The 72,089-nt window shown below is 33.8% G+C and overlaps 4 protein-coding genes across 4 annotated transcripts; 1 reads left to right on the forward strand and 3 right to left on the reverse strand.

Annotated features, from left to right (window-relative positions):
* Positions 1 to 10,263: 10,263 nt before the first annotated feature.
* LOC130628685 (uncharacterized) lies at positions 10,264 to 19,045 on the reverse strand. The gene is made up of 5 exons (XM_057441669.1): positions 19,027 to 19,045; positions 18,905 to 18,913; positions 17,925 to 18,004; positions 12,227 to 13,601; positions 10,264 to 11,365 (listed from the first exon to the last, which is right to left on the reverse strand). Exons 1-5 carry the CDS (start codon positions 19,043 to 19,045, stop codon positions 10,482 to 10,484), a joined length of 2,367 nt encoding a protein of 788 aa, XP_057297652.1. The 3' UTR covers positions 10,264 to 10,481.
* Positions 19,046 to 21,060: 2,015 nt separating this feature from the next.
* On the forward strand, positions 21,061 to 29,910 carry LOC130629188 (uncharacterized). The gene is made up of 3 exons (XM_057442319.1): positions 21,061 to 21,367; positions 28,347 to 28,502; positions 29,263 to 29,910. The coding sequence occupies exons 1-3, from the start codon at positions 21,271 to 21,273 to the stop codon at positions 29,745 to 29,747; spliced, it is 738 nt and encodes a 245-aa protein (XP_057298302.1). The 5' UTR covers positions 21,061 to 21,270; the 3' UTR covers positions 29,748 to 29,910.
* Positions 29,911 to 31,715: 1,805 nt separating this feature from the next.
* Positions 31,716 to 34,112, reverse strand: LOC130628686 (inhibin beta A chain-like). The gene is made up of 2 exons (XM_057441670.1): positions 32,044 to 34,112; positions 31,716 to 31,753 (listed from the first exon to the last, which is right to left on the reverse strand). Exons 1-2 carry the CDS (start codon positions 32,786 to 32,788, stop codon positions 31,716 to 31,718), a joined length of 783 nt encoding a protein of 260 aa, XP_057297653.1. The 5' UTR covers positions 32,789 to 34,112.
* Positions 34,113 to 56,625: 22,513 nt separating this feature from the next.
* LOC130628873 (uncharacterized) lies at positions 56,626 to 66,391 on the reverse strand. Its single transcript, XM_057441908.1, has 4 exons — positions 65,565 to 66,391; positions 63,041 to 63,403; positions 61,133 to 61,551; positions 56,626 to 58,803 (listed from the first exon to the last, which is right to left on the reverse strand). Exons 1-4 carry the CDS (start codon positions 65,881 to 65,883, stop codon positions 57,871 to 57,873), a joined length of 2,034 nt encoding a protein of 677 aa, XP_057297891.1. The 5' UTR covers positions 65,884 to 66,391; the 3' UTR covers positions 56,626 to 57,870.
* Positions 66,392 to 72,089: the final 5,698 nt, after the last annotated feature.

Here is a 72,089-nt window from a genome sequence, read left to right on the forward strand (position 1 = left end):
TTAAACCTTCCAACTATATGATCCTGACACTAATATTAATTGATGTTGTTCTTACTTACTTGGTTACTTGTGTCTGTTTTGATGCATTCTTCATCCACCCTAATCGTTGATTACGGTGCTTTTAATCATGCCCACCAAGGAGTTCAACTCTGTCCTTAAATGGGCATATCCCGGAATGAGTGGTGTCATCCAGAATTGATCAAAGGAAGATATTCAAATTCTTTTTAAACGTATCCTTAGAACATCCTGTTAAATCGCGAAGATATTTAGGTAGGCTGTTAAATAGCCTTGGTGCAAATATGTTCAGGTATAGGCTATTAAATAGACTTGTTCCTTGAAATAGGAAACTGGCGTTTATGTGGCACCAAAGTTTAGTGGTTATAGCTCTTGTACTCTGTGCGGGAGACCGGGGTTCAATTCCTCTTGACGGCGATTCAATATGGGCAAGTGAATGTTACCATAGCCCCGGGTTAACCCAAGCCATGTGAGGGAAATCTTGTCTTGTATCACCTACCATCAAGATATATAGCAAAGATCTAAGTACTGAGCCTTGTGGTACGCCAGGAAGAACATGTGCTGGCTCAGATTTGATGCCATTTACTGTAACTAATTGTTTATGGTCAGTTTAAAAGGACTCAATCCATTTCAGAAGTTTGCCTTCTCTTTTTAATTTCTGAAGCTTTTTCAAGAGGATTTTGTGTTTAACTTTGTGGAATGATTTGGTAAAATCCAAATAGATAGTGTGAACATTTTTGTCATCTTCTAAGATTGTGTTAAAATGTTTTGGCAGTTGACTTAGACATGACCTTCCTGATCGAAAACAATGTTGTGTTTCATTGCACAAATTGTTTTCTTCTATCTTCTTTACATTATATTTGCGAACTATACCTTCTCAAACACTTTCTCCAGGTGAGAGGTCAGCGATACTGGTCTATAATTTTCTGCTTTACCTTGATCACCTCCCTTGTGTATGGGTGTGTTATGGCTTGATTTCATCACTTCTGGTGTGATACCATTATTCAAACACTCCCTCCAGATTTTAAATAGTGGTGTAGTCAGTCATACACGGCATTTCTTCAATAGCATGGGTGGGAAACCATCTGGACCAGCTGCAGCATTGTTTATAGTTTTAATTTCGTTAATTTTTTTAAAGTTTTTGTTATTGTATTCTGATGAGTTTCAATATACAGTACCGCCTTAATGTAACGTTCCATGTGCACGATAGTTATCACCTTTACATGAGCTTTCGGTAGCGTCAGAACTTTCGTTTTTATTATATATCCATAGTTAAATACATGATCTATTTTTGCATGTCAAAACAATAGAGTTCGTGTCCCACACGTAAATTTTAACGATCGCATGAAATTTTCATGTGGCTTATTGTTTTTTATAATTACCGCAGCTGCTAAGGGATTAACACAAAAAAATGTTCAAAAAGTTAATTACCCTTCATGCCTCTATTGTTTCAGAACACGAACATCTTTTATTCACACATGAATTTATTTTTTAAAGTATCTCTGATTTCGTAAACGCGTAAGCGAATGTTATTGTTCTGCACAGGAAAGAAATGTTATATGTTTTGTCTATACATGCAAAGAGTTATAAAGATTTTAAAATTTAAGAAAGACGAACGGCTATAGAGTTGCTTTTTTAGATCGTGTTTTAAAAATTTAAGAATGAAGAACGGCGATGGAAAACCTTCGTTAGATCACATTTTAAAAATTTAGGAACGAAAAGCGGTGATAGATATGCTTTTTTTAGATCACGTTTTAAAATTTTAAGAACGAAGAACGGTGATAGAAAAGCTTCGTTAGATCACATTTTAAAAATTTAAGAACGAAAAGCAGCGGTAGATATGCTTTTTTAGATCATCTTTTAAAATTTAAGAACAAAGTTTTTATTAAATATTTATCTTAAAAAAACTTTTTTTAGCGCAATGAAAAAAATAAAAATTTCTGAGAATATATAAATAAAACTTTTTAGCGCGATAAGAAAAAACCCTTGCAAAAAAACTTTTTTATTTTTTATGGTTATAAATATCTAAACTTTTGAGCACAGTAAAAAGAGTGTTAATATTATTCCCGAATATTATAGTTGATATTTTGTGATTGTTAACACATTTAAACAATAACATCATCATCATCATCATCATTCTCGGCTTAACGTCCGTTTTCCATGCTAGCATGGGTTGGACGGGGTATATTAATGACCCTCTTCCAATCTGATCTAGATTGTGTTAGATCTAAACTCAACTTCCTCTGTATCAAGTCTGTCCTTATAACATCCTGCCAAGTCTTTCTCGGTCTGCCTCTGGGCTTTGCCCCAGGAACTATCAAGTCTCTACACTTTCTTACCCAATTATCCTCCTCCATTCCTTCCAAGTGCCCCAGCCAATTCAATCTTCTTATCTGGATAACATCTTTAATTCTACGGATACTTAGCCTGCTTCTTAGCTCATCTAAACTCTTTCTGTCTCTCAGACTGGTGTTACACATCGACCTAACCATTCTCATATCATTCCTTTCTAAACGGTCAAGATCTTCCTGCTTCACTGCCCATGTCTCACTACCGTACAACATAACACTTCTTACACAGGCCTCATACAACCTACCTTTTACCTCAATTGACAGGACTCTGCTAGTCAACAAAGGAAGTAACTCTCTGAACCTTTTCCAAGCAGAACCTATCCTGCAAGTAACACTTCTTCCAACACCCCCTTCACTGCCCAACATATCACCTAAGTAACAGAAGTTCTCAACTATCTCTAACGAGCCACTGTCATCATTAAAGCTGGAAATACTTCATTCTCTATAATCTCACCTTTGTAACGCTTGCATACAAACTGGATGTCAGCTCTTAACCTTCCACTAATACTACTGCACTTCTTATGTACCCAATGCTTGCAAGTCTGACAAAAAATTGAGTTACTACCAACCCCTTTCCTGCAAACTCCACAAGGCCACTTTCCAACTACAAGGTCACACTTGGCTGCAATGCTACTAATCATGACTTTAGACTTTGCTGTGTTTACCTTTAGCCCTTTCTCTTCTAGTCCTTTCTTCATGTATTCATGTCTTCATGTCTTGCATGTCTTAAATTCAAACAGAAGTTTTTCGTATGTATTATTGTTAACACACGCACCTATAGATAATAATAGAAACATGCAAAATACGTGTGATAACAATAGACACATAAAGTTTTTAAACATGACATTGTTACGCTACATCGTGAAATTTGGTACATGTAACATTACATTCAGGCAGTACTGTAAGGGTTGCTAAAGACAGACATATATTGTTTCTGTAGTTTCTCAGCCATTTCTTTGCTGTCAGTAATATAATTCAAATAAGCAATAAAAAAAAAATTCAAAATACTTTTTTAATTATGCTACGAAATATTCTAAAGTGAAATCTACTATTGGTCCATTGCAGAATGGTGCAAATAATGAAATAGTATCATCACCTAAAGATATGGCTGAACTTCTTTCAACCAGATTTATTTTTATATTCAGCGTACCAAAAACACCGACTGGCAATATTGAAAACTTGTTATTGAGATTCACTGTGGGTATGTGTGAGTTGGTCTTTGACGAAAATGACCTTGCAGAAGCAATCTCTGAATTATCAAATAATGCAGCGGTCGGCCCTGATGGCTTCCCATAAATTCTCCTGAAAAATTGTGTTTCCACAATTTCTTTACCCCTGAAATTATTCTGGAAACAATTCCCGACACATTGAAACAAGCCAACATTGTTCCAATCTATAAAAATGGAAGTCAAGCTCAAGCGTCAAACTATAGGCCAATTGCTTTGACCTTGCATGTAATCAAGATTTTTGAAAAGGTTTTAAAAAAGAGTATTACTTGTTATCTCCAAGAAAAAACTATTCAATTAATCTCAACATGGTTTCAGACAGGGTAAATATTGCCCTAGTGAATTTTAGGAACATTATGACAAAATCCTCGGATTAATTGAAGATGGATCCAATGTTGACGTTATATATCAAGACTTTGCAAAAGTCTTCGACAAAGTTGACTTTCAGATTATTTTAGCAAAACTAGCCAACCTGGAAGTCAGTCGTAACATTGTCAAATGGATCCATTAATTTCTCACCAATAGACACCATACTGTTATAGTTAATGGCACTAAATCCAAGCCAAGGCTTGTACTGTCTGGTGTGCCTCAGGAATCAGTGTTGGGACCCCTAATGCTCCCAATACTAATTGGAGACATAGACTCAGATATCTTAACATCATTCCTACAAAGCTTTGCAGATGATACACGGATTGGTGGTCGAATCAGATGCTGCTTAGATTCTCAAAATCTACAGATAGATTTAAATATAGTTTATCAATGGGCTGAGCAGAATAACATGTCATTCAATAACTCCAAGTTTGACCTTATTGAATATGGTAAAATGGAACTTCACACAGATTATCAATACCTAAATCAATTAGGTTTGCCAATTTTATCAAAGTTGCATGTTAAAGACCTAGGTGTTATAATGAGCAAAAATTACTCAACTAGACAACTGCCTAAGATAATAAATCCCATTCTTATGCTGACTGATAGACTGGACGAATAGATTCACGCCTAAGTCTTTCGCATAAAACCAACTGGCACAGGCTTCCATTACTTTCTGCACTGGAAGCAAACGCTGTACCAAAAGGCCCCCAGTTGCCTGCTATAGATTTATGTATAGTATTATTTAAAACCTTTGTATCAGTGCCCAAATTGTCCTCCTGATCATAGCGCATTGTGAAAATTTAGATCAAGGTTATTTAGCAATGTATATATTTCAAATGTCTAGAATGATTGCTTTCCTTCCCCTTCCGCTTTTTTCTAATAGTGTTTATTGGGACTGCTCATTCTGTCAACATACTGCTGGTTGGCTGCTTGTTCTCTGGTTGTTTTGTGAATACTAACAGTTGCTTGTTTTAGTCTTTATGTTCATTGGCATAAAAATAAACAATTTAATAATTATAGCTTTTGCATGCCAATGGTATTTTTAATTTCTCTCTTAACAATCACAGTGTGTATGATAAAATAAACTACAGCAATGGGGCGGATGTCTTTATATTTTAAATGGTCACCTATTGCCTAAAAGTAAAAATAAAAAATAATATTTGTATCCAAAGTTTAACATACTGAAGATGATTGAAAAGATTAGGATAACTTTCAAAACAGATCAAAAAAAGTCTTGAAACAGATTTAAATATATCTCCAAGATTGTGTTGAAATCATATCTGGAACCTAATATAAAGCACCCCAATAGAAATAAACTTTGATAAAAACCAACTAAAGGAGTTTTTAATGTAAAATATAATCTATGTAATGGGAAACATTTTGTATAGCAGTGTTTGATGACCATTACACACCATGCAAGTTTTTGGAGTGTGATGTATTGCATGTCTCTTGTGCTCATGGCTTTTCTGTAAGTTTCCAATGCAACTACTTATATTTCTAAACCACCTATGTGGTTTTAGCCTGTAGCCTACTGATGTTTTTGCCTAAGTGAGACCTATACCCTATGGTTATGTCTGTAATACCTGGTCAGGTTAATTTAGACATAAACTATCTATATTATAATGCCTGTATACGTTCGTTCTTCTGTCTGTCACGGAAAATGGTAGCTTAGCTTTGCAAGTAGAAATACTGGTGAACCCGTAGATTTATCCACAGGCTAACGACTAGTTTTAAATAATGCACATTATGCACCCCTATTGGTACACATGTCATGTTAGGCTTGATCTTTGATCTTAACAAATGTCATTGCTGGAAACTGCAATTAATGTGGCTAAAATTTCTCTTATGAATACGCAAATGGAATTCTTGTTTCAGGCTAGATATATATGACTTAAAAATGTTACTAATAAGATGCACTTTGGGTTGTCAGTTGGCCACAAGAAAACAATTTCAAGTAAGTAAGCAAGATTTGTGAAAGAGATGTGTTTTTTTTAGGATGTTGTATAAATACAGTGTTGATTATTAAACGGATACAACCAACTTCTATATTGTGATCGGTACAGGGCCTTATTATTTTAATTGGCTTCATGGTGGCAGAAAACCTTGGTTGCTTTACATTGACAAAATTGTATTTCATGTCAGCAATTTATTTTTTATTCTACAATTGTATGCTGCCACATCAACAGTTACTTTTAGCCGGAAAATGACATTAAAAATGTTCAATTCGCGTTAAAACAAGTAAATACTTTTAACACTTAGCCATAACACTTATCAATAGTAGGATTTGGATATTTTGGCAGTTTAAAGTCGCCAAATAGATTTATTTAGATTTGCTGTCTCACGGAAAGGACTTTCAATGGCAACCCAGTCGATCAGCATTTTGTTTGATTTAACCACATCTTTCCAGATTGTATATATGCGTCACAAAATATTCCTATTCATTCAAAAATCAAAACATCTTTTTTTTGCTGTTGTATTTTTTTCTTTTTGTATTTGTAGTTAGTGAAAAACAGTTTGCAAATGTTTTTTTGTTTTTTTTGACGCCCCTGTGTATATGCAAAACATATTAACAGGACATAAATATATTATTAAATATATTATTAAGTCAATCCCCTTCTCTTACATTACTATTCTGTTGCCTTAATTTTTATTTGCATGTCTATTTAGGTGATACAATTTTTTTCTACTTGTATTAATTTGGCTTCTTTTATATGTAAATCATATTTGTGAATTTTGCTTATCTGATAAGCACCATTTTATTTGCATTTTTTAATCTGCTTTATGCTTCTTGTTAAAACGCTACATTGTACCAGTAAGACATTGAAAAGCTGTCAAACTTTTCACTTCTTTCTTCTAGATAATTCTAACCAAACGAAGTCGAGCTAAAAGATCACCACATGCTTTAAATCTTCTGATCTCCAGGTCATCATCGTATTACACATTTCCTGTTTTTACTGGAACACAGTATGCTCTTGAAATGGTAAGGAAACTTGATAAAGTTAGTGTATATAGTTTTTGTTGTAATGGTTAATAAACAAGAAGTACAATTAATCTTTTTTCTTGGTAAAACAATTTTAGTAAGATGAACCTTCACTCTATGTACAATTTTATGAACGAAATTCCAAATTCTGAAACTGTGTTGGAAGGAATCATTTCAAGATATATGATTTTAAATTAAAAGGCATGATTTTGGAGAACTTTAAACACCCTCTTACACATTGCCATTTAGTTGTTATACACAGTTCCACTGTATTAGAACTGACAGTGTTGTTTACGAAGTAATTTAACATGGTATGACCCAATGATTTAAAATGTACACCCTGACCATCCTGCATTCGTATAAAAATTTATTTTTGGTGAAATGCAAGATATTTGATACCACTAAGCAAAACCAACGTCTGGTCCACATTTAATAAAAGTTACATCCAACTGCAAACCTACTCTATTTTTCTAATGAAAACAAATGAAAATAGTATTTCCTAATGGATCCTAATTGTGCTATAACTGATTTTCCCAAAATAATTATGCCTTTTTAAGCATAGTTTAAAATATCTACAGCTTCGATTATGCTTAGCATTTTAAAAATTCGAGTCTAGCTGTATGCTTGTGTTATGCTTTTCTGAGCAATATTTTAGATATAAAAACAATTTTTTCTTTATATAATGCTTACTAGAAAATTGACAGTGAGAATCTAATACGGATGTGCTATGATAAATATTCACCTATGAATGTGAGACAGGTCCTAAATTTTTCAATGTGTGAAACGTTTTCTCGTATGTTCTACAAATATATAAACAATATGCTTAATTTTTTTCACATTTTCACTCTCATTATGTTTATCATGTAAAAACAATAATTAAACAAATTAAATATAAATGAAAAAAAGTTGTTCTAACACATACTTTTTGAGTTGTAGTGAAATTAATTTTAGGACGAGGAAAATCTAGTAGGAGAATTAACGGAATTTAATTGATGGATACTGATAAAATTAGTCAAGAATATAATTTGGTGAAAAAATGATTTTTGCAGTTATTTAATATGGCAGGTTTTTGTCAATTCTTACAAAGCCGCATTACTTTCTTTCCATTTAGGCAGCAATTGAAGAAAATATCAACCTTGTTTTTTCCCTCTTCTTTAGTTCCACCACTACACCTTCATTCCATGGTGGGCAACGATAGCATGTACAACTTTCGTTCTGCGTACTGCTATAACTCTTCCACTCAGTATCAAGCAAAACAAACTGACAGCAAAAATGGAGCTACTAAAGCCAGCCCTTAAAGAAATAACTGATGCAGTTAGACATAACATTATTGTTCGTGGACAGCGTGATGGTAAAGGGAAAGCTGAAATACAAAGGGAGCTTTTTAAAGAGGTGAATTTTGTGAGGTTTTGTTTTTCCTGTTTTAAAATTGTTGTTATATTTATTTTTCTAGGTGAAAAAAGAATTTTTTTTGCCTACTACCACGGAGATATTGCAAAACGGGACCAAATTTCAAGATGTTCCCATAAATAAATATTTCTGAATAAAACACACACATGCTAGAATTATCTTATTAGGTCCCATTAGTTTTGATACTAATTTTTGCTGATGTCAGTGCTTCCCATTTTTCCCAATTACCACATTTTTAGTACTGCTTACATGGTCTAACCACCTGTCAAAGCATAGAGCTTTAACAGCCTACAAGAGTATTGCTCAGGTGATCTTGTTTAGACATTTAAAATAATATAGAATGAAATGATAATTTCTACAAACATGTCATAGAAAGGTATTTATTTCGCTGAATGTAGTCAGTTTTTTACAATTTTTGACAATATTGAGGATTTTTGTTATCGTACATTACATATATGAATATTATTTTTCTTCAACGAAACGAATCATTTTGCTCATTTGACTTCCAAAAAGCCCAGTTAATTTACTCCTATAAATTACAAAAACATTGCACTTGTTCTGCACGGATTTGTAATCTCTATCTTGTTATGTAATCACAATTTATAATCCTTTATACTGATTCGTAGTCACATGATTGTTTTGAATTTTTGCATTCAATTTCTAGTATAAAAGTAAAAGATCACACTTTTTAACATATCTATCGTTTTGTATTTTTGTCAGCAGTTCTCTGCAACGACTTATTTAATTGCTACAAATAGTCAATGCACTGGCTTACACTGGTCAATGCACTGATTTACAGTGGTCAATGCACTGGTTTACACTGGTCAATGCACTGGCTTACACTGGTTTACGCTGGTCAATGCACTGGTTTACACTCGTGATCTATAAGGTTTTGGTGCATCACAACAACAAAATCAGACCTTTCAATACAAACTTTTACAATTTTCATTACAACATTCACCATTCAGCATTTTGAAGAAGATTTCATGAACACTAAAAATTAGCTTTTCTTGATGAGGCACAGGAGAGTAACATCTTACAGTGAGGTCAAAAAGTAGAAATTTCAAGTTCAAATCTAAGGGATTGCAAATCAAATCAGGCTGATACTTACAGTATGTAGCCTCCCAAAAGAGTATCATCATTATCACAAACGAGTGTATCATTTAAGCATGTTTGATATTTGTTTACAGTCTTTTGTCACAATGAAACGTGACAAATGTGGATAAATTTGTGAATTACCAAATCGTTTCAAATTTTTTGGCAACATTGAAATAACTAGATCTCTTTTAACATTTTAAAATTTAAAAAAGCTGTGTTTTTTGCATGGTGTTTTATTTCACGTATTGGGATCTAAGTGTTGGTTAACATATGTTTTTCGTTTTTTTCCTAACATAGCTTCGCTTGTATACACAAGATTTTTACTCAAGAAACGGTGTTAGCCCGTGGAAGTTATTTTTGTTGCCGTGGACACAGCTACCATTATGGATAACCGTCTCATTTGCCCTGAGGAATATTTCTGGTTGTGTTCCAAACGGTAGGAGTGTTGCTAAATTATTGTGATGAAGGGAAACAAGATGGAATAAAAATATATTTTATATGTACTATTTCACCTCTAAAACCATTTTTGTATCAGTTGCCAACTTGGTATGAGTGGAAATCCACAATCAAATAATGTTTGAAGTACACACTTTTTCGGCCAATTATGAGTTTGTAAGTGAATTTGAAAACCATTTTTAGTATATATGCCTGTAGTTTCTTGAAAGTTTTCCTTTCATTGTAAGTGTTCTAACTAACGTGGAAAACAAACACTCCTCCTCAGTAAAAACTGAATCAACCTCGTTTCCAGGCCTTTTTCCTTTATGATGCACCGATAACGAAGCAAAAATAAATAAAAAACAACACACAAAGATTCTGAACTAATATTCATTTTTATGGTAAAAGTGTCAGCCATAAAGGTTCTCACTATGTTTCCGTTTTTGAGCTTATCCAGAAGACTGGTAACTATATATAAAACATGTCCCAATATAAGACTTCTAAGTTGATCGTCCTTTGTATCTCCCTAATAAATTTTTGCGTGTTTCTAAACAGCGTGGATGAACAATAGATATAGCGCATGCGTAATGGGTTTTAATATTGATTACGTAATACGTCAGGATTCTGTCTCCTTTGCTGTTCATTTCGTAGACTCTCCAATGGCTTCGGCTGCAGTAATTTATGCCGCCAAAACTCCTTATTTGGCAGCACTTGTTGATCCAAAAGTGAACACCTTTTCGCGTCTGCTTCCGACACGTGTACTGTCCTTTGATGCGATTGCAGTTTATCCAACGTCTCAGATATTTCAAATATAGAAGATTTTGGTCCTAACATAAGTTTCTCGGAAAGTAAGTGCGAATTTTCCCGAACCAAAGTGGATTTCTCTTCCAGTGTTCTAAATTTTTCGTCCATTTTGCTTTCTTCAGTTGTGTTGATTATTCCTAAACTTCTGAGTCTGCTCTCCAGGCTCTGTCTGTCAGTATCGGACGTAGCAGTAGACACAGTCGGTGGAGTCGAGTCCTTACCATCCGGTTCAGAAACGTAAGTACGGTAAGATTTGTACGTGGTCTTTAACCCTTGTGTACTTACCGATTTCTCGCTGCCAGAATGCGCGGGAAAATTTCTCAACGGTTCCGCTACTTTCAGTAATAAATTGTTTTTGTTTAATTTTGAGGTGTTTGTGTCGGTTGGTTGGTACGAATAATTTGCGATATCCTTGTCTCGCTTATTCTCGACATCAATGTGCAAGGGCTCGTTTATGCTTTGTTTATGCACAACGTCAGCAGCTACTTTAGTCCTGTCTTTTAATTCGGTTAGCTGGACGTACTTACCAACGATGTTTTTCATAAGTTGTTGTATTTCTATCTCAGCGTCCGTTTGAACTTTATGGATTTTATTTTCGTGATCTTTCCAATGTGTTTGGTACTTGCTTTGTATATTTTGCAAAATGTTCTGTATTTCTTCTCGAAAACTGGTACCTAGCGAAAAAAACATACCGTTTTTTGTAAACCACACAATTTTTTAATAAAATTTTCGTTTGGTACCTATTTTTTTATTCCGGTTAAACATTTTGAGCATGGCATACGTTATAAAAAAATTGGAATAATTAAAGCTATCTAAACTGACTGACGAAATATTGAGAAGGCGATGAACATCAGGACTAACAAAATATTAAGACTGTCAAAGATTTAGGCTGGCTTGAAAAATAATTAAGAGCGACAAAGATATAGACTGGAGCGACGAATAATTTGGTCAATTTAATTTGATTAGGATGCCACAGAAAAATTTTGACCTTTAACTGACTTTAAGAGGCTAAAACTTCACCCGGGAAAATTAACTTTCGCAAATTTGTTTAATCATTCTTGGGAATCTTGAATGTCCTCGAACCTTTGCACTTACGTTTTTAGTGTCATCAACAATATTTTTAGTATTTTTTAAGTCAATAACCAAAATTATTTTCTACACAAAATCTTTTGACATTTTCAGAACTTTTTGTCACCTCAAAATTTTCCTAACTGTAAAAATAAATAGATTTGACTGATAAGACAATTTGAAAATTATTTTTCGGAGTATACAGTATGACACTGTTAAGTGGGACCTTTTTCTTGTCGTCTTGCAATTCTTTACTCGTGTCGACTAAAAAATCCACTTAACTTGGACCATGGATAAGTAAGACTCCTCTATAAGTATAAGGGCAAATTCTGGTGACTGTAGGTTCGCACTAACTCATCTCATGAGTAGCCATCCGGGTAGGAGACGTGAAAGTACTTCGTACCCACATTCTGGAAGGATACAATGATAAGAAAGAAATGATCTAAAATGATCTAAAAATGATCTACCTTGAGCTGTTATCTTCATTTCATCCGCTAGAACTTCTAATCGTTCCTTGATTTGATTCTCCTTTTCCAGTTGCTGTATGTCTCGCTGTTTCAATCTTTCCACTTCATCAGTCAGCGTATCTATTTTTGAATATAACGTTTTTCTTTCGTTTCTCAAGTCCTCGGTTTCTTTTAACAAATCCTTGACTCGTTGAAACAAAACTTTGATAAGTTTACTTCTAACGTTGGACTGGTCCATCAAGACAGGTTTGACCTCTGAATGAGTTGTTTGTTTACAAGGAGTGTCATTCTGTTTCTCGTGAAACATCTTTTGCACCATGGCTTCCTTTATGACTCCGCTTTCGTTGTGAATGTCTGTGTCTCGATAGAACAGATTATACAAGGCATTTATATCGATAAGTTTATCGCAGTTCGCATCATCCTTTCTCTCGATTGCTGATTTGTCACTCGAATCGGTTGCGGTTTTGAAGCGTGTTTTTCTGCTTTTTTTGTTTCTACTCTCGAGTTCAGAATCGGAGTGGTAAAGCCGACTTTTCGAAATGCTTGTTTTTGTTTTTTTCTCTTTCCGTTCTTTCCTTCTTTTGTCTTTCTTTTGTCTGTCTTCGTCGCGGCTTGGGTGGGAAAGATTATCACTTTCGTTTTTATGAATTTTTTTTCTTTCAATTTTGTCAAAGCTTGCAGATTCTTTTTCCAGAGAGCTGTCTTTTTCAAAGTGCCTCGTTTCGGTTTTGGTTTCAGTTTTGGCTTTGTTTTCACCCTGTCTGTTTCTGCCGATATCGTCTGAACGACGCCGGATTGTAGAGTGACCGTTTGACTTTTGACTTTCGCGCCTTGTAGGGGATTCATGTGGTTCGTAGCTTTGTTCAAATTCGACACTTTTTTCGCGATTACTTTCGACTGTCTGGTTACGTCTTTCGAGTTCTTTTTTCGAGCTTTGTTGGTATTTGCGCTCAATCGATTTGTTGTCATGATGACGTTTACCCTCCGGCGACCGATGTGTTTCTTTAGATCTTCTACGAGCTCTGTCTCTGTCATGTGATTTATCATGTGACTTTCTGTGCCTGGTGTATGAATTGTCACGTGACCTGTATCTATCATGTGACGCATCACGTAATTTATTGCGGCGGTCACGTGAATTGTCACGTGATTTATATTTATCGTGTGATTTATCTCGCCCTTTTAGTTTATCTCGTTTTCTATGTTTTATTTCTTTCGATCTGTCACGTGATTTATGTCTGTCATTTGATATATCACGTGATTTTGTTCTTCTTCTATGCCGCCTGTCTTCGTTATCTCTATGGTATTCTCCATCGTTGGTGTCTCGAGTACGTACGTAGTCTCTTTTTGGAGTTAATTGATAGTCTTCGTCTGACATCTAAAAGTAAAGAGGGAAAGAAAATAAAACTATCAGGTAGACAGCACAGGTACCTAGGCTGGGATCTTAGGTCTTACGATATAACCGACTGTTTTGGCGGTATAAAACTGTATACAATATAAAAAATGAAATCAAAGACTAGATAAATGTCAGATTTGAATTTTCTTTAGATTTCAACTCTTAACCCAATATAGATATATAAATGTTGCCTGTCCTAACAAATATGTAATGTACAAGGGACTTGCATGCCCTCTCCATCCCAGCTCTTGAAAAATTGATTTAACTCAAACTATTATTTCATTTTTGAATAACTACGCTGTAAAGGGAGCTTCATTTAACTCGACATTTGTTAATTCGAAGTATTTTCTTCAGTTCCTTAGATTTTCGAGTTACCGTCAGTTAACTGTAATTGACAATCTAATAAAGTAATAAAAATAGTTCACATGACCATAGAATTGACATCTGTTCTGGTTTTGTGTTTAGCAAAAGAACTGCACAATGTATCCTTTCTATGCACGTTACTTTAGACACATCAGCGGCTTCAGATGCTGTGTACTTGCCATCCACTGGTGTTGAAACTGAAGGACTATTATGGTTTTCAAATCTGTCGGTTCCAGACCCTTATTTTGCTATACCGGCTGTTTTGCTGCTGACAAATTTACTTAACATCGAGGTAAAGAATTCAATTTCTGTCATCGCCATTCGATTGTTGACGGTTAACCTCGCAACCTTTATAAAGCTAAAGAGGTTACAAATAGTTTCAAATTTTGTTACCACCTCTCTAGCTTAATTAAGGTTGCATATATTTAACAAGAAATGCTGTGCATATTAACAAATCGCGTGCCAGTGTTCTTTGACTGGCTGCGTGCATGCTAAAAGTAGCAAAGAGAAAAGTATGACTTTTCTGGCAGCCGTCAATTTGTCCGTGACGTAAATCGATAGAAAGGTTTCTAGGCGAGGTCTCGGCGGATGGGAAACTGTTACTATATTTTTGTTCTGTTCATAAAGGTTTTCCCGCCCATAGAGATCTCGTTGAGCATATTCGTGATGGCGGTATGAACGCAAACACATTCTGTTAGTTCATATCAAGTCAGGGTTTCGAGCCAAAATTTGGCCTTGAATTTCCTGGAGATTATTTACTGTTTCCTACAACCATTGAAATTATCAGGTTTAGAAATATAATCAAACTCAGCTTCCTGACATTTGGATAAGGGAACGTTTTTCCTAACATTTCGACCATGTTTTCAAAGTCACTGACACGCTTTATTTGCCCATCATAATAGATTAGAATTATTTAATTAACATGCCGACATGTGTCCTTACTTGGCACTGAAACATTTTTCACATGAACAGACACAAAATTTGTTTTTATCTAGGTGGGTATAACGGAAGGACGCGTAAGCATTTACAATAGGGCAGACTTGTAATCGTTCATTAAGCATGACAGGTTGGTTTACAGTAGCCTACGGGTTTACAGTTGATGCTGCTCGTAGGACAAACAATGAATTCTTCAGTTTATATAAAATAGTTTTCTAAAAGCGTCCTGATAGGCTCAAAAAATAATGAAAAGCCCTTGCAGGCTAAAAGATTTCGGATTCTTGTTCGTGTGTAATTTTGTTCTCCATACCTAGGTCGCTAGTAGCCTGTTGTTCTGTTATTTGAAATAAATAGGTATTATCACGTGGTATTATCTTGAAGTTGAAAAATGTTTCGTGTAGTACAAATATAGAAAAAGTGAAAATTAATACTTTAACAATACTGCACTACACTTAACATTCATAAGAAAGAAACAAAGACGTAATGTTTTATTATACCTGTGACATAAAATCTTTATCAAGTTTAAGATATCTCAGATATGACCGTAAAGTTAGATCTTACAAGTTTAAAAACAAAAAAAGAAATGGAAGAAGAAGAAAGAAACAAAAAGGTTCATTGGTTTAGAATTAACAATAGAGACTAAATCCAAAATGCGATTCCATGGTATTATTATTTAGATTAGATTATTTAACGTTCAACGCCAGGTAACTGTGTTACCTGGCGTTGAACGACTGGAAGAGCGATTAATAAGAAGTGTAAACTGTGCCAAACATTTAGATGAAGAGCTTTAGTATATTTTAGTATGTCATAAATTTAGTGAGGCACAGAACATGGTGTTTCCGGTGGAATATATTTTGAGAAAAATAACTTTTCACAGCTTTAGCTGAAATAAAAACACAGTTTACAACTCATTGCTACCCTGTTATATTAAAAAATATTGGCCAACCTTTTTTATTTTTCAGAGAGAGTTCCCGCTAAAAGTTCAAAGATGAATATTACTCCGGGCTGAGGGATTAGTACAGGCAAACAATGACACATATCCATATATAAGCATAATACCCTTTTTTGAAAAAAAGCATTATCGTAACTTCGGATAAAGAGAAACTCAGGAAACAGCCATCATTAACATTGGACTGAGCGCTTAGTACAGGTAAACTGTGTCGTCAATGTGTTTAGGCGTAATATATCATTTTCAAAAAAACGTTATTGCAACTTCGGTTTTAATAATAACACAGGAAAAAACAGCCTGTCGTTACCCTGTCCAGCTAAAAAAATCACTCGGAAATTCTATTTTGTTGAGTAAGTTTTCATGACACTAATAAAGGTGTCACTACCTACTTACTGAATTTAACATAAATATTAATTAAGAATTTTGACGTAGCTAGCCCAAACTGCATTTGGCTACTTTTAGCCCAGAAGTAGCTAAAGAGCTATCTAGAAGACAGCCACAACCCAAACATAAAAATAAATAATAATATATCAAACTTTAAAATAATAAGAATAAATAAGGCTAGTCAGCTACCTGGCTTCAGGAGGATGCTGCCTTGAAATCTACGTTATCTAGCTAAAACTTGAAATTGTTCTGTTTCAGATTTAAACATGGCTAGAAAACGTGATATTTTCATCTTAATAGGCGAAAACATAGACACAATGAAGAGAATATCTTAAACATTGATAGAACTGAAATTTAGACAGTTAAATAATTATACCAACACAACGATTCGCAGCTTTGTAAAGTAAAGAAGCCGGAGTATAACAAATATAGCGTAGTTGAACAAAATCCGCCTTGTTAAAAACATGAAAATTTGAAGGAGTATCTAGCATAGCTCATCAAATAATATTAAAATAACAGTCTATAACAATATTTGTGATCAAATGCATAACACAGTCTTTGTTCTTTTTGCAAATCTAACGAATATCAAGATACGCCATAGGCATATAACTATGGATACGCGCACAGCTGTAGTGCTGGGTCGCGGGGTCAGGTCGGACTTAAAACTTGGATTTGCGCGCAAAGCATAATGGAAAGCAATGTATGCGTGGAAAACATGCAAAAATGTCGACACGACGATCGCTTACTATACCAAACAACTCGCGTATACGCGATTTGAATTATAAGCAATATTGTCTACTGTATCAATGTGACATTATATCTAATTTGCAGCCTTACACAGTGTATTCAAGCTCACATATAATAGTAAGTTTTGTTGTGAAACAGGCTAGTCAGAAGTTGTGTATGAAAACAGTAAAATTATGAACATGTCGTGTTGTAATGTTATTCTGTTATCTGAAAAAAGCCTCGTTGCCAAGCTAACCCCGAATTTCATAAATTATAATAATTATGACATCATCTAAAATTTTAAAGTGTTTTTTTTGCTCTTCGAATAAAAATGTTCAGACAGAATATCAAATTATCATGACAAAACTGAAGTTTTTAGAGCAATATAATATTCTGGTTGGATTTTATTTAGATTTGATTCAAATAATTATTTTGAAAAAGAGGTTATTCTTAGTAAGCTCGGCCATACGAAGGGTTTGACCGTAACTTTCATCTCGCAATTGACGCACTTAACGGGCAGAAATATTTACGAAATTAGGTAATTTGTTATACCTTTTGATCATGAAATTTGGGAAAGGTCTATTAAAAAATCGTTTTACGCCCAACATGGTGCTAGCGAGAAATAAATCACAATCAGTGTCAATAAACAAGGCTGGAGAGCTGCTTTCACTGACAATTCTTGTAGAAAAACTCGTTTTAAACGCTATGCAGTTACTTTGCTAAAGCACACACCATCGTATGAAAACTTGATACTTTCTCTGATGTTGCGAAATTGCAACAGTGTTGTACAGAAAGGTTTGACTCTATGTGGTTGCTAAAAATCGCACTGTATCGCTACAATCGGAAAGGCGTGCTAGGAAAAGATCGTTTATCTGCGGTGAGTCAGAACCGAAGATTTTGATATTATGATAGGCGCAAAAAAGCTGTACTAATTACGTTAAATTTACCTTTTCTTCCGCTTTCGTCTTTACTGTTTTGCCTTCACCAAATCGATTGCTCGTTGAAGCGTTACAAACAGCAGATGTTCCTGCAAGTGAACACAAAAATACACTCAATCCGGGGGTTAATTATGTTGGTCAAAATTACTATACTTTGCTATACTTTGTGCAAGCTATCCTTTTGTTCGTTTTCATTTATTTTTAGGAATTTTTTAAAAAGCGATAAAAAGCTGAATGGCTCAATGATTTTCTTAACAAATTTATTCTTCTCATCCGTTCTGCATGTTGCTCATTTTTGTTTCGTTTTGAAACCCCCGGTTTGCAAGTTAACGCATGCGTATTGCATTAATAATATATTGTTCGCCGCAACAGAGCATAATATGTTGTATAGCGAGGTATGAGACATTTGAATTCATATACAATAAAATTTGCATTTTTATTATATATTTTGTATACTTTTGTATTGCCGATAACTAAAATAACGAGATCGAGGCTAAGCGAATGTTTTCACTTTGAAGTTAAAAAAAAATCGCATCAATTTAAAACTATCAAGAATAAAAAATATAAGAAAGTACACACATGTTTTATTTATAAGAACAGACAATATAAAAATAGGTTTTGACAGACCGAAAATCAAAGCAATTTGATTCTTTCTTCAAGCTCGTAAGATTAGAAAAATATTTTTATGTGTTGTTCAGCATACTTAAGTATTTAGTAGAGGCATATTAACTTTGTCACAGAACCCCCCTCCTCCTTTTATTTTTGCCTTCCTCGCAGTTTTCTTACGTCCCTTCCTCGCAGTTTTCTTACGTCCCTTCCTCGCAGTTTTCTTACGTCCCTTCCTCGCAGTTTTCTTACGTCCCTTCCTCGCAGTTTTCTTACGTCCCTTCTTCGCTTTTTTCTTACGCCCCTTGCGGTTTTTTTACGTCCCTTCCTCGCAGTGTTCTTACGTCTCTCTTAAAAATGTTTTATGTTCATAGTGTTCTTACGTCCTCCGGCTGAAATGAAAGTCAATTAAAATGCGTAAATTCATTTCGCTCGGAATATTCCGTACGATACGATTGAGCGAGACTGGAGAAAACTGTCAATGTTAAACTTCAAATTCAAATACTTGTGGTCACCCTTACCATCCTTAATTTTGTTGTTGTTTTAGCTAAGTACCTTGCGTCAACAAGCACCGAGTAATTTTTCCAAGGTTCTCACCAATGTCTTTCGTGGATTGAGTGGTCTCATGTTTTTGGTGGCAGTACAAGTTCCATCGGTAAGATTTTATTCACAACGCCCTTGAAAGCTTATTGCTACGTACGCAAAGATATTATGCGCGCGCCATTTTATTGTAGGCACGCGCAAACAAGTTTTACACGCGCGATCTTGTGTTTTTTTCTTCCCTATATATTTTGAACAATCGAGAAAATTGTTCATATCGTATACTCCATAGATGTAAGTGATGTAGTGTCTAGCATTCAACACACAAGGACGGTCTTTTGTATTGAAGCTATCAAATTGTTCCACACCGCCATCAGGCTCTTTTTACTGAGTGTATAAGAAAAGGTGTGCTTGAAAGGTGGTACGATTTGCGAATATAATATAGAATATAGAATACACGCAAATAAATTTAACAAAATCTTTTTATATACGAAATTGCTTTGTCACATATTGGATCTCATAAAAAGAACGAATTTCTTACCAACAAGATAAATGACTAACTCTTCTCTTTAACCTTTTGTCTTTTGTGTTTAAATCCTTTAGATATTCTTTATTGAGCAGTACTGAGTTTGTATACACCGTAGTGTTTTTTAAGTATAGCCCTTATCTTTTAAGAACGCCCCTAAAGTACTTTTTCAACAAATCAAAAATTTTAACATGCGCTTAGTGTGCTAATTCTTATAATTACAGCTCCTTTCAAATTCAAAAGTGACATTTTGATTCGTTTATTTCTTCTCCTCCGTAGGCGATGTCTTTGTACTGGGCGTGCTCTAGTACTTACGGTTTATCTCAAAACATTGTGATGAAGTTTCCAACTGTTAGAAGAAGATTCAACATCCCAAAAACTCCATCAGAACACGAAAGACCGTTTGTGATTATGCTGGATGTGCTGAGAAAAAGAACTCGAAATTTCCTTGACCTGCAACAGGCAAAAAAGTAGCCGAAACGTCGAGTAAGCTGATTTTAAAAACTCGCCTATTGAAGTTAGGAGAATTTTGAGCTGGTGCATAACCGATCGAGAAGCTATGCTCGCACAGTCTTTATTTTCTTCGTTTGAAGTTTTCTTATAAACACATTCCAACGTGTGAAACTTGGAGTTGGAGATGAAGATAATTATTTGGTTGGTGTGAAAATAAATAAACTGACAAAAAAGCTGACGTAATCATTTAAACTTCGCCAAGAAGGAACAAATATTTTTGATGAAAGAAATTTTGAATCACTTGATTGTAACGTGATTATTCTTTTGAGAGTAATATTTGCTTGTACCATACCTCTGTGCTTGTACGTTCATTACTGTTCTTGTGTTTTTTGTCAAATGCATAACTTTCTCCTCCGTTTAAAGGGATACTAATAAGAATTTCCCAGAGAAACTTTTTTCCGTTATCAGTGAAAGAAAAAGTCGGGATAAAAAGGCAGTAAATTTTTAGTCGGTAATAAACAAATTTAATTTTTGGAAATATTTGTCGAGTTTATAAAATATAAAATATTTTCGAAGGGAATATGTTACAAATTCTAATTTTTATATAATAATTTTAACTGAAATTTTAACTAAAAAAAGGTTAAACTGAAACACAACCAATGTTTATATCCTTATTTTTTATAAAACAGTTTGTTTCTTATTGCTTTAAAATTAAAAAAAAGCAAAAATCGACAAAAATCTCACCCGACAAAAAATTAAAGTCGGTAAAAATAGATAATCGGTAAAATAATTTCATCGATTTAAAATCTTAGTCACTGAGCCAAAATTTGGTCGTTTACCACCAGGCTACGTTTAGTTGTGAATTTAATTTCATAAATATGGACCGCAGCTGCGTTACCATTATAAATGTGCTACAACTTTAAAGAACCTGTTGTTGCACGCAGCTTTTACGTCGAATCTAACTCACAGCTCGGTATGATAATAAGCGCAATGAGAGAAAATGTTTATAAATTATTCAGCAGAGAGCAATATGATACGATTCGAACGTCGAATGTTCGATTCATTCAAAATGTCAGTCGAAATTGAAAAGTAATTAAATTTTGCATGATCTGGGATACCGTGAGTTGATAAAATCGAGAAGTTTTTAACTAAAAGTATTTGTGGTTATATTTCACAAAAACAACAGCAACGGAACGAATTGAAGCTCGAGTTTTTAAGATAAACGATGCAATGGATTTAATGCTAGACAGAATGATATATTTTCACTTGCTTCTGTTGCCTCTCGCGAAATGTTTGGAAAAAGTGAAATTTCAATCAGGCGAAGAAGGTAGGTGCCATCATGAATTTTATTGGAACAGCAAATTTGTTTGTTTTTTTAACGAAATTTTATTTTTTGAACAATGGATTTATGTCTGAAAAGATGTCAATGTATTACAAAACTGAGTTGAACGAGACAAAAATTTTGCCTTAACTTGCCCACATAAGTTTTGTAGGTTTTACAGATTTGTCAACAAATTTTGTTGTTAGGAATAGTACACATGTTTTTCCCAACCTCGCACTCAGGCCTCCTTTTTTTTGACAGAATGTCCAAATAAAAAGATGTTGTTGTAATAAAACAACCTTAAGAATCTGGGGTCGAAGTTCAGAGCCATCGACACTAATAAAAGCGGTGGGGCCATATTTTAGTGACATGTAAGAATCTACCATTGTTATTGGTGATGATGGTGGCAATATATATAACACATCTCATGCGGAGATTATGAACACATCTAAATTATTAGATTTCACTATTTCGAAATAAGATGAGACCATAACGTGCCATAAGCCATTGTTTGTTACAGGTGAGTCAGAGGTCTGAAATATTTAAACTAAAACTTCAAATAATCAAGTGATTAGTTTTTCGTTTGTATATTAATTTATCTTATTGCTGCATTGGAGTTGTGAACTCTGTTTGAGTTAGGATTTCACTCGCACTCAACCCAGGTTACTTCTAACTGCTGCCTTCACCTTTAACTAACAATTACTTATCACTAAATGAGTAATATGATCTCGTTTTCATGTTTGTCTGTCATAAATTTCTGGCGTCAATAAAAAAATAAGAATTGTATTATTCGCATAGGATTACTTTAAAGTTTGAGCTTTTTGAGTGCGAGAGAAAAGGCAAAAATAATTTGAAAAAAAATTGTATTTTAAGCTTCTCTCTAATTTTTAGGCTTGCAGTAGCGAGTTGACCCAGCAAAGTTTTTTGATTGGTTACTTTTAATACTTTTATTATTTTATTTTTTGCTTTTTTTTTTGCTCACGTGTTCATTATCATTTTTTCTTTAATGTTGCGAGAACAAAGATGATTAATTCTTCTACTATTCAAGAGGGTAAGGTGTAACCACGCTGGTTTATTCTCATTAGTTGGTTTTAATTCGGTGTTTGCTCCGGAAAATTATTGGTGATTATTGGTGGATTTGAACCATTTTTGCTAAACACCATTCACTGAATACTTTATAGTTCGATGAAAAATGTGTCAAAAAACTTAGTCAATTCTGGTTGCTTTCAATGAGAACAGATCTAGAAAGGCAAACGTGACAACAGAAAACATATTATTGTTAAATATATTATTTCCCGTAAAAATTAAACTACTAAACCGCAAAATTAAACTCCCGTTAAATTTGATTGAGTCGTGTTTAAAATGATTTTGGAGAAATTAAGAATTTAATTATTCAGAATTTTGCAATATTTTTTACTATTTTTGGAAAATTTAAAATTTTCACGAAAAATTACAATGGTCACCGTTTGCAAAAATTAATCTCCGCACGAAAATTTTGCAGAATGTCTGAAAATAGAAAGTTAATTACGCTAAAGTATTTTCTCCAATTAGTGGACGCCATTGGTGCAAAAAAATACCGCTAATTACTGTCAAAAATCACTTTTATATATGAAAGTTGCATTTGGGGTAATTGGTTGTTAACTCAGGAAATAGAAAGAGATTGAAATAATTGAGTTCAATGGAAATCGTTGGTTAGGAAAATGCAAAATGGCGTCAAATGAAGTGGACAAAAATGCAGTCATAAAAATCAGTTCTCCTTCATGGAGAGAAAAACAATTGTTCCACAAAACATTTCTAAATTATACTCAGTCCCTAGCACCTAAATTAAGGTTCAAGTTGTTGGAAAGATGTTCAACTTCATTCCAGCAACTTACGGTGAGCGAATTTTTCAATTTATTTTAGGCCAAATGTACCATTTCGCGCAAACAGTATCGTCCGCTAGTGTCCGCCTTTTAGAAAGCTTTTTTATGGCAGTTTGAATAGAAAACAGCCAGTGAAAAAATGTGGAGACAATACTGTATTTCCGTATGTCCAGCATATTTTTGATACATGCAGCGATTTGCTTCTTAAACATTTAACTAAACATTAAACTATCTTAAAAGAATATATTTCCTGAGAATTTAATTTTGCGATTTTTTGATTTCCGTCGCCACTGCGCGGGGCGGAATCTTTAAAATCGCCTGATGTATCTAGAGATAGCACAGAGCCTGGACGCTGCTAAGTTTGTGTCCAGGCTAAAACCTCGAAAAATCTCCATATTTTCGAAAGCCAATGAAGATGCTTTATTTTAATCAATGTCAATTTAATGACCAATCTGAACAGAGATTGTGTACTCTTGTGTGGCCAGAACATTTTGTGTACGGCCTTGACTAAAAGTGCTTACATTTTGTTGGTCGCCCCTTTGCCACTTGCTGGTCTCTGATGGTTTGGTCGTAGTAGTTTTATTGATGTAGCTGGGGAGCTAAGCACATTTTTTAAAATCGTGTATTTTATCAGGTAAGAATCATTTTTTATTAAGTGAGAAAGGTGTGCTGGCTAGCTAGTTATCTCAATTTTTGGTGCTGACATACCCCTTTTAATAGTCGTGAAATTACTTATATACTCACTATCGCATAATAACATCGTATAGAGCCAGATAGCTAGCTAGCTAGCTACACACAATAGTGCTTTGATTAGAGTTCCTTTTTTCTTAAAGAGTCAGCAACAAAAACCTTTTTCCTGCTTTGCGTAATTTTTCCATTACTGGACACCCGACTCACCCGACTCACCCGACTCCTGTTCTTATGGGGAAAAGGGGGGCTAAAAAATTTCCAAGCAACACTTTGTGGGGCTACTTCTGTCAGATAAAAAGGTATATTCGCACAGGATTTTTTTTATATTTTTTGCAGAAAAGTTGTCGAAACATGACAAAAGTTTATTCCGTATTTCATTCTCTGTTGAGAATGAAATACGGATGTGCTATGATAAATATTCACCTATATGTATACACACCATCCGGATAAACTATCTGAGTTCATCACTAACATATTGCCGCACGTAGTGTAGTGGGTTCGTCTGTGGCTCCCAGTTCTGGGGACCGCGGATCGAATCCCGCTCACTGCTTGGCAGTATGTTAGTGATGAACAAAGTAGTTCTTCTTCAATATGACAAAAGTTTATTGTTGCTCCACCGAACAGTCAGGGTGAACTGATGATTAACCTGTAACAATATATATATATTTAGCTGATGTAGAATAATTAGATGCTAAGCATAGTATAATTAGCCGTTAAAAAATTCCTTGTGTTTTTAACAGCTAACTGTTGAAGAGTCATAGAGTATTTAATGCTCATTTTGAGCTATGCAGACTCGATTAGGGTCCGCACTCTACCAGACAACTCCCTGCAACATCCAACAGCCCACACAGTGTGCTATCTCCCCTATTTCCTTCATATGGTGGGTTAACCTAGGGCTATCGTAGCATTCACTCGCCCATATTGAATCGCTGCCAAGGGGAATCGAACCCCATTCTCCCGCACAAAGTGCCAGAGTTATAACCACTAAGCTATGGTGCCATTGAAAATTGCTAACTATTCTGCTACTGGCTAATTATCAGTTCTCCTTGAGTGCCTAATTTTCTTGAAAATCTTTCTTGAACTCACCCAAAGTATCACAAAATATTTTTCTAAGATTTCTTAGAAAAGACTTGATTTTTAAAAATCTTACGAAAAAGACCATCGATTTATCAAATCCGCAAGTTTATTGTGTGTTTACCCTTTTTTTGTTTCAACTTGTTGAATTCAATTCGTCAATTTAAAATTTCAGAAGTATTTTCAGAAAAATGCAACTAATCAGACTCTTTGAAAAGAAATTCAAATTTGAGAATTCGAATCAAAAATGATAACAAACAATTAAATTTTTTGAATTCAATAAATAATTTCGACAAAATAAATCCTGTATTGTCCACAGGTTTTAAAATCATGGATCGCCTGCTTAATATGTTACTTGTTTAACAAAAAATATTTATATATATTTATATATATAATATGCCTTGTGCATCACATTTATTAAAAATATACAAATCAATATTTGTATCTTTTTAATAAATTCCCTTTTCAAATCAAAGAGGCAAAGAGAGGTTAAAGAGGAAATAATTAAACAACCTAATGAAATTTCAGTTCATGGCAAAATTGTATTCTTGTTTCTCATTTTTAAAACGTACTTTCTTTTTCAGATCAGCTGTTTCAAACCATGCACCATCAACATTTAAACAAATCTTCAACAGGAGAGTAAATTCTGAAGGCCTAAATACTGAACTATTTAAACGATAATATGTATTTATTGCTGAATTCATTAACAATGAACTACTTCCTTCATTTAAATGCAGCTCGTTCAAAATATTCGAATCGTCAATTTTATACATAACAAGATTTGTATTCTGAAATTTCCAGAATTTCCTGATCAGTTTTAAAAATATCCAAATAAAGTTTTAACTGTTATTTTAGAATACTTCATATAGCTAAAAAATTTATTTTATTTTTTATTTATTAGATTGTATTTTAACATTGCAGGTTAGTTACAATAATAATTGAGAATTGGGATACTCGGTGATTTGTTTACCCCATAATTCTCCGTTTTCAAAGCTTCAAATTTCAATAACTTTCAGGCTATTGACGGAAATCTTCAAGCCGCAGGACTTCTTGTTTCTTTACATTTCACTAGAACTTAATTTCGCGAATGGATAGTTTCGATAAATTTCGCGAAAATTTACTTTCGCCAATATTCTATTACATAATTTAGCATGTTTATTGTTTTTGTTCTACATTCTTTTTTAACAATATCAAACTTCTAACTAGAGTGGTCATTATTTATTTCTCTGTTGTTCTAAACAATAAACCATTGTTTTAACCTGAAATTTAAGCCTGGTATTTTTAAGAAACATATTTGTTGTTATTATTTTTACTTCACATACTTATACAGCATATAGCCACTTCAGTGTTGGAAACAGTGCTATCAATGTGGGTCCTGTGTTGTGAATGTTGCATTAGGTATACCCACCTCGGCATTGCCTACACAAAATCCCTCACATGGCTTGGGTTGACCCGTATATTGGTAAAAGCACTGAACCACGGACCTTGTGATTACGAAGCAAACGCCATTACCACTAGGCCAGGCGCCACTGATAAATAAATAAAAAGTGTGTAGCACAGTTTACGACAATTCATGAAATAGTTAAAGCCATTTCATCCTTCAGAATTACCAAAGTATGTCCCCAACAGATTCACCAAAAGAATCCTCATTCTCAGGACCTGTGTCAAATAAATCCCCACAAACACAGCTCAAACTTTCACAATTATTTCCTTTATTAAGATATATAAAGAAAGTGCAGGGGCGGGGTTGAAAATTGGGGAATTTACACAAACACAAATACTTTTTTATCCTCAAAATTCGCGAGAATATAATTTCGTGTATGATGGAATTGACGAAAATTCACGAGAGCTTATTTCCGCAAATGACGACGGTGGACTAAAATTATGCCAATGGCTCGCGAAAAACTCACAATTATACATTAGGAACGAAAATTTTTGTTTCTTATGTAGTATAAATGCGAAAAAATAAACCTGAAGCTGTGAATTAATCCTAACTAATTGTTTACAATAAACAAAAACATTTTGTATCAACATCAAATAATATTGAATTTTTATAAGACTTTGGATTTCTCTATTTAGCAATCTTGTCCACAGAGTTCCTTTTTCGCTTTCTGATATGCGTACTGGCACGTGCTGTGAGTTGTGCTGTGGGTTGTCCTCTATAGATGTTGTTGATGTAAATATGACTGCACTAAAATTACTTGCTGACGTTGCAATTTACACAAATAGTCGTAAAAATAAATAAATAAAAAAAATTCTCCAATAACCAGGGTTTTATAAATTCATCTTTTCTGTGTACCAAAAAAAAAAAAGTTTTTTGTTACCCTAATGATAGGTAAAAGATGGTAGGTACTATTTGAAGGAATTATTTCTTTCTTTCACTAATGACATCTTTGACTATATTCCTTGTATTTGATGTACATTGCATTTGTGTTGCAGTAGGAATTATTGAAATTATTATTGAAAGTAAATATAAAAAAGCGAGAGGGCTTAAACACACAAAAAAATTAGCTACTTAGAAGAATCACGCCAGGGTAAAGTGTCGGAATATAACGGAGATTTTACCATCCGCACACATTACGCACGTACTATGTCTGTGCAAAAAAACGATCTCCACAATCTTGAGCCATTCTTGTGTGAAAATGGTACCGCAGTTGCAATGTAAGATTTCGGACCAACTCACTCTTTAGACGGTTCAAAAAATATGGCCTATCGTCATTCTCGACCCCAAAGCTCTTCGAAATAAACTCGAGGTTTTAAACTCAAAGAACTCTGGGGACGAGAATGGTCTATCGTGTCATGTGAAACTAAATTTTGGCTCCACGCCTAAAGTTGATAAGTTTATATACAAGATTCCTGCTTCTGCTTGTTTTCCGTATTTTACAGAAAATAAATTTGTTTGTAAAGAAATGATTTGCAGGTTTGATAAACCAGATTTAGCAACCTCGTGTCCAGGGTCTTGTGGCCCCTTAGCCGTTATTACGGAGTGTCAACTTCATCAACAAGGCAAAATTAATGAAGATATTATTTCGGTTTGTCTGTTCAGTATTCATATTACTATGGAAAGTTTATCATTTCTTGAACATGATAGTTTAGTAGGCAAAATTCCCTGGGAACGAGGTTGCAAATTTTGACCTCAGTTGCGTAACTTTTCAGATTTTTAGCCAGCGATTGTTTAGTTTGTAACCTAAAAGCCTCAGTTTGAATTTCTGCTTTGGAATTTTGGTTTCTTGGAAAAAAGTTCGTGTTACCAAAGTCAGATTAGTTTTGATAAGCATTGGGAAGGAAGATCTTCCAAACGATTCTAATTGAAGTTTCGTGTAGCTTCCTGATAATGTCATTTCCTTATTTCCTATTAGCTGATTGGTCTAACTGGGGACAATGGACGACTTGCTCAAAGTTAAAGTATTGCAACAGTGGTACAGCGTACAGACAAAGGACCTGCTTACGTAGCAATCGCTTTTGTGTGGGTATCTATATGGAAAGTCAAGATTGCCCAAAAGAAAACTGCGAAGGTAGTTTGACCACTTCGTTACTAGACCCCTGGTAATATTTTCTCGTGCTAATATTTGGGAACTAATATTAATGTTAGTTAGCAATCTCGTTCCCAGGGCATTTTGCATATACGATAAGCTTTACTGTTCCGCAGTGACAACAAGTAATTCCAGGTCCAACGATTTTAGATAGAAATGTTTTAATGTATGTTATTACAAAAAGCTAAATAAGAAAATTTTGAGCAAATCAAACATATTTCGAAAAATAAGTTGTTGATTTTAGCACCTGCTGAATTACGCATGCGCAACCTCGACCCAAGGGCTCTTCTACGCCTATGATTTTTGTAACATAACAAAGTTTATTTAAATAACAACGACATTGCTATTTCCAAAGTGTAAAATGATTGAAAAATGCGGTAGATTTTTTATTTTACAGAACTTTGATTTAAGATCAACCCAAATTTATGATACTAGAAATATTAATTACAAATCGCAAAATCCTTTTTTTTAACCTTTTTAAAACGAATTACGTGAATACCCGGGTGAAAATAGGACAAAAAAGCTGCCTGCGGTTGCAACAAAGTAACTCCTGAAGGCTAGGCTGTTATGAGAAATGCTCCCATGATTCAGAAGCGTCTCTTCTTCAATTTTGTCAGTAAGCAAATGGAAAAACATAAAAAAACACTGTGATGGAGGCTATATACCTGTGGTCTTTTTAGCAAGGCAAATAACCATGCGGACGAAAATGATCTTAATTTTAGTAAGACGTCTTTTTGTTTAGATCCGACACAAAAGATATTTTCTGACGTAGCCGAAGCATCTTCTTCGTCGTTTATTTCTCAAGAATGCGATGTAGATATCAAATTTTCATTCTCTGGCACCCACGCAAAGTTAGTGCCAAACACTGTAAAAAACTATATGGGAAAGTATGTAAGGAAGTTTGACCACGGCTATTTTAATGTGAAAAAATTGAAGGGAAATCCTAATAAAGACTTGCGCAATATGACAAAGTATTGTTTTGAGCCATACCATATGACTTTAAAAGAAGCAAAGGAGATATTTAGGTTTAACAGAACTACTAAGTCCTCTTTAAACTACGAGCTTGAGGACACGGGAAATCCGATGATAGCTGGGATTTCTATAATTATGAGCGACAATGGTCACGCACTGGAAGGGATATATTTTGCATTGAAATCATCTACGGTTGGCTATAGGAATGTGTTTTATCGACGATGGAGAGGCCAAGGATTTACAGAGGCGTTATAGTAAACATTCTTGCCATGACTTCGCGCGGTCGAATAAAAATATTATGTAGCTAGTGTAAACTATGCTTTATGATTTATGATGTCGTGATAAGACTTCAGATGTTTAAGAGCCTCACATTTGTATCAAAGCTTAAGAATGGATCATTGAAATTATTAGTTGAAAATTAGACGTGATTAATTATAATTTTGAAGGCCTCTGGCTCATATTTCGAATTACATAGAAATTAGTGAATTCAAACACCCTACTGGAGTTTTTGTGGGAAGTAATAAACAATACGTTGTAAATGACCAAATAGACCACAGAGGATTTAGCCACTTTTTTTTGAAATAATAATAAGCTGAATTTCGACAAACATGTACAGCATTTATCAGTTCCGTTTTCTTTTTCTTCTTTCTTTTTCCACACGTGGTAATAAACATGTAATTTTGTAATCGTATAGTTAATAACTTAGTTTTATATAACATTCAAATTATTTTTCTTTTGATTTTCTTCTTTGAACACCCAACAACACAAATCTCAGTATAAGTTACAGGCATTCTCGTCCCCAGAGCTCTTCGAGATTAAAACTTGTACTTTCGATTTATCTCAAAGAGCTCTGGGGTCGAGAATGGGTTACAGGAGCTAGCAAAACACTGTTTCTTTGTTTCGTGGTGTGAAAGATTGTACATGTAAAATTTAGTATTTACCAATCAAGGAATGCTGACAAAAAGAGGACAGCTTCGACGTTGTTTGATGTTGTTTAAAAACAGGGAGGGCTTAACTACCCTATGGCTACATTTAAGACTAAGCTACTACTTATTAGTTCTAAATAAAATAAGACAATTCTTTGTTACCCTTTTTCCAATGGCTGGAGTCACTCTTTGTAAGATAAAAATCATGATGACATAATTATTTTCGAAATAATTTTGAGAATTTATCGGTTCCTATTCATTATGTTGTAATTCTTAGCAGTCAAATGGAGTTCACAAAAAAGGGAGAAAATTATACGTTGTATTTCCCGGACGAAAAAAGTTAATTTCACACACGTTTCCGAGAGATAAAGGCCTTGAAAGCTTAGCTAATTATGCAGACTTATGACATCATAAGTTAGATGCTGAGAAAAAATTGTTGGTATGAATGATAATCAGGGTAAATATTATTATTCATGTAAATAATGTTCAAAATAATAAACTAGATAGGTAATAAATCCTTAAAAATGCGCCTCATTTATAGCAAATACATGACGTCATGCATTAATTAGCATAATTATCAAAACTTGGAGTCAAAAGTCTTAAAAACCGTGTAAGGTTTTTTAAAAAGTAAAGAAGCTTTATGAAGGATTTTCAAACTCTTTTATATAAAATTAATCTGTTGTTTACTGGACGTGAGCTTTTATATGATTCACTGACATCAAAACTTTTTATAATGTGATCGAATACACTCTTGCAATGTTAATAAAGACCATCATTCGGATCAAACATACCATTATTGAGTCCAACATTGTATTGGCTGCATGAGTGGGTTTTTGCAAGTATCGTGTAAAACATTAAATTTTTTATTTCTGCGCTAATTTAAATTTCGCAAATAGTGGAATCGTCAAGGTTTTGGAGAGAAGCGATTCATTTCCGCCAAATTTTGTTCCCTTAAGGTAACTACACACAATAAATGGCACAATAAAGTGCACCCTGCGTTCTCGTCCCCAGGGTACCTTGGCCCTTGAACCGTTGCTTTCCCGCTATTAAAGTAACAAAAAAGGCAAAATGCCCAGGGAAAAAGTTTTGTATACTGCTAAATGAGTACGAATAGCATCAAACTAATAAATAGCTTCAAAATGCCTTATGGGACGTCCAATACCAATAATATATCCAAAGCGCGTGCAGCCGAGGTTGGTTTCAATGCAACAAGAAAAAGATTTCACCTCTTCCTATTTATTTAGTATCATTTTATTATTACATTCTTCTTTCGTGAAGCTTCTACAGGATGTAACATTTAATCCAACTTTTTTGCACCCTCGATGATATACTTGCCTAGAATGTATAAGTAATACTAGAGGTTTGGGATCCGATGTTTCAGTTCTGCACACAAAACTTTGATTGCAATACTTTCGCACTTTTGTTGTGTTTGGTAAACAGAAAAATCATCTAATTCTAAATATTTTTAATGAAAGTGAGGCTATCTAAAAATGCCGTCCTTGTACAACTTGGGACTAAGGCTGTCTGGCTAATACATTTACTTATGACACTGTTACTACATTCTTTAAACATAGCTTTCACAAAATGGCGAATAATGCACCCATGTTGAAACTAAGGACACCGACATTCATCAACAATCATGTGATCAATGACCTTCTCGTACATATTTCCTTCATTCCAGTACAAAAGTTTAAGCGACGAGTACTTATATGGCGTGCAACAAACTTTAACGTCTTTGCGTTTCAACTGACTTGTCGCGGCTTGTAAAATGCCGGCATGCCGATAATTATATTTGTTTTTGCAATGTCCGTTGCAATAATACGCATTATATTTGTCTGGAGACACCACCCAGTCATCCCAGCCAATGTCTTTAAAGTTAATAACAAATTCAGCTCGGCAGCACGCACTTTTACTAGTGCAATTCTCCTCCGCAGAGCGTCTTTTTCGTTTGCCGATTTTAGTTTTTGTCGTTAGTTCAAGAAATGGTACGTCGGCTTTTTTGCTTAATTCGAACAAACGATTTTCACTTTCTATCTCCAGGATGAAGTCCATATAACTCTCACCCGTGGAGGTTATTCGAATTATATGTTTTGTTATTAGTTCCATGGCATACCAACCAGGTCTTAAACTACGGCTTCTACTAATCTGTAGCAATTTTTTCCGGTTTCCAGCAACTTTGTATAGCTTTATCGTTGAGCGTGTTATGTTTTGTCTCGATGCTACGTGTATCCATAGCCTCGCTGAATCAACATTTAGGTTGAAGGGTTTGTTTTTAAAACGGACTTGAAGGCATCGCTTGCTTCCACATAAACGGTATCTCTCTAAAGCAAAAAGAATATGATAAATATACGCTTTTTTCATCAGCAACATCTTACAAGCAATACGGACTCAGCAACTTGCGTGTAACATCCAGCCTGAAGTAAGTTAATAACAAAATGACAAAATAACGGGGATTACCAAAACAGCAGTAGTTTTCGAGACGTTCGTTGTTCTAAAAGTCATAACTGACGACAAACGTGATTGAAACGAAGGTTGATTTTGATATCATCTTAACGAACGCAATAAGCAAAAACGTGGATTTACTCTTGCCACGCAAGTAGATAGCCAGGAGGCAACAATTTGATTAAAACGTTTTAAGCCAACGTTAAGACACATCATTATGCGTTCAAAAATATAGAGAACTATTAAAGCTACATTTATACTGCAAATTTATTTTACTCAAGTTTTGTCATCTTTTTAAAATTTTTTGAAAATGTGTATGTGTGTGCCTAGAATTGGAAAGCAAAAACATTTTCCTTTATAAAAAATCCTGGAGGATTGGGATATAACCAAATTGAAGACCGTTGTCACAAGTGGTTTTAATTGAGATAACCCTCTTCGTCAGTGTAATTGATTTGTGCGTGGATTTTGTTAGTCCACCCTTATTATGCATCACCAAATTAAATCTAAGTAATAACAATACCTCAGATTGTTTTGTTGCTATTGACAACACCGTTACTATGGCAACTCCCTAACTAGCCTAATGAAAGGAAAATATCAAAAGTAAATATGTTTAGATACATTGGAGAAGTATTTTAGAAAATATAAAAAAGAAAATGGATGCTAAGACTTATCCATTCTTTCTCGGTTAAGGTAAGGTTAAAAGTTTTAGGCATAAATAAAAGTCATCTTTTTAAATAACAATACATAGGATTTCTAACTGTAATCTGAAGAACGAAATTTCTAGACATATAACAAAACTTTACTAATATCAATCTCGTTCTTAGACTTTTTTACTTTTGTGATGAATCTGACGGTACATAAGGCTAGTCTCTAAAAAAAGGTTGCTACATAAATCCTGGCCACGTAAAATTGGTATAAGGAATTGACAATAAATAAATAAAGTTAGTCAATATATGTCTCCCTGAATGCTCGGTCCTGAGAACAAGGTTAGTTTGACATCCGTTAAGAATATTAAAGAAACGTTTTGTTGAAATTTTGAGTCTATTAACGTATCATTTTTTGTTTAAATTTAGAGTCTAGTTCTAAGTAATGCCACCAGTCTATCTGCGTCTATCACAGTTCGTGGTCACACCAACCTTTTATTAAATCATTAAAATTTAAACTATGTAAATAATTTATGGTGCAACCACGTTCGTCTTGGTCATCTATAATAACCACCTCTGAGTAATGAAACTCGATCCTTGATTTTTATTTTTATAGCTGCGTGAAAAGTTTAAAATTAATGAGTATATTTTTAACCTCAAGTAACCATGGTAATGTCTTCTTTCATGGTTAATATTTCCTCCTTCTTGGTGAAAAGTGTAACTTGAAGCCTCTCCGGATATATGTTTGTATAAATAAATGATTTTGTATTAATTGCTTATGTAATAATTGCCAGAAATTCATCAATTGACTTGAAAATTTGATTGTCCTTAAAACGGTATTTTTTTATGCGGTTATGGTTATGAATGTAATTAAAAAACGGCTTTTAAAAGATAATAACGAAGACTCATTTAAAAAAAAACAAAATAATGGCCTATAGAACAAGTCCATCAGCCCCGTTTCCAGGGCTTCTCAGTTTGTTTCGTTCCGATGTAGAACTATGAGGCATTCTGGAAACTTGTTTGCAAGCTGTTTATGACGTTAGAAAACTGGACTAAATGGTGTAGTTATAAAAAGTGTTACCTATTTTTCCAATGATATTTACTCGACTTCGCGTGTATCCATCATTTTCTTCATTTTTACGGCGCCGAATGTCTTCATCCAACATAAAGTTCGACAATATTGCACTTGGAATGTTCGCTCGAGAAAATCGTTCCGATGGCGGTTTAGTTAAACCCAACTTTAGCAAGATATCACGTTTTATTTTTTCAACTCTCTCCACGTAATTCATTGTTTCGTTATCAACACCACTTTCTCCTGGTCCAATTTCAACGGGCGAATTTTTGGAGTTGTCTGTTTGAATCGGGTTACCTGACGTACAAGCCACCGCAACAGCCAAAGTAAAAATAATGTGGTAACTCATGATAACTTTAGTTGAAATGTGTTATCACTTCAGCCACGGAATCACTCCAAGTATCTCTAGCACGACGCTTTTATATAGCCTGCTAAGTGATATTGAACACCCTCCATCTGAGAGACTATTTCATCGTGGGTGTTATTCTCACTACATAGAACTTCATTTTTTACTTTTCTTTTTTTAAAAAACACATAATTGAGCAGATATTAAGATTTTTATTGCGCGAACGCAATTGGATAACTATCACAATGCTTGATTGTAATTAGTTGATCGTAGGCTAATTCTGATTGGATAGTTGCGACATTTTATCGCGTAGTGATTTCCTTTCAAAGCATGCTTCGCCACGCTATTAAAAGTAAGAACAAAAATACGCTGTTTGGAATTTGAGGCGTGGTTGCTACGCTGAAGAATGATTTTTTTGTTCATTACTTTTGTTAAAAATGTATGTAGGGAGGAGTAAATTTTTATGCGAAGGGCAGGGCAGTTTTTTTATCTGTTTTTATTGAATTAAAAGTAACTAAAAAAAACCTGCATGCGTGTTATCACACATCGCGAAAAAGATAGAGCTAATGAGTTGATGAAATTAAACTTTTAAAAAGTGAAGAAAAATACAGTGCGAATCTGTGTTTGACCAAGGTACACGTCTCGATAAAAATAACCTTATGTTGTCTGTCTGTTTAAAACGGGTACCCTGCAGTTTTATTTCAAACCTCGTCTGAGTAATTTTATTACTTCGTGTAAACAGGCGGACAAAATGCACGAAGTATTCATCAAAAATGCGATGACCTGGACTTGAATATTCTGTGTTTTCAATATAGTTCCACGCAAATTAAGTCCCAAACCCCTACAGGGTAATTCAATTATTTCAATGCTGACATGCGAACAGGGAAGCTTAAAATAGCAATGCGGGACATGTACGATGGGTGAATTTCCGTTCACTTTTTAATGGGCTAACTAATAGTTATAATTAAAAGAGCTAAGATGCATAAACAAACTGTATCTTTTCTAAGTATCTTTTTTACAGAACCTTCGAATTTTAAAGGAATAGATATCCTTTTTGATAGGAAAGTGAAATGTCGAAATTTATAAGCTTTATACTATATATAAGCAATAGTGAATAACCAAATATATTTTTACACTTTATTCTTCATCGGCTTGCATAGGTGCTATTAAGTTACAGCTTTAGAAAATTATTGAAATCCGCAAATCCTCAAAATTAAAATTAAAATTTGTAGCTATATATTTATATATTCCACTTCAAGAATTAAGATTTTTGGGAATTTCGAATCATTTTGAAAAAAAAATGCACATCTGAAAGAACTGCTTGGTAATATAAGTTAATATTCTCTTCGATTCTCGAGCATAAGAAGTTTGGTGAACTAAAACACCGAGTTAGACAAATACTAGAATATTATAATGACATAGAACGTCCCTAGGAGCTAAGTGAGAAAATTGTACTCAGATTGTACTCATTTTTTTCTGTCTTAAACGATTCCAATCTTAGCTCCAGTTTTATGAGAGTTTTAAAGCACGCAAGACATGTTTTTCGTACATCAACAAAACATTCCTCGTTTCGTTTGACTTTTGTATTCCGGCCTTTTTATATTTTCTCTTTATTTTTGTAGAAAGTAGCAAGAGGAACTAGAAAACAGGAAACGAAACAATTGGAAAAGTTAGAAGAATGATTATATTTGTTTCATCGCCCTCCGTTATTCCTGGACGTTAAAGAATAAGAGAAGCTTTGTGAGATTTAAAATGGAATACAAAGTACACACATCAGAATTTTATTGGATTTAATACATTGCTCTTATGCGTGACATGTTGAGTCAATTTCGTGTAAGGTGTGGTGACACAAACTTGTTGGATGTGGCTTATCGGTGAGTAAATTGGAAGTAACAAGCATGGATTTTTCAGACAATCGGTTATTAGATATTGCGTGAAATAAAAAAAAATAAAGAATTGAATAAATTATTAATATTAAACAAGAAGGCTTAAACTTGCAAGATAATTCAATGCACGAATATTTGTTTTGTTGTTGACAACAAGGTAACTATGTATTGTCTTTCATACTTTTCCTCAGAGAAAAACGTGAAAGAGGTCTAGGGACGAAAAAACTGTCTGGGGATTTTGTCTTATCAAAATGGAAAAGTACACCGCGAATGAAATAAGGGTGGTTAAAATTTTTGTCACGCAATCAAAACAAAAATGCGTCTATAATTTAGTTCCACCATAGCAGTGGTACGAATATTTAGTAAAAACCTTGTGGAGCAAATATGAAGAGTTAAAGTTTTGTAAGAGAAAGTATTTTAGCTCAAAAAAAAGTTTTGTCTCTTGGGTAAAATTTCATCACTTCCTCTTGAGGGAAATGAAAAGTTTCGTTCATTTTGATTTTTTTCTATATTATCAAACAATGTTTCCTTTCACCTGGAATGCAAGTGAAATCTTTGTCAGCTTTGTTGGTGCTTTAACCTCCTCTACCCACTTCTTAGAAGTTGCGGTAACAAAATCAAGCTCAAATATCACTTCCTTATCACGTTATACAATATTCTCTAGTGTAATTACCAGTAAGTTCATCTAATTAGGGCTGCCTGGCAAAGTATGGCAAGTTTATTTTAAAAAACGGAGGGTTTCGTAATTAAAAACACCATTATAATCTCTTCTATGATTTTAATAATAACCCCCGTCCAAGTAAATTTCATTACTTATGTTAACAGGCCGAAAGGTTGCACGAAGTGATACGGAAAATATGAACGACGGTCGATTCACTGTTGAATTTTTCACGACCTAACGACTTTTGTCAGTGTAATATATCTTTCTAATTCTATAATTCAAATATATTTTTAAAAAATCCCTTTATAATAATTTCGGCAAATTCCACAAAATATCTCGTCAGGGAGAAAATTCGTCAACTAAAACTTCATCACACTTCTCAGACGAAATGTTCCTAAATTAAAGCAACCCACCTGACTTCTACTCTATTGTTGCAGTTTTTGCGCAGTGATTTGAATTTAGTGTTAGGGAAAGGAGGGGATTAGAAACACGAAAGGTGAGCAGGTGGTAGAGTTTTTTTAAAGCACTTGTCACCTCTTTATTGTCTTTTTGAAAATTAGAAATTTTATTGCTCCATTGACACGTGTTTAATCACGTGACACATGGAAAAACGCACATTTCCCAATTACGCAAATTTTATTTTAATTTTATGTTCACTATATATAAGATATAAATCATTTAAATATTTTAATTTAAAAATTTAAAAAGTATGTATCGGTAAAGATAAAGCTTTTGGTAAGTAAGCTTACTTCATTACGTATCATAATATATTTTTTAAGATTACTTACGAAAAGCTTCGTTTTCATAAATCCATACCTTGTAAATTTTTAAAATTAAATTGTCTATGTTTTACTAGTCATTTTGCATGGAGAGATCGGAAATTCGCATGTCCCGAATCGGTATTATTTCCTGCATCCTTGTTAATATATTACCTTGAAATAATGACATCACTTTGTGAGAGGTTCGAGATAAAGCTCACGTAGCAATTTTTAAACAAACAGACAAAATGACAGCATTATTATATAGATTTAACATTCCAAATAAAACTCTGTTTCCTGGTTTGAATTTCTATATGCACTTTTTTTGCTTGTATCTATTTTAATCTCCACTGGTATCCCAATATTTTTATCAGAAAAGATGACAGATTGAAATAGCGGTTCTTTATATGCGCTTTTCTCCACATAATTTCTAACATAATTTGCAATACATCTTTCTCCCCTTTTCCAAAATTGAATCCTAAAACACAATTTTACTTTTACTGAAAAAATGAACAATATTTATCCTCTACTTTTTAACTCGTGCTTCCCAACCTCGAGAAAGTTTACAAATGGGTGCGTGTCGCTAAAATGCATTTATTTGGCAAAATATATTTTTTGCCATATCGCAACATTGAAAATTTCTTTAGAGGCACGGTAAAACAGAAAAACATACGATTTTGAAGACAAATTTTTATTCTCTTTCTTAAAATTTAATTCATCTTTTTTAAACAAATCACTTCATAAATTTTGATATGACCAAAAAATATCAAAATTAGGTAGTTTACATATAACACTCTTTTGGTTTTTCCTCAATTCTAGCTTTATCCATGGATGATACCTTCATGCTCTATCAAAAGACGAAAAAAGCTTTTTGATGAAGTGAATTTAAAAACTGTCACTTTTATAGGGTGGACAAGGAGAGGTGTAACACAAAGTTGGTGTTTTTATGTCTCGGTCAGCAAGATACTACAAGGCAAACCAAATAGTTTGAAAGCCATCCCAAATAGTATGAATTAGACATGTATGTATGCAAAAAAAAAAGAATTATTTTAGTAGATGATAATTTTCATAAGTAATAGTTGGCCAAGAGGGGAGAAAATGTTGAAATCTTAAACCCAACTTTTACTTACGGAACTTAACTTACGGAATTCAACTGTAGCACAATCATTCTCCCGCAAAGGACAATAATAATTTGCGTAAAAAGGCCATTGATTGTGTGAATCGGGATTTTCTACCTATCACGCACACAGGAAGAGCACCCACATTGGACACGCACACAGGAAGAGTACCCACATTGGAGACGTCTATAAATTTCTTTGACGACGAAACGAACCGTAGACGACACAACAGTACGTGTTGTGAAACGTGACGAGGATATCAGTTTGTGGTAAGAAATGCCGCAAATGGATGCGAAACTCATTTCAAGGAGTACCATCTCACAAATACGGGATGTTTGTGGTTTTTAAATTCCATCATTAATTCCAAGTAAGTACTAATAGTTCTTTGCACAATGTGGATTCTGTGTCCTTATTGCATAAAGCAATTATACATCATTATTGTGTATTCAATTTCTCTCACGTGTGAAAAATACCTGTGCTGTGGACCAAATCATTACCATGTGTTTATGTAGCACACCTCCTAACCACTCCGCGTATTGCCATGTTGTTGAGCATTTTCTTAATTCATCAAAGATGAACGGTGCAACTCAAATGAACCTGTATACCTTTTGACAAACAGAAGAGCCATTAATTCAATGCTTGTACAATGAGATGCAGCAATTTATGAACTTCAAAATTTGTTAACCTAGAGGTAATTCGAAATCTGAAAGCTGAAGAACTCTCGTTTGCAAAATTAAACATTTGCTTGCAAAACCAAAAAGATGATGCAGTTTACGACTACTGTGTTAAATGGTTACCGCTTGATGATCCTCTTTATAAAGGTAGTAAATTCATTGAATTTTCAAATAGAGCATCAAGTAATCTTGATGAACTAACCGACCTTGTTACCAAATTTCCATCCAGATTTAATTATTTAATTAGTGATCCTGTGCAACTAGATCTGTTAGAAGAAGAAGTACAACCCTACCAGTCTATGTTTGCGACAGAAGTTCTGAGGAATGTCTGGGAGGAGTCAGTAGTGCGAACCAGCAAGAAAAAATCGTATCATAGAATGGATATGGTGTGGAAACCATCTTCGCATTCTTTCTTCTGAAGATACCTCACAGCAACGCGGCTGAAGAAAGAATTTTTTCGATGATAGGTAAAAACGCTACAAAATATAGATCAAGTCTAGACCACTCAACATCGTTAAATTCCATAATGCTCATAAAAATGAATCGAACAGAACATCTCCAACCTTGTTACCGCCGGAAAATACCCGATTATTTATTAAAACAATGTAAATCTTCATGTAGACAATATAATCTAGTTCATTCATCTAAGGAATAAATTATCATTTGATAGTTTTTTTTATTTCGTTAACCATTTCATTGTTTAATGTTGTAAAGTGGTCGCAAACTACACAGCAGTAATTATTATAGCAGGATTTTATTAATATGTATTTACGGTATGAAATTCGTCTGGTGGAAAACAGCCTTAAACCTTGTACTGCCAACCATAGTGGCTACTTACTGAGACTCTATAATAAGTTTACCAAATCTCCCCGTTTAAAGGAATTCAGGGTTGGAAGGTATGTACTTGTATAATGTTAAAAACGTAGTTTCGTATTAAATTACAATCGATTTAATTATAAATATGTTTGGAAAGTTTTCGGCAGAAAAGCACTAAATATGGCGAAAACCAGCAGACACACATGCTGCAGCAATGTTGTATTCAAGTTGCTTTTATATCGAGACGTTGCGCACCTTAATTTGAACATTGTAGTAATGTTACGTCTGCAACGTTGTTTAGGTTATATCGTAACAGCGTTGTAGGAATGTTGTAAGATTTTTTGAGAAATAACGTAAAACTGTGGTCGTTGCAAAAATGTTTTAACATCATCATATAAGCGATTATCAAGTAGTTTTATTTATCAACAAGTAAAATTGATTTATATGAAAATTTTTACTAAGTAGCGAAAAAACGTCATTATAAATTATTAAACATTTACTTTTGATCAGCGATCTAATAAAAAGGACCTACAAAATTGCCACCTGGGCAAAAATATGGCGCAGGGAACGGAAAAAAAGAATGGGATCTAATGGCGCGAAAAGGTAATCGCGCCATTAGATCCCATTCTTCTAAAAAAATTAGTAAGATTTTGACTTTGTTATGGGGAGAGTTGCTTGGATTTTTATTTCTTGTTAACTTTGTATTTTTGATAGTTGATTTGAAATTAAAAAAGAAAAATGGTTTTAAGACTTTAAATAGCTTGCTAACTAGCTAGATATCTGTCTAAGTAGACATTTTCAAGGTTGTTGCTACAACATTTGTATCGCTTTGACGCTGTATAACTGTTGCCAGGTTGAGTTGTTACAACGTTGCTGAAATGTTGTGAATTCATGTTACGATAAATCCCATTCGTAACCTTCATGCAACGTTATTCTAACATCGGGAATAACCTTCATGCAACGTTATTCTAACATCGGGAGTAATTGTTGTTGCAACATTGCTGCAATAAATTTTGTCTGCTGGAAAATCAAGGTTGTTCTTAAAGAGATTGTAGCAATAGCACATGCTCTTACGAGTAACTGGAATGGTATGGTAACCATTGGCTTTGGTAGCAACTTTACAAACTTCAATCTGCAAGCTGGCGAGTAAACTTGACTGAGGCAAAACCGTTAAATTAATCCTCGGACTTACATAAAATCAAAATACAACCGAAGTCCAAAAAACGCAACGCATAGTCTGAAATGTATCCAGTAGTAGTGCAGCTTAGAGTATCTACTAAATATGTTGAGACAAGGCGGCAACCTTTAACGTATGTCCCTACAAGTAAATATGTCCATTATTTCTGTATTAGGTACACGCAACTTGAACTTGCAAAAATTCACTTGTCAATACTCATAGCGGACTTTGGATGTTAAGTTTTTTGATTACATCCTAACTCTTAAAATGTGCTAATAGTTAAGAACGTCAAATTTCGGGTTTTTATGAGCCTGGACGTAGATTATTCCGTAAAAAAGACGTATTAGGATTTGAGACTGGCGCAATTTGAACGCTTTGAGTTTTGATGGTTTTTGCCAACTTTGTAAAATAGCAAAAACTTTCGTAAGTGGTAGCCGCTACTAAAAAATTATTTAGCTACTAAGTAATGTGCAGATTCTTGTTTTGCATTTTTGGGAGAGCTGTATAATCTTTGTTAAAGCAAGTTTGGTTTAACTTAACTAGAGTATTAATGCTACAGTTAAGTTCAACCAAATCGTATGTACTTAAAAATCTGTTGGACAAAAATGTTCCTTTTTTGAGTTTAAATAATTGTATTTATGCTTATTAAACTTAAGAGATACCCTTACCCTTTTAACTAAACGCGGCATATATTGTTTGTATTTTAACATCTGTGTATTTGTACAAGATTAAATGTTTTTAAACCTAACTTTTGTTTATTTTATGTTTATTAAAAATAATTTCTTTTCTTGTAACTTTTTGATCGGAAACCGACGTTGTTTAAAGCCAGAAATTTCTGGATTTTAATTAATTGATTAATGCTAATATGTTTTAAAACAGAGCAAGATACCTCGAAAACTGTTTTTAATATTTCTGCTTTTATCTGTTTCCCTATTTATGCTATGTTTAATTGACTTACTCCGTGCTGGACTGTTTTCTAGCATTTGTTTTTTTCATTTCTTCGAGGGATTTGTGACTAATACTAATTATGTTTCTTATGAAGTGTATGTACGAATTAAAAAAATGTCTCGCTTAAAAAAATATGCTAACAAAAGACTTTACAATGCAACAAGCTGGATAAATTATTTCGAGTATAATCTTATGTTGAACTCAATAAAAACAGAAAACCAAGCCTCCATTTTCATTGTAATGAAGAACAAATTATGTCAACAAGCAAACGGCTTTTTTTGATAAACAATTTCTTGTGAGTTTAAGATAATTATGAAACTTCTTTAAAACGACTAGAAAAGCGTTTTCACAATACGCAATTACAGCTTTCACAGGCACAGGTAACAGTAGAAGCTTCAACAGTAGAACGTTACCATATCATGGAGTGAGAAGACTTTATGTTATTAGTGGTAGAACATCAATAAGACATTCAGTGAGACATCTCTGTTTATGCGAGCTGAACCAAGAACTTAATTCACCATTTTATCTAATGCATTTAGCTAGGTTGTCTTTCAGTGTTCTAGAAAGAAATTACATGGAATATTTTTTCGACAAGCTTCAGTTACAAAGATTAATTTCCTGAGACCAAATTTTTACAACATTTAACCTTATTATTATCAACCATCTGCGGCAATGTTGATCTTTCCATACTTCGCTCTAGCTGTCCCACTTTTTCTTCATTTAGTCGGTTGGTATTTGCTATACACGAGAAGTTCAAACATCAGTAAAACACAGAAAGTATTTTTGCTTCACTTAAGCATGGCTGAGATTGTATTATGTGTTTTGTATTTATTGAGCATGATCTCACGAGAAATTTATGGAACAGGACATATTGTCACCGCCTTGGCATTGATTTGTATGTATTCTTTTGTGTCAATGTACGTGCTAATTATGATCTCATTAACGTTGGATCGATTTTTTATGGTATATCTCAATATTAAATATGCTTTGTACTGGTCAACAACAAGAACAAAAAGGTTGATGACACTCGTGTGGGTAATGGCATTTATGGCTCTAGGCGTGTCTATAACTTACTATCGAAATGATAAATGCAGGCTCGAACGCATTAAAGGTGTATATAAATTTACGTCTCCTATTGGCGATTTTTTGTTTTTGATTGTCGCTATAGCTACGTACAGCTACATTGCTAAGAAAATGCTACAGAGCGAACACGAGAGTGTCGCTCGTTTTACGACGTTGCAGCCGAGAATAACCCGAGTTTCAATTCAAAGTAACGTTAGTGTAATTACGAATATAAATAGCTCGCAAAGTAATGGCGAAGAGCAATATCACGTAAAACCTAGACGAACGTGTCGTCGTCCAAATAAGCTTTTGTTGCCGACGTTACTTGTCGCGACGTATACAGTATTTGTCGTCATACCAGATGTGGTTCACTTTTGTATGGATTTGAAATTTCTGACAGAGAATGTAAGCGTTAGACGGCTTTGTGACTCAATGTTCTATATTGGACTCGCATCAGACGCAATTATTTATGTAATGCTGGCGACAACAGTGGGGAAACAAATTTTGAACCAGATTTTTAAAGGAAGAAATTCGTAACAGTTTTTTAGGTCTGTACAGGTAAAAAACCTTGCCTACAATGTGGCAAAAAAGAACAAAGTTCCTATAAAGTATGCATTCTTCAGTTATCCTAGCCAAGCTTTAAGATATTTTTGAATATGACTTTGTGACATATGACATTAAGTAAGTTGACGAAATTAACTGTCACATAGCTGTAACAGCAAATATATACAAGTTTAGAATACAAATAAAAGAAAGAACTCCTATTGTTCGTATGCGGTAAAAATCACTCGTGTGTAACTAACTGTCTGTAAATTAAAATTTGTGATTGTGAAATATTCCATCACAGCTCTTGCAATCTTGCATTAGATAAAGTAGTTCTTATCTGAATAGAATAATAAAAATACTTAAATCTTTTGTTTTATTGTGTTCTAACCTGGATGTTAGAAAACTTTCATTTTACGTGACTTCCCTGTAGCTATGAGCTATAAACAACTTTCTGTACAACGTAATTTGTGTAACCATGGACATGCGCAAGCACTCGGTAGGCAAAAAATATAAAGACAACAAACAGTGTGAGGGCGGAGCGCAGGTCCAAGAAAAGGTAGGGTTATGTTTAAGATTTTTAGGTATATTTTCAAAGCAATTTTATACTGTGATCCTAACAGGCCTGAAACTTTCAAACACTTTCTGCAGAATAAGCACTAACCCTGTTATTCGTCAGTTGATATGAAAAAAAACGTTTATACATTTGTAATCTTGACCATGCGAGTAAAAATCTCGCTACGCTTCCGACATACCACAGTAATCTATGGTAATTAGAGAATCCAATTAAAAAGAACTTGGCTATCAATCGATCTTTTTAATAGAGAAAAAAAAGTGTTCTAGTGACTTTTGGCTCTTGTGTTTCCGAAAAATGTCCTGCTTTTTTATCTACTAAATATGCGCATGCATATAAACCCACAAACTTTTGTAAACATTGGAAAGAAATCTATTGTATTCGTTGTACCAAATTTTGCTCATATACCAAGCGTTTACAGTCACCATACGAAAGGGGGACATGGCGGGCGGGTGTGCATAAAACTAGTAAGAGCTACAAAAAGAAAAAAAAAACGAAATTGTGAGCAGACCGTTAACCGTTAAAGATGGCGGCACGAAAACATAAACAAGAAACCGAAAGTAATTAATTAGTAAACACATCTACGCAAAACTTGTGTTAAGACACGAAACGGGTTTCAAAAGATTAACAAATTAATAATCACTTACTTCTTGACATTGTTGACTGCTGTTTAAACTGGAATTCATGGTATAATTGACACACGGCTTACATTCAACACAACGCTGAAAACACTTTACGCAATTAAAGATTTGTTTTGTTTAAAGATTTGCTTTAAAAGGGCACCCTCCTCATCGGGGACCTCTTAGGTAAGCCAGTAAACTTAAAATTTATTCTTATCTGACAGTTGGTGTTTGCGAAGAGTGTTTGGTATCAAATTTAAGATTTAAAGAAGGCGCATTATAAAGGCACCCTCCTTATCGGGGTCCTTTGAGGTAGGAGAGAAATTAGTTTTAGTGTATTTGTTTTGCGTCTATCGATTGTACTGAAACAGCATGGATGGAATGATTAAACGATTATTTTATAATGATCAACCACCACCACAAGACAATAATTCTGAGGAAAGAAAAACAAGTTTGGGTGAAAATTCTATGGTTGAAAAAGGAAATCAATCTTCTGGAAACACTGCTATACCCAACACAAATTGGTTTGAAAACTACAATTGCACGCATTGTGAGAAGAAATGCAAGAGTTCCTCTGGACTTAAATTGCATCTGAAAGCCTGTAAACGAAACCTGGTGATAAAAACCCCAGAAAATACAAGGAAAATTAAAGAAGTCATTGCAGGTGTGTCTTTAACGGAAACTTCAAAAAAGGAAAACATTAAATTGAAGTCAACAACGGAAAGCTCAGGTTTTAAAACTTTGGAAAATCATTACGAAAACAATGTTATAAATAGAAATCAAGCACAAATCAAGATTTGGGGTGATCATACGTTAGATGACGTGATACAAATCTTCAATGCCACGTACGACGAAGTTGTGCACTGGAGAAGAAACTTGTTTTTACTACCAACAGGTGCAGCAGGGAAGAGATATATTAATGAAACAATAAGACTCATAGAGATCTGGAACCAACAAGTAGATTTATTAAAGGGGATTTCTATCAAAGCAGTTATGACGATGCCGATGCTTCTACTACAAAAACCATCATACAAGTCCAAAGCGAAGGATCACTCTGAATGTCTTAACCGTAGATTAAATCTCTGGGTGGAAGGAAGATTCGATGATTTGATAAGAGAATCGAGGACTATACAATCTAAAATCCCAAAACCAAATTCCCTGAATACTCCAGAGCAGTGCGCTAAAAATTTCGCAAAACTAATGCTTCAAGGAAAGATACATGCTGCACTAAGATTATTGGATGATAAGATGTCTGGTGGAGTACTGGATCTAACTGATGAGACACTCCAAGAGCTGAGGTTGAAACATCCAAATCCTGTTGACGCTGATTAATCTGTACTTCTCAAAGGGGAAATCCCATTTATCGATCCTGCTATTTACAACAACATAGATAAAACAACAATATTAAAAGCCGCACTTCGTACAAAAGGTTCAGCAGGACCGTCAGGAATGAATTCAGATGGCTGGAGACGTATATTAGTGTCAAAGAATTTTGGAAAGATCGGCGTGGAATTAAGATCATCTTTGGCTCGGTTCGCGAAAAATCTTTGTACAACTGCATTTGATCACACAGAAGGCAATTCACTGGAAGCATACATCGCTTGTAGGTTAATACCACTAGATAAGAAACCTGGTGTGCGGCCTATCGGTGTGGGGGAGGTTCTTCGAAGGGTGATTGGAAAGTCCATAATATCAGTAATCAAACCGGAAATACTTGAAAGCGCTGGTTCTCTCCAATTATGTGCTGGTCTACCTTCTGGATGTGAGGCAGCTGCTCATGCCATGACAACAATTTTTGAAGAAGAAGGAACAGACGCATTACTTTTAGTAGATGCTACGAATGCTTTTAACTCACTTAATCGGAAAGTGCTACTTCATAATATCCGATACATATGTCCAGCTATGTCTACGTATATACAAAATTGTTATAGCTCACCATCGAGGCTGTTTGTTATGGGTGGGAAAGAAATATTATCGGCAGAAGGAACAACTCAAGGTGACCCGTTCGCTATGCCAGCTTATGCAGTTGGAATTGTTCCTCTTCTCCCGCTGTTGAAGAATGACGTGGAAGATAGAAAGTTGAACATAACTCACTGCGCTTATGCTGATGATCTGGGAGGTGCCGGAAAAATAATTGAATTAAGAAAATGGTGGGATAAAGTTGAGCATTATGGTCCATTATTTGGCTATTATCCTAAAGCATCAAAATCATGGTTAATAGTAAAGGATGAACATAAATTAGTAGCTGATGATGTCTTCAGTGACACGGAGATAAACATCACTACAGTTGGAAATAAATATCTTGGCAGCTTTATAGGTACACAAGATGAGAAAGAAAAGTACATCATTGGGTTGGTAAATGAATGGATTGTTCAGATAAAGAAGTTAGCTAAAATTGCACTTTTTCAACCACACGCTGCCTATGCTGCTTACATAAGTGGATTGCAACACAAATTTAACTATTTTATTCGGACACTTGGGGATATGAGCAAGTATATCAAAGTACTGGACGATGTTATCGACAATACATTGATCCCAGCATTGACAGAGGGACATAAATGTACTGAAAACGAGAGAATATTACTGAGTTTACCAATTTGCTATGGTGGTATGGGAATTGTGATATTAGTCGAATCATCAAAGAGAGAACATGAAAATTCTGTTGAAATGACAAAACAACTAGCAGAAAGAATTAAACTACAGCAAACGTCTTATAAATTTGACAAACAGTTACACAATAATATCAAAAGCAAAATCCTTAAACAGAAACAAATGTTGCATAACAAAAAGCTGAAAGAAATTCGCCAACGCATGACGAATGAGCAATTACGAGCAAATGATTTGGCGACAATGAAAGGTGCTTCAAGTTGGTTGTCAGCACTCCCAATAAAATCTGAGAATTATGCACTCAACAAAAGAGAGTTTTATGATGCCATACGAATGAGATATCGGTGGGATTTGAAGTTCCTACCAACAATTTGTGTCTGTGGAAAACGCTTCACGATTGACCATGCTATGTCATGTGTCAAGGGTCGCTATATTCATCAACGTCACGACGAATTAAGAGATAATTTGGCAAAAATATCTGAAGAGATTTCCAATGATGTAGAAACAGAACCGCATTTACAACAGCTGACTGGAGAAAAATTAAGCAATTCTGCAAACTCCACAGATGAAGCTAGACTCGACATTAGCGTTAGAGGATTCTGGCAACGAGGTCAACGAGCATTTTTTGACGTAAGGGTATTTACCCCTTCGCTTTGACATACCTCAATCAGAAACTGCCTAATGCATTCAAATCAAATGAAAACATCAAGAAACGTGCATATGGACAAAGAGTGCTAGAAGTAGAACACGGATCATTTACACCACTGATTTTCACACCATATGGGGGATCCAGTCGAGAGACAGAACATTTTATCTCCACTCTGTCGCATAAAGTAGCGGAAAAAAGAAATCTAGAACAAAGTACCGTTACAAAATGGCTTCGGACGAAATTATCATTTTGTTTACTGCGTTCAGCAATACAAAATGCATCCGTCTGATTTCGGTTGTGGTAAAGTAAATTTCTGTATTTTGTCATCGTGTGAGAGCGTGTTAAATTGTGTTAAAATCCAATTACGGCATCATTAAAAGGGGCTTTGCAGAAATCTTGTGTATACGTCTCTGCATAAAAACTCTTTCATATAACAATTACTGCTTTAAAGCTGCTTTCCACAGCAATTGCCTGATTCAAATGTTATACGCTTTTTTTTACATATTTTAGGGTTATTTTGCTAATGTGAAATTAAATTGCGCATGACATTCAATATCGCGTACTCGTAACTCTTCCTCCGTACTGCAACAGTCCGTCGCGTAGAATGTTTTCACAGGGAGCGGCAATTTGTTTTTCGTTTTTTTTCGCGTTTTGACTGCATAAATGCATTATTTTGATTTGTTAAAAAAAACAATGAAATATAATTATGTGTGACGCTTTTGTTATATAATGCCCGCATGCTCTGTGATAAAGTTTCTAGCGCTTTCTCTTCTTTACAAATATCATCACAAAAAAGTTCGCGCTGCGCAAGTTAGTCTCCAGTCCTTTTGTTTGTTTTAATTGTACAAGGTTGGAAGGCTATGCTTTAAGTTTATCGTTGGGCATATTTTTTTTGGTCAATTTGTCAAAAATAGGGTATTTTAGCTCGTTTTAACCATGTTTTGATAGTGCATTTACCAGGGCAATTTCTTTTTAGTTTTTAATAGGTTTAGGTTTTCTACAGAGCTTACGTGCTATATTTATGGAACCCTTGACTGTCAGTGACTAAATGTGAAGTATTTTTATGTTTTTATTTTTATGTTTTTTTATGTCGTGATAAATTTTCACATGTGAAGTCGTTCTACTGTTTCTAAAATGGTAGCAAAACGTGTCGTTAAATTCTACGCGACGCACTAATCATATTGATTGTTTTGAAGATGGCGCCTTAACTGCCATAGGAAAATATTCGTCAAAATGGCGAAGAAAAAAAATGGCAGTGTATTTTAGAACAGTTATTTTTTACTCCTCCTCGCTTTTTATAATTTGCTTTGTTTCTGAACCTTAACTGAAACCTTAACTCAAATTAAATGGTGACGTCATTTCCTTATTCATTTTGTTTACATTTTCTTACGCCGAGTAAAATATTTCTTACGCAACAAAATATAACTGGGAGCTTAAGTTACTTGAAATCATTGCGTAAGACCTGTAAGGGGCGTCGTATAATTTTATGTAAAAATTTAATGAAAGACAATAAGAATAAAAATCCTTCCTCACAGACGTACTTTAAAATTATTATACACATAAAAATGCAGTTGAAAAGAAGGTATTACTTTTAAGAAGGAAAATTGAACCTACCTCCAATATAAGTGCTCATATCACCCTTAAATTTTATGACGTTACGGCGCGACGTCAATAACACTACTTTAACGACAATATCTTAATACATTAAATTGATGCAGCCATTACAGTGTACTTTAAACTTTGAGGATAAATAACTTGGAAACGAGGTGGTGACGTCAATGCTTTTTCACCGAGTGGGTAACTAGGGACCACCTGGGACCAATTTGGGAAAGTTTTTCAAACCTGGGTCCCACAATCCGTTTCGGAATGAACGGGTTTATGACGTCATCAAAAAACATTTAAACCCTAATATCTTTGCAACCGTTTGTCAAAAGTGCATGATCCTATACATTTTCTTGATCAGCGGTTCAAGAACTATACGATGAAGGCAACAGGTATACAATTTTATAAAAAAATTGTGGGGTTTTGACGGGCCATTGCTGACGTAAGCAAAATTTTCAAAACCTTATATCACCTTAGGCTTTTGTCGAAAACATATGATCCTATACATTATTTTGATCAGCGTTTTAACCTCTACACATTACAGGCAACGAATTAACTAAATATAGCCAATGTTTTTTTTGTATCTGCACTGCACTGCTGAGGTCAGCAAAAAATCTAAAACAACCTATTTTTCCATTGTCCTTATGCCTAAGTGGATTTCTGCACAGGCCTTATCAACTAGTATTGTAATAATCAAATTTCCATTTGCAAGTCAAAAATGGTAGCTACGGGTTGCGAGGGGTAAATTACTGTGACTCGTGTTCTTCAACATCACTGAGAAATTAGATCTAACCTTCGACGTGGTTTGTTTTCCAATATTTAAATAAAACTTGTGAAAATGAGAAGCGTTTGTGCGCTGTTCCAGGCAAATATTTGTTACCTGTCTGAAACCTTAACAGCAGTGTAATTAAAAATATGTAAACATGCAAGGCAACAGAATGGTATTCATTTTTAATCATTAACGAATTTTTTTTTGGTTGACCATAGGTAAAGTTAGTTGTGCTCATCTGACCAAGTTGCGGATGGAAATTATATCACAGAGAAATCATTAAGAAATATCACGTGTACAAGAAAGGGAGAAAGACAGACATAAAAAATCAGTCATCTAAATACACCAAGTTAAGAACTTAAGCGTTTGTTTACCTTTAATGTTGCCATTCTGTTTGGATGCTTTTCTTCAAACGATATCGTTGCAGCATCACAGCAAAGCAATATATTTTAAATAAAATTAGCTTTGTTCTGTTTGGCATGTTGCTCAGGTTAGAATAGACAGTAACTTTAGTTTAATCCTTATCTGGAAAGTTTGAACATGGTCACCATTTTTGGCGCGGTAGCTTGTAGTTGAACTCTGCTGTGGCGCCGTAGCTTAGTGGTTATAACTCTCGTGCTTTGTGCGTGAGGCCAGGGTTCGACTCCTTGGCGGAGATTAAGTATAGGCTAGTGAATGTTACTATAGCACCGGGCCAACCTAAGCAATGAGAGGAAAATTGGGGAGATAGCAGATTGTGTGCGCCGTTGGATATTGCTAGGGGTTGTCTGGTAGAACGCGGACCCTAATTGGGTCTGCGTAACCCAAAATGAGCATTAAATACTCTAGGGATCCTTATCTAAGCCATGACCTCCCCTGATAAAAAATAGACTTGGTATATCCTTCGATGTTTGTGGGGCTAGCCATGTAAAGTATGCACATCTATTTGTTTATCTCTTATAATAATACGCTAAGTGTGTCTGTCTGTCTGTCTGTGACAGGCAAAGTGGATATGTTCATTTCCCATTGATGTTGTCGAAAAATGCATCACACGATCCTATACATTTCTTCATCCTATACAGACTTTTTAGGTTTTGACGGGGCATTGCTGACGTCAGCAACGTTTTTAAACCTTTATATCTCATTAACTGCTCATCAAAAGTACATGATCCTATACATTTTCTTGATCAGCATTTCAAGATCTATACGATGACAGCAACAGGTTTTAAGGTTTTGACGGGTCTTTGCTGACGTCATCAAAAGTTTTAATCCATGATATCTCCTTAGGCGTTCGTCAAGAACATATGATCCTGTACATTATTTTGACCAGCGTTTCAACCTCTACACATTACAGACAAAAAATAAACAAACTTCGCGAATTTTTTATCTGCACTGCACTGCTGACATCAGCAAAACATCATTTTTTTATTGACCTTTTGCCTAAGTGGATTATTCCATGGGGCTTTATCGACTAGTCTTTTAGATATTGAGTCAGCATTTCGCCAGGGAAATGTTTTACGAGATATAAACAATTTATCCAAAAAAGTGAATAAGAAAAGTGTAAATTTATTATTTTTAAAAAATCGTTGTTTTTTTAATTCAGTTATGGATAGGAAAAAATCAGGATATTTCACTAATATCTTATTTTTGTTTTTTTTAAAACAGTAAAAAAATGATGACCACCTTACAAGAAATATAAAGTGGTCGACCTAAGGCATTACTAGCTCTTTCAGATAAAAAAACTTCTGCTTTAATCTCAAAGAGCTCTGGGGATGAGAATGGTATGATGGCGTAACTTTTATCTCGACCTGGCTTTTACAGGAAAATAAAGAGAAGATTAGAAAATCCTCATTTTCATTGTTTTTTTTGAAATTAAGCTTTGCAATAAAACTTTGCTTTTGTGGTTAATTACTTGGAAATACATTCGTGTAAAAACAAAACCAACAACAGATGTATTATGTATTAACACTAAGTACCAAATATACAGCTAGTTTTATGTTTTATCTGCTTGAAAGACACCAAGCAAAGAAGATGACTATATTTACTTGACAAAGATGACTCCATTTGCTTGACAGAGTCTGGAATAAAGTTCTATATAAGGAAAGTAGATATATAAAATGATTGATTATTTGCTTGGGCTTAAGTTTTCTTGTATTGATTTTATGAAACCATTCGTGAGTAGCAACTACAAGCAAGCTAATAACAAACATCTGAATCGTTTCAAATCCTAATTTTGTGTCGTAGCTACCTTCTCAAATTCGTAGTTTTGTGTCAATATACTTATCACTCTTTTTATTGACATGCTCTGTGTTTACGTTTATTTGACATTATATTTGACATTATATTTATATCATACAACATATGTTTTGCAGTAATATTATAGTAATTACCTCAGATCGCAATTGTTGGATCTTCAGAAGAAGAAAATTATGTTTGCGATTGTGATTCAATACGTCTTGGTCATCACACCTCTATGTTTGCATTGTGTTGGTTGCTACTTGTTACATTCAAAAAGTGCGAACGTCAGCGCAAGTCAAAGAATTTTCTTGCTCAACTTGAGCATGTCAGAAATTTTATTATGTTTATTGTACATTGGTGGGATGACAGTAAGATATATATTTGGTCCGGGAACTACAGGTTCATTGGTCTTGTTTTTATGTTTATATTCGTCTGTAGCAACTTACGTTCTTATTATAATATGTCTTACATTCGATCGATTACTGGCTGTTTATTTGAATTTAAAGTATTCCTTGTATTGGTCAGCTGAGGAAACGAAAGTACTTGTGAGTATTTTCTGGATGATTTCTTTGCTTTTATCTTGCGCCATCATTATTTACTTTTTTCAAGACAGACGAAATTATACCATCATTATGCACATGTACACATATTTATCATTGGTAGGTGACGGTGTTTTTGTTATCGTTGCTATAGTTACATATAGCTATATTATTAAAAAACTGTGGATAAATAATTAAGTCAACACTTCATCAAAGCCTCATAGAAATTCAGGCAGCCAGTCCGACGTGAGCAATACATGTAGGGTATTATGGGATAAACAAAGGCATCATATCCGACAAAAAAAACTGCTACTGCCGACACTACTCGTCGTAACGTTTATTGTGTTTATCGTCATACCAGACGTCGTTTTTTTCTGCATCGATATGCATCTCATTCCAGATGAATACGCAACCAGAAGAATTTTTAATTCGATGTTTTATATTGGGCTTACATCGGATGCTATTATTTATGTTATGCTTGCAACAACGGTGGGGAGAATATTTTTGAAACGGAAGTTGTTAAGAAGGACGACGCCCTGATTCTTATATATCACAGCTAACCTGTCATAGCCATAAAATTCTTGAAAATTCTTGAATATATTTATTTGCTTTATGACCAGTATATTTGTGTTTTTGAAGATTTATGGCTACAGATGCTGTGAATATATTTAATTTGTAAATATCTGTCCAATTCCATTTCCCCAGACATTTGGTGCACATTGCCTGCAAGAGGAGGAAGGATAACTCCTGCGAAAATGGAGAGCAGCATAAAGAAAGAAATTATCTGTTAAAAATGTCTTTGTTGACGTCAGCAGTTTTAAGTAACGTCATTATTTTACTGAAAGGCAACAATTACTAAAATCGCCTTCTGATGACGTCACAAAGAATGCGTGAACATAAGATTATACTTAAAAATGCAAAAAATAATAAATGTTTCCACAAACTTCTTTGGTAAAGAAGCTTCAACTGCTTCGCTGATTTGGTGGAGTCCAAAACTATTGACATGTTTGCAGTTGCAATGTTAACCTAGACAAGATATATCTTGTAGAAAACTTTGTCAAGGAACATTTTCATCACCTAGCAAAAATTGTTTTCCTTGTTTTTTATATTTACACATATATTACAAGAAAACAAATATTTCTTTACATATGGTTGTTAGAGGTTATTATAAAGAAAAGCAGAAAGTAACAAAAATTTTTCCCCTTAGTGGAGTTTCTAAATATGCAGTAGACCCTCGATATAACGAGCCCTCGATATAACGAACACCTCGATTTAACGAACCAAAGTTCATTCCCCTTGGATTCTGACTTAGGAAACTCTTTCAAATTTCCTCTATATAACGAACCCCCATGTAACGAACCCTCGATTTAACAAACCAAATTTTCCGTCCCCTGAACCAATAAAACCTCTAATAACGAACTCAAAGTATCAAATGCTATAAAATACGACAAACAAAACCAAAACACATGCAATGTTGTCGATACTTTTACACCACGTAAATAGAACTTTATGTACAGAAAAAAGAAAACGCAATGCATTGTCTTCCAAATTTAGTGATTTGAACCATAACATTAGACGTTCAAATCTAAACACTAAGTGTAAACAAAACGCAAATATTGGATTTTAAGGCTCGCATTGGACTTTCAAGTTTTCACTCAATTGTCCTAATCAACATGATGTCCTTTTATATTTGTCTTAAGTGACATTTCGGCTGCCACAATAATAATAACAATGAAAGACTTTTACGTTTAAAAAAACACTTAAAGAGGACAGGAGACATCATACGTGGAAAGATAACAACTGTAAACACATAATATAAAGATTGACACTACACGACTAACGACATTGAATTCTGCTTTCTTGCACGGCAATATTATAAGGAGAAATAAAATAGGAACCAATCATCAATCAGAAATCTCATGCAAACCTTCACCTATTTTTACTTATTTTTGCTTTTTCTTATTTTTGCGGCTACGTGCTCCTATAATGCTTTAATGTTTACTAAAGATTCAGTAAATTTAAAAGATGGAAATAAAACATATCTTATTTGTGGGTTCTTGCTGCTTGTAATTTTATCGACAGCAGATTGAACCTCACTCGCTACCAGACAAAATGTTAGCTATGGACAAATTGGCATTGCTACAATTTCACAAGCAAGAAATATTTGAATGGTAGCTTAGCTGCGCAGGTAGCGAGACGCACGCAATGCGGTTTAAAAAGGACTGGCGAACCCGTGGATTTTTTCACGGGCTAATTTCTATAATAATAGCCGCATTCTATCTATCTGTTTATGCGCGAGAAAAAAGTCATGTTACGGAAACACGGAATGAGATAAATGAAGGACGGGAGAACCTGTGGATTTTTCCACGGGCTATCACTAGTCTTTTTATTAGTATCCGTATTTTGTCTGTCCACAAGAGACGCGTCGTGTCATGGGCACACGAAATAACGACTAATTTCTTTAAAAAAAATGGAAAACCACGTTTTAAAAACGTATGTCACTATAATTTATTTTAGCTAAGAAAAATATCTCGTCAAGCATTATATTTTACAACTATTAACATTGGCTTAGAATAATATTCTATCTACAAGAAAACACATCCCCCCGAATTTACACTGTGTTGGGAATATGAAGGCTTTTGTTAAAACACACCCTGAAGGAGGGGCCTTTATTAAAATAGGCTCACGCGGTCATGTTAAGTTAATTTTTCTCGCCTCGTTTGTACGAGGCGCCATTTTGTTATTTTAAAATTAAAATTTGTGCGTACGTTGCCTTGGAAAATGTTTTGTTAACATTTTAGAAAGGAAATCAACTTCGGAAAAAGAAAATTGAATGAAATTTAAAAAAACGAAAAAAAAAGAAAAAGATTGTGACCAAATTTGCCAAAAAAAATAATAATAAAAAAAAATTAAACATCCAAAAAGAAAATGAAAAACAAAAAAACTGGAGACAAGCAATTGGATGTACCATTTTAACGACTTCGTTTTGTAGTGACTAATTTTTAAAAGTAAAACCCAAAGTTAAACTAGTCACTTTTTGCCGAAAAATCGAAAAATGAATCGTTATCAATATACCTATGATTTTTACTCTTTAAAGGTTTTGTCCGCCGCTATAAAATTTATTAAAAAATGCTCTGGGAAGGAGGTTGTGTTAGTGTGGGTAATTCTGTGGTGATTGTAAAAAGGCGTCGAAAATACAATTCTAAAAAAATGTTAGTTCGAGAAAACTGATCGTAAGGTGAAATAATTTGTATTGCTGTTTGATATTGTATAAAAAGAGATTACCAACGGAGGGCGGGACAACTCCCACCCTCCGCTGGAGAAGCTGAAGAAGGTCATAAAGAAATTGTTAACAGATCAAGAGGGTTGGAGATGCGATAGGTTCACACGAAGAGGGCAGTTAAAAGATAATAAGAAGACAGTAGGATGTGTGAAAATATCATACTGAAAGGGCGGATGTTGTTAGAAGTTCATAAAAAGAGGGCAAAAGTCGTGAAAAGATCACGAAGATAGATCAGGGTTAAGATGTACGACGAGGACGGGGGTTTTACATTTTGTTTGTCATATGTTCTCCATATAAAAACGTGTATTTTAAAAAGTATAAATCACTCGTTAAACGATCCCATTTAAAACTAAATGTTTTAAGACTACATTAATTATACACACAAAAACAAAGAAACAATTTCGAATAATTAGCAAAGCCACCAATCACATTTAAGTAATACGCACTAACAGGTTGAAAAACCGCCCGTGCTTGATCTCCTTCGCCAAGAAGAACTCTTCATTCTCGTTTCATCTACGTCTAAAGAACTTGCTGTATGCGGTGGAGTATCATCATGCTGATAGAATGGATTGGAATAACCGTTTTGTATCGAAGGAGAAGTCTGTGGTATCTCATAAAAACTATGAAGGTCCGGTACTTTTAGTTCCGTATAATTATCCGGTGTGTTTAACGATACAGACACGTGGTTTGCAAATAACTCTGCCGGTAGCCCTAAGCGCTGACTATGTCTCTTCGTCGAGTTACCTATCGTGTTACTTCTCTTTGAAGAATTTGGCGTACTGCTGTTCCGTGACTTATCGTCTTTAAACACATGTTGAGTGGCCTTACTGGAGTGACGAATGTCTGGCTTACGAGTACTGGTCTTCTTCAAGGCATTATTATTTTTATTTTTATTATTATTGTTGTAACTATATTGAATTTTGTGATAAAAGTCTTTAGATGAAAAGTCCACATTGTGGAATTGTAAGAACTTATTATTTTTCTGTTTGTGCATGCTCCCCTCTAACTCTGGTTTGCGCCTTAAGTATGGATCTGACTTAGTTCTTTTAGGGCGGTTTATTGTTTTACTGTCATTTATTGACTCATTTTTCGCATTTTCGGTGTTTTTCACGCCGTCATTGTTAGGGTTTTTATTTATAATAACTTTATCACTCTCATTGTCTTTTAATTCGATGAATTCGGATTCGTCAACGGAATATATTCGGATCACAGGTTCTGCACTTTTCTTGCCACTGTTTTCGTCCTCATCTATTCTGTTGGGGTTACTCAGGACATTTTCACCCGCTCTTAATGTGCCGGTGCTCGGGTTATCTTTGCGGGGTGGCAATGTTGGACTTGTGCATAATGAAGGTGTTGGACTTACATCAACTGAAACTTGCTGCAAGAAGAAAAAAACAAAGGAATGATATCTGAACACAAAGAAAAAGGAAAGTAATGAACAAAGATCACAACGAATCTGGAAAACTTAAAATGCCCGTATAATTGTCAGAATGTGATTTTTAGTGGAACTTTGTTTCAACTGACACTTTTTTTAATTTTTTATTAAGCCCTCTTAAGTATAAGGTTTTCACTGCGTTTTTTGTTGAAACTTTTTAAGAAAAACGGACTAATTCTTGTTTCTTCTTATTTAGGCATTTGACATAATTGCAGTGATAGGGTCCTTTGTTATTATAATATATAAAACTACCAATGAAGACCATACAAACAACTAGTTGTGAAAAGAAGAAAAATTGTTTTCGATGGTTGCAATGCTCTTCACTGATTTTGATCATTTCAATTTTTTGATGAAGCTGACGGTTTTTTATTCAATCAAGATTTTAAAATCAGATTGCACATACAAAAATAAGACGTTAAAACAAAGCCAATATTGTTTCTTGGTTTATATGATAAACAAATTTTATTAGAGACTGTGAGCTGCTAGTGAACTTTCCTCGCCACAAGCAATCAAATGTGCTATTTTCATATTATATTCTCCCAATTTGGATATCTTGAAGTTCACTTGTTGATGTTTCGAAGAAGTACTAAGGATTTAGGATTATTTCGTTGAATGAAAAAATCTCAAAAACTTTTGACATTATTTCTAATTCGCATGTCTTTGGAAGCTTTCAGTTTAGAAGAAAAACACGACACAAAATTGCAGTTTTGTAATCAACCAGCTACCGATTGATCATTTGATGACTTCAACAATATCTTGTCTTAAACAGAAGGCGGAAAATAAGATCAATAAATAAGATCAAGAAAACTTTAGTGACTTTTCTCCGACTAAATTTGTAAACACAGTCACTTTTTGTCGACTAAAAATTTAAACTAAAAAAATCATTATACCCTTTTACATTTGAGCCATGTTGGTATAAAATATTACTTATCGAACCCAAATTTTCTCGCTTTTTACCGACAATAAAAGCCGTTGTTTCAACAAAATTGATCAAGATTGTAGTGCAGAATTGTTTCTGAGCTCAAGTCTTGAAGAATAAAAATGTCGAAATTACATATGAAATTCGCGAAATCTTATTTATGCTTTGTACCCATCAATTAATTTTTTTTAGAGGCCAGTTGCTTATGCTTTTTGCACAAATTTTAGCCTTAGCATTTAGTAACTGGCTGGTATATAAACGTAAACTGTGTGTTTGATTTCATATCTTTAAAGAACTTGAGATAGCTTCGTTTCGCTAGCACACTGCATCATCAATAAAATCAAAAGGGAGAACTTATGTTATTGTTCTTTAGTTCTTTTTGCAAAAATATTTATCTTCGTGCAAATGTCAAATTTCACTTGTTGTTTCTTTAAATTATTTATATTTCAATAAAAAAATCACCATAAAAAACATGTTTACATGAATACTTTCATTACATCATCAGCTGAGATAATCAGGACAGTATACCAACGGCCTTTTTTTGTAAGATAGCCAAGATAAGAAGAGATAAAAAAAATGTTGGACACAGCGGTTTCCGCTTTCCTTTTGTATGACTCATCATTCCTTTAAAACAATTTAAAATCCTAAAGGAAGCGAAAACTGGCTTGATTATCCAGCTTTGTTTTATCTCTTTACCCCAACATAAAATTTTAAAAAAACCCAAAAACGTTCTATGAAAAACAGTTGCTAAGCAAGTTGAGTGTATAAAAGACCCTCTACCCTAATCAACCAAGTCCATGACCACCCAAAATGCATAACACCTCAAAATAGGCTCATTTATACAAGAACGTGTATATAACCTGTATTCCCGAATTTCCTAATTTTGCCAAACTCGATTAAAGAGGGCGATACTAAAAATATTTATTATCCCTAAGTTCCTTATCAAAAGTTAGAACAAATAACCCAATTTTGTAAATACTTCCGTTCGTTAAGTGCTTCAATTGCGAGCTAAAAGTTACGGTCAAACCCTTCATATAGCCGAGCTTTTTAGGAATACTCTCATTTTTTAGATAATTATTTTCTTCAATCTAAATAAAATCCAACCAGAGTATTATGTTGCTTTAAAACTTCAGTTTTAGAACCATTAAAAATTTGGATTACGTCATAATTATTATAATTTATGAAAATCGGGAAAGATATGTTGTTATTGTTTATGCATGTAATCTTAATTAGTGATATAATCATTTAGCCTCCTTAGATCTTATTTTTACCAACTTTGTACTCTTTGGTATTGCTAACTTTGTGTTAAAACTTTCAGTTTGCACGTGTTAACAACGAAACAACATGACTCACCTTTACTGAATTTTGAACATCACTTGGCGGCCTTAAATGTGTGCCGCCATTTTGAATTTTTTCTTGACTGCTATTTCCGTTTGGTAAATTTAAATGATCGGTAGCTAATCTCCCTACTCTTCTCTTCGGTTGATCTGTGTCTGGTATTATAGTACCTCTTCTCATCATGCGCCCTTCCTTGAGGGTAGGCGGCAACATTACGCCTTCATCAACCTTATAGCCTAATTTTTTCATAGCTTTTGAGTTTAAATTTTCTATACGTAAGTTTCGAATGGCATCCATAGGATCCGTCACGTCTAATTTTTTCGTTTTTTCTTCGATGACGCCACTTATTGAGACTATAACGCCCGACATTATTGAAAGACCGAGTACATAATATATAAGACTCGCCATTTCAACGCCCAATCTCTCCGCCACATCTAAATAGTCAAGAACAAGTTCTTAGCGAATCTCTTGATACGCCACCAAGAATTATGTGATAACACTCAAAAGAATATTATTTATCTATTCTCCCCCTTGCTTAGACTGACACCAACCCAATTTTGGTTGCCCTGGGTTAAACTTGATTATGAGGCATTCAAGATAAAAATAAAAACAACAACAATAATAATAAAAAATAAAGGGAAAAACATTGCTGAAATTTTTTGACTTTTTCTAGTTTTTATTGGTTCGAAATAACAAAATTTTGGAAAAAATTCTTATACTATTGCATTTTTGATTTTGATTTGCTGGCATCTGGTAAAAAGTTGAAATGTTGTATTGGTTACATAATTAGTTATTATATGTATATGGTTACAAGGCGGTGACCAAAGTGTTGCTAAGGAGATCTATGGCTTCTATGGAGAAACTAAAGAGCAGATTTAAAGGAAATAGTGATCTAGTAAAATGACGTCATTTTTGATCTTAGTGACGTCATTATGTTGTTTTTCTCATCGGCAATATTCTTCATATGCAAAAAAAATTAATGACATGAGCATTAATATTTTTAAAAAACATTAAAAAAAGAAATTATCATATTTTACCTGTTTACTTTAAATATTTTAATTTAGCGAGAATAATAAATATAACCTAATAAAGATTTCTTATTAACCAATAAATGATATTATTTTTCTTTTTATGATATTTTTGCAAAACTATTCGCTACAACATTTTGCAGCTGGCACGAACTAATATTTTTATGACATCTAGCAGACTTAGCTTTATCTGAAATGCACGATAAACTCACACTAACTATTAAATCTAAAACCGAAACAACAAAAAATAGACAAAGCTACCTCAAAGAACTCCTTTTCACAATAAATAAATTTGTGAGATGTTTTCTTTAAAAAAGTTATTTTCGAAAAAACTAATTGAACTAGTAAATGAACGGACTAGCAAAACAACAACAAAACAACAACAACAAAACGCTTCCGTGAATAACCTCTAGTCGTTATTTTGACCCTACTTTTTCTAATGCAAACAATTACATACAAACTAAATACGAATAAAACCCGTCATGTGGCACGAATACACTAAAAAGTGAACGGGATAAGCCGAGTGGAATAAAAAGGGCGGGCGAATATTTGGATCTATTTACGGGTTATCCGACTAGTATGCTATTTGTAAGTAACGGGAAGGTTTAATGTCCTTGGATATTTCATTCTAATGGCTGACTCTTCTTTCCCTTAGACTGTAACTATTGTATTACCGCCAGAAATACGTATAGCATTGATTTAACTTTCTTGCCTGTCACACAAGCCAATTAGCGGTCAGTAGATGGCACCAAATGGCTTGACAACAGTACATTAAAAGTGCAACGGAGTGGGGGCTCGAACCTGAAACCATATGATTACAAGCCGAATGCGCTACCACTACACCATCCCCGCCTAAGAATAAGATTGAAATCTATATAGACAATAAATTACTTACTTCCCACTTGCGTTACTTGACCAGGAACTAAATCTCCAAATCCAATCGTAGTCAAGGTGACAAAACAAAAATAAAAACCGCCCAGATAGTCCCATTGCGTTTCTGAAGATGTAAATATCCCTGCTCCTAGGAACAGCATAAAGAGAGCTAGCACACTCGCTATGAGAGCACATTTCATCTCCAATTTCTCAGCTTCTCTGTTAAGCAAACGTCTTTCATAATACTTTACAAGATAAGCTATAAGACTGGTGAGTTCGTTTCCAACTGTTCGTAAGAAGAAACCAGTCAGCGGTATACCGAAAAAGGCGTAAAACATCATAACAATACGCCCGTATGGCGTTTTAGGGACAATTGTGCCGTAACCTGAAAAAAAATAAGCTTGTAAAATAACAGTGACATTTGTACTGAGTATCATTTCTGTCATCCAAAACGTTTAAGATAAACTCTTTGGCAGTTCACCAAAATAGCACTCTTGATCGGATTTCAATGCAATAAACACGGCAGGAATAAAGCATTCTTCATTAACATGTTTCAAATCAAATAACTTTTAGAAAAAAGCTTTTCAGCTTTGACAGTCTTAAAGCTAGTCTTTACATTAGTTGTTGTATTTTAAAAAATAAAGGAGCTAGTCTGTTATAATTTTGCTTTCGTTAGTTCAACAGAGTACGAGTTATTCCTACAGCAAGATAGTCAGCTTGTAACTTTTCCTATTGGAACGTCATGTATATCCAAATAATTTTTTATGACACTATAAAATTATAAACCATGGAATGCATTCTTTAAAGTTCCCTTACCTCTTACAAGTAGCTTAACTTTGATTTATTAATTGAATCTCTAAAATATGCCTTGATTATAGTAGAAAAATTACTCCTTTAATATTTGATGTCAAGCTCCACTTGTTTAGCTAAAAGTCGTTTACGCTCGGTTTACATGGGAATTCGTATTATCTTTTTTATACTGCATCTTTAAAATAATTTATTAATTGTAGCCATGATCTTCAGACAATTTGCAGATTTAAACAAGTTCCTTAAACCGTTTTTTTACAGAAACATAGTTAATTGAATAGCATTAAAAATGTGGCTAAAAAGTATTGGTATAAATAGCCTATTCTCATTCTTTTTCTACAATCGTCCACAAAATAAAATGATAAACAGCTCATATTTCTGATTTCCCACCCTATCTCCTCCAGTATTAATACTTTGACAAGATTCTGCACACGCTAAAAACATTAATAATTGGGGAAGAGTTTTTAACGATACCCGTTACTTTCATTCCTGGGAAAAAAGCATCATTTTGCTATAAGTTAAATCAGTAATAGTAGATTTTTCTCTTCGCTGAAGGGAACACGCGATAAAATATGTTTATCGGTAAAGCCTCCTGATCGTATTCTTTTTTTAAAATAAAAAGTGTGTATTGTTTTTTCCAGTTGTAACCCAATATGTTATATTCTAATATTAGAAAACAATTGAGAAGACATTACAATATGCAGGAATACTCTTTTTGCGAACGTCAAACGAGATATTTGACGTAATATCTCCTAAATAGCGAATCAACGTGAGATGCAAATTTGAAGTTAACATCATCAAGCAACAAGTAAGCCCCAGTCGAAGCATTTTTATTTTATAACTTTCAACGATTCAAGTTCTAATATTTCTCTACCTTATTTCATTTGACATTTTAAATGAAACACTGAAACTAATATAAATTATCTACACTTTTTTTGTGAGTTTTTTTTTTAAATATTCTTCCAATATTTGAGGTTATTCTAAATTTGTTGAATCATTGAATACAAAGATATTTTTGGTGATTATATGGCTATTGTAGAAGATGACAGAAGCGACTGATAAAGATTCTCTTATTCTGGTTTCATGGCAAATGTATACAAGCACACGTTTCTTCGATATTAAAAATTTAGCCACTTCCTTTTAGTCAGTTCCTTCAAATCAAAAATAGCAGAACTAAAAATTCTTATGGCTAGAATTGCACGTTGGTGGGAAAGGCTTCTATTTTGGTTTAGTCTCTGACCGAATCATTCTAAAGTTTATGAAAGTATGATTCCCTTCTTTCTGTTTAATGGTCAGCATAAAAACATTGGTGCCACATTTGTTTTTTTACTGTTGTTTCTTTCACTCAAGGGAGACGCTTAAACGCATTAGATTATTGCAGGAATATCCTTAAAATTCAAACCAAAGGAGAGTAATAATAATGTGCTCAGTAATTTTTGTCTTTTCCTTTTACAATCTTAAAATCGTTTGTATTTTGCTTCAGACCCCTGAATAAACTTTGCTTTTAATCAAGGTATTTTATAGTTCTCTAGTTATAGCTCGAGTTATTATATTAAATAACACAAAATTATTCTTCACCCGGAGACAATTTTAAATATTTTTACAAAAAAATTATTGACGTTTTTTTTAATTACTTTTCCATAAAGAATTTAAAAAACTCTAAATTCAGTGACATAATTTCCGGGACAAAATTTTCCTTTTTTTTCGATATTGTCTTAAAAAACAGAATGCTGACTTACCAATCGTTGTGATGACATTTCCACAGAAAAAGAAAGCACTCGCAAAACTCCATGAGAAGGTGTCATCAGATGAAAATACCCCTTCTTCAAACGCATGCAAAATCTTTCCTACCATGACATTAAATTTTTCCTCGCTAATATTATAGGACTCTCTGAACTTCTTTGAATCACTTTCAAACTCGGTTTTATGTTTCTTTAATTTGGTAATACTTGCTTCTCTTTCCAATCCTAAAAAAATTCCAGCTCCAACAAAAAGATATACCAGGAACATTGTGGAACGAATGCTGACTTTTCGAAGGGAAGACCTTAGAGATCCCATAATCTTCCCTTAATAGACATTCAAATTTCTTCTTCTAAGAACTTGTCGGTGCGCATAATTATGATGCTGTCAGCAAAAATTGGAGTGAATGAAGTATAAAATTATTAACTATTATTAACTATAATTTTTTCGTTATCTTCGTTTATTTTCTCTTTGTCCTCGTTCTAGTATACCTAGATCCTCTCAAAATATCCTTGTTTGTGAAGTTTTATTCTATATTCTTTTTGTTATCACTTCTTTCCCATATCTTTGTTTCTTTTACTTCACTCCTTTTTTCTTTTTTCTTATCTTGATATTTTGATATTGAATATATAATTTCTTGTTGTTGGGAAGAGACTTGTAATTTTTATTTCTAATATATCTATAATAGAAATAAATAAAAAAACAATAGAAGAATTAATTAATATTCACTTTCACGTTTTCTGTTTCCCATTCCTCTTTCATCGTCCGCTTGTTTCTGATTTGTCTCCTTCTTCGACGTTATACATTTTTTATCGAACTCCTTCGTTGGGGTTTTTCCAGGAGGCTGCTGTTCCGATTTATTTAGCCATTTTTTTATGCTTTGAATATATAAAAAAATTTATTAATAGCGTTAAAAAAAAAATTTAATAAAATTAATGAAAAAAATTCATGAACAAAAGAAATAAAAAAGAAAGAGAAAACAAGCCAAAAAGAAATATATAGCTTTAGATATGAGATGAAGAAAAATGATAATACACCAAACTATGGCAATCTTTCAAATTAATTTAAAAAACAAAGATATTTTTCTTTTCTTCTATTGTTATTTTCAACGCTGAAAATACGTACCCGTTTTTTGAAAAGACACTTTTTTAACCATAAAATATCCAGCTTTCCTAAATTGGATTTGACATTGCTGACTAAAAAAAGTTCTAGAAGGTTCATGTTTGGTACTGCTGATAGCCCGATTTATCCTCTTTCTAAAACATAGGAGCATTTTTAATAAAAAACTTAATTCTTAGGAGTTATGGCGGTCAAAATGTGGGACTGTTCCCACCTCATCTCCGTCAACCTACGTAATCCACCGTCTAGGATTAAGTTGCTCCATCTATGCCCTTTTGAAAAAATACCACAAAATACAGGTTAAGAAGACTAGCCTTTCGTTAGCAGAAACGGGTAGTTTATGTAAAGACTTAAATTACAAAAAGTCAGAAAACTAATAATATAATTAGACGTACAAAAAAAAGCCAATTCGAAATCTGCTCTAATAATAGATAATAAATTCACGCAAATTAAAACTCACGTAAAATAAATTTATATTTTATTGTTTCGATTTTCTGCATTTAGGAAGGAAGTCCCTTTTTTATTGCTGCATTTAATATTTTGATTCGTCAAAGAAAAATCTCCCACCTTATTTAATAGCACATATAGCCATAAAAAAACTCTGCCATAAAGATTTCGCGACTTTTTGCGATTTAGAGACATTTTCGCGAAAGTAAAGCTCGCAAATCATATAAATTATGAATATCCTTGCGAAAGTTATTTTTTAGTTATTTAATAATTGACCCAAATTTTGCGATTCACAAAAGATTTATTTGTAAATATCTTATGAAATTCAAACTTTCGCGTAGGTAAACATCTACGCGAAAAAGTTTGAATCTCCTATTTGCAAATATTTTTCTTTCTTTCTTATTCGGCCTTGATTGTCTCGATTGTCTCGAGAAAATTTCTTGAATCAAAGTATAAATGTTGAAAAGACAGGAATACCATAATACGTTCTTTCATCATTCTCAAATTGAAACTATAGGAGAAATATAACACATGTCATAAAAACTTGCGCATTTATATTTGAGTCTTTGGTTTAGGAATATGGATCTAAACTGGTTTAATCGTTTATTTTCGCCTTTATATTTGTTTGTTTAATTTTTGCATATATGTCTACTACCTGCTTTGGAAGGTTACATCATATGAGCAAATTTTTATTTTTTATGGGAGCAAAAAGCTTAAATGGTCCAGTTTATTGTTGTGCTTGCACTTTTTAAAACTCTTAGTCCATTTTTATAAGCACAGAGCTCATGAGAACATCCAGGCTCACATTTACTAAACTATTTGCTAAGGTTTGGACTAAAGTTTATGTCATGTAAAAATATAATGTTGCAGTTAGTGAACACGCCCTCCCTCCCCTATCACCTGGTTTAAAGCTTTGGGCTTAATTGACATACATTTTACAAAAATATTTTTTTAATGGAACATTATACTTTAAAAAAAATAAGATTTTAAAAAATTAACATAACGTAAGTATGAAAATTTGCTAATAACTAGTCATTCGCCCGTCCTTTTTATACCGCATTGCGTGCCTCTTTCTACTTGCGCAGCTAAGCTACCATTTTGCGTGACAGACAGACAGACAGTCAGATGCATACGGATATGGTAGTATAGATAATAATTGCGTGCATCTTTCTACTTGCGCAGCTAAGCTACCTTTTTTCGTGACAGACAGACAGACAGACGGTCAGACGTATACGGATATGGTAGTATAGATAATAATACTAATGCCTATTTTAAAATTATTAATTTTCTGATCTAACTATTTATTATCTTTTTATTATTAGAGATCTTTAATAATAGGTAGGTATTAATACTATCTTTTTTTATACTTGTGTTTGACATATTTGAAGCAATTTAGCAAAATTAGGAAAAAAGCCATACTTCTTACAATATAATATCGTTAAATTCAGGGTAGTGACGCCCTTCGCCCTAAAAGCCAAACACAAATACCCAAAAACCCTGGAAATCCATGCAAACTTTTTGCGGTATGAATTTTGACCTTATGTAATTTTAAGAAGTCTTAGCGGCAGGTCTTAGTAAAATTCTAAAAAACTGAAAAAAACAACTGCCTCAAATCGTCATTTTTGTTTGTTCATTACAGAGATTTTATTTTATGATTGTTAAAGAAATGACACTTATTTCATGACACTTATTAGAACGAGGTTGCATGTTATGGATCAATTCAAGACAATATAATATGTTGGCATTAAAATAATTTTGTATTAGCTTATACTTCCAGAGTGTTAAACGTTAGGCATTTAAAGGGCGATCAGTTTTCTTTTAAAAGTGTTGCGAAATAAACTAAAGACTAAATGGACATGTCATTATATTTTAAGGCTTTATCCTGGTGATTTTCTGCTATAAGTAAATTATTATCTTAAGTAACCAAAACTGTCGAGGAAATTAGTTTTCAAAAGATTTCATAAAGAAACGTGTCATAAATCTCCTAGAATAACCTGCGAAAAAGTACTTTCTTGCTTAAATTAAAAACAAACTTGATTAAAAACTGTGTATTTAAATTGGTTTCCCCATAAAGTACCATTAGCCAAGCATTACAATAATAAAACATCCATAAGATTTTCTAGGATGTAGCTCTTTTTACTTATGATAATGTAGAGAGGTAAACATTGTAGAAAAAACACGTGGTTCAACCTTTGATTCGATATGATATGATTAATTTATTTACACTTGACAAGTTGACAAGAAAATGTAGCTCTAAGGCTAATTAAAGTCAACTTTAAAAACAATAAAAACAATAAATAACTAAATATAAAAAATCTACAAAGAATACTGTATATATACTATGTAGTGATGATTCCAGGAACTCAGGCAAACCTCCCAGGCAGGGGGTCGAGAGAAAATAATATGCAACCAGATAACAAGGCTATAATATCGTTATATGATAGCACCCCACTTAAACCTTTGCTGCAACGTGCAAATTTCTGTAGCTTTTCCACGGGCTAATGACTAGTCTATATTATAATGTTACCTGTCTATCTATGATCCAAAAATATGGTCGCTGGAAGCTGCGATAGCGGGATTTTGTAGATATTTTCACAGGCTGGTATATAATATAAAAATAACTGCGCATATATGAGACATTGGAGCAGTATTTACCCCCGCGCTTAAACTTAAACGCTGTATGTTTACTGATACTTACAAAATCATGTAGATGATTTACATGGGGCTAAAGACTTAACAAAGTACTAACTATGCGTAAATGATAAATAAATAGGAGAAAGAAGCAAGAGAGAATAGAAATGAGCACAAAAAGAACACAGCTACAAATACATTCGTCTTTTTATCAGCCTTTATTTCGGAGATTAAGCAGTCTCAAAGCTGGATGGCTACGATAGCATTACGTTAACTTGTCGCAAACCCAAAGGAAATCCAATCAAAATTTTTAAAAATGATGACGTATTTTCAATTTCGGCAATAAAATTTCGTGCAATTATAACAGAAAATTAGTCCACGTGAAAGACAAAGCATGACTATTGTTATAAAAGCCTAGTTGTTGACCTGTGATAATTCTGCAAGAGTATTCTATGCACCCCTAGTATAAATTAATTGTTAGTCTGCTGGAACCTCAGATAAGTAAAATATATATTTTATTTCGAGCCGTTCAGCACGACCCGCAAAATACGGCTAAAAATAAAAATAGAAACATTTTACGATCAGTTATTACGAAGGAACAACTCTAGCATGTTTTCGTGCTTGCATGCTAAAAAAATGTTCAAATAATCAGTAAAGCGTTCAGATTGGATCTCCAGACAAAACTGGGTTATCGAGCGGATTTAACGCATCTCTTTAACAAAAAAAGTTAACCGAAAAAAAGCTACGATTATTTACTGTATTTATCAACAAGTATCGCATATGTTTCACTTTCAAATAAAAGATAGACAAGTACCTCCTCCTTTATCAAGTATAATAGAGTTTTTTACCAAAATTTTGTTCTGGACACCTGCGTCTCTCATTGCTCAAAGTTTTCAAATGAAAACGTACAACTAATAAAAAACACATCCATTATTTCGTAATTTTTATTGTTGCTAACGTTCGCCGCTTTTTGCGGATTTTAGTAAAATTTTGCGAAATGAAGTACCCAAAGCAAATTTGGGAAGAAAACGAAAAAAACGAAAAGTTGATAATTCACCAGAAAATAAACAAAATTTCGTTAGCACATCTTAGATAATCAAATAACAAAAAAACTTAGCAGTTTTTAACAGTCCCACTCTTTCCAGAACTTACCAAATTCATTATTAAAGTCATGTTAGTTCAAATATTTTTATCTATTTATTTGATGTAAACACACTAAGAAAATGTTTCTTAATCGAAGCTCTATAACAATACAAGTGCCATATATTTTTTGTTTTTTGCATACTTTAGGATAAATAAATTTCATTCTAGCTTTTTAACATATTTGTTCATAAACCACGTTTCGTCCACCAACACGCTGCCATTTTTAAATACTTGGTTCTTGACTTTCTGCCCCATTGCACATCAAATTAAAAAAACTACCAACATTTCATATTCAATATCATGCCTTCGGCCAGAAGGAAACAGAATAAGCTATGCACATACCACAATTCTTTGCAAATTCGCTATTTTTTTCTGTTGAATTACCTTTCACGCTCAAATACTCGCTAAAATTGACATTTTTGAGCTTCAAATTTAAATTAATAACGTTGTACTATTAAACGCCCCTCCACGTTAAAGAGAAAGGTTGCCAGAAATTTATCTTCAATTATAGCATGCAAAATGTACACAAATAATAGAAACTGAAAAACAAATAAACGAAATTAAAAGTAGAGATAAGAAGATAAAAATCATGGTTAAGACATTATGTTCTTGGTTTAATGTTAAAACACAACTGCGCCATTTTTTGTTTTTCGTTTTTCGATTTTCGTTTCTTGTCGTTGTTTTTGTTGATGTTGTTGTTTTTGTTGTTGTTATTCTTATTCTTATTATTGTTGCCCAAAACTTCAGGTAATAAAAGGGATGTATGCGATACGTTAAGTGATATATTTCCTCAACAAATATTTTTCTCTGCAAAAATGTTTCCAAACTTAAGATTTAACATAACATAAAAGAAAAAAAAATTTAGCTAAGTAAAATCAAAAATAATTACAGTAAAACTAATTATTGCTCTGGAAGAAAAACCACTTTAGTTTTGAGGGTTTCATAAAAAAATATGATTGTCTAATTAGGCATCTCTTGGGTACCCACATATGCAGTTTTAGACTATGTGTTATTCCTTATAGCTCTAATTTCATAATAGAAAATTATTTTTCTTTTTTTTCAGTAGAGTTACTTGTAACAGAAAACTTTCATTTTTTTCTGGCTTTAAAAATGTTCTTTGAATCTTTGGTTTCCTGAAAGAAAAGATCTTGTAACAAAAAATCTTGTTTAGCTTAAAATTTTGC

The sequence above is a fragment of the Hydractinia symbiolongicarpus genome, chromosome 15, assembly GCF_029227915.1.
Source record: "Hydractinia symbiolongicarpus strain clone_291-10 chromosome 15, HSymV2.1, whole genome shotgun sequence".
Classification (NCBI taxonomy): Eukaryota; Metazoa; Cnidaria; class Hydrozoa; order Anthoathecata; family Hydractiniidae; genus Hydractinia; species Hydractinia symbiolongicarpus.

Coding starts and splice junctions, on each gene's coding strand:
- LOC130629188 (XM_057442319.1), top strand. CDS start 21,271: ATGGATTTAATGCTAGACAGAATGATATATTTTCACTTGCTTCTGTTG. Junction 21,368..28,346: donor ATTTCAATCAGGCGAAGAAG/GTAGGTGCCATC, acceptor ATTTCCTATTAG/CTGATTGGTCTAACTGGGGA. Junction 28,503..29,262: donor CCCAAAAGAAAACTGCGAAG/GTAGTTTGACCA, acceptor CTTTTTGTTTAG/ATCCGACACAAAAGATATTT.
- LOC130628873 (XM_057441908.1), bottom strand. CDS start 65,883: ATGGGATCTCTAAGGTCTTCCCTTCGAAAAGTCAGCATTCGTTCCACA. Junction 61,552..63,040: donor TCAAGTAACGCAAGTGGGAA/GTAAGTAATTTA, acceptor TTGACTATTTAG/ATGTGGCGGAGAGATTGGGC. Junction 58,804..61,132: donor ATGTTCAAAATTCAGTAAAG/GTGAGTCATGTT, acceptor TTCTTCTTGCAG/CAAGTTTCAGTTGATGTAAG.
- LOC130628686 (XM_057441670.1), bottom strand. CDS start 32,788: ATGTTGCTGATGAAAAAAGCGTATATTTATCATATTCTTTTTGCTTTA. Junction 31,754..32,043: donor TCACATGATTGTTGATGAAT/GTCGGTGTCCTT, acceptor TATACATTCTAG/GCAAGTATATCATCGAGGGT.
- LOC130628685 (XM_057441669.1), bottom strand. Junction 13,602..17,924: donor AGACGAAAGCGGAAGAAAAG/GTAAATTTAACG, acceptor CTTTACTTTTAG/ATGTCAGACGAAGACTATCA. Junction 11,366..12,226: donor AATGAAGATAACAGCTCAAG/GTAGATCATTTT, acceptor TTTTTTCGCTAG/GTACCAGTTTTCGAGAAGAA.